At 37.8% G+C, this 64,736-nt stretch overlaps 2 protein-coding genes across 2 annotated transcripts; both read left to right on the forward strand.

The window, feature by feature from the left end:
• Nucleotides 1–4,470: 4,470 nt before the first annotated feature.
• On the forward strand, nt 4,471–27,758 carry LOC103098718 (zinc finger protein 260-like). The gene is made up of 5 exons (XM_007477614.3): nt 4,471–4,593; nt 6,730–6,807; nt 16,231–16,357; nt 16,919–17,017; nt 23,162–27,758. The coding sequence occupies exons 1-5, from the start codon at nt 4,492–4,494 to the stop codon at nt 24,556–24,558; spliced, it is 1,803 nt and encodes a 600-aa protein (XP_007477676.2). The 5' UTR covers nt 4,471–4,491; the 3' UTR covers nt 24,559–27,758.
• An 11,209-nt stretch (nt 27,759–38,967) lies between these two features.
• LOC100619321 (zinc finger protein 883-like) lies at nt 38,968–58,802 on the forward strand. The gene is made up of 5 exons (XM_016428109.2): nt 38,968–39,412; nt 50,365–50,441; nt 51,628–51,754; nt 52,233–52,328; nt 56,621–58,802. The coding sequence occupies exons 2-5, from the start codon at nt 50,409–50,411 to the stop codon at nt 58,150–58,152; spliced, it is 1,788 nt and encodes a 595-aa protein (XP_016283595.2). The 5' UTR covers nt 38,968–39,412; nt 50,365–50,408; the 3' UTR covers nt 58,153–58,802.
• The last annotated feature ends 5,934 nt before the right edge of the window (nt 58,803–64,736 follow it).

Here is a 64,736-nt window from a genome sequence, read left to right on the forward strand (position 1 = left end):
ATAAAGGGTGAAAGAAGGCTGTCCATTACCAACATTTTTACTTGATATATATACTAGAAATTCTGACTAGAAATGAGATAAGAAATTGAAGGAATAAGAATGTAAAGAAGAAATGAAGAAGAAGGAAATTACAGGTGATATGATAGTGTATTTAAAGAATGCTAGAGAAAATAATTGAAATAATAACTTTAGCAAATTTGAGGAATACAAAATCCACACAAATCATTAGCCATTTCTATATAATACCAATAAAACTGAGCAAAAAAGAGAAATTTAATTTAAAATAACTACAGAATTCCCAGAGAGCTTGCTTATTAAGGTACAGGAATTATACAAATACAGCTATAATCCACTATTTACAGAAAAAAAGACCCAAATAATTGGAGTAGCCATTTCTAATGAGTAATGTTTTTATTTTTTATATATATTATATAATTTTCTAATGAGTAAGATGAGTCAGTATGATAAGATGTCAATACCTAAATTTATTTATTCAGTGCCATGCCAATTGAACTAGCAAAGGATTGCTTTACAGAACTACAAAAAATAATGAAATTTAGATGAAGGTAAAAAAAATTAAGGCTTTCAAAAAAATAATGGGAAAAGGTGAGACTAAAGCAGGACTAGCAGTACCATACCTCAAACTATATACTATACTATATATTCTCAAAACAAGGTTTCTACTGGATAAAAAAGAGATAGCTCATTGGAAAAGATTAAAAATAAAATGTTCAGGAGCAAATGAACAATAAACTATTTATTCAATGCCATCCCAATTAAATTACCAAAAATTATTTTATTGAGCTGGAACAAAAAAAATTCATTTGGAAGAACAAAAAACAAAAGCTCAAGAATATTTAAAAAATTAATGAAAAAACATAAAGGAAGGAGGTCTAGCAGATTTTAAACTGGATTATAAAGCAGTAATTATCAAAACTATCTGATATAGGTAAGAAATAGAAAGGTAGATCAGGGAAATAGAATAATATCCAACAAATAGGGAAATAGAATAAATATCCAACAAATAGAATAAATATCCAACAAATAGTAGTAAAAGACTGTAATGACCTTTTTTTAGACAAAAAGTATAGATTGAAGTTTGGGGGATAACAACTCAGTATTTGGAAAATTTTCTGGGGCAATTAGAAAATAGTTTTGGTAGAAACTAGGTATAGATCAGTATCTTATGCCATTCATTAAGATAAGAACAAAATAGATGCATGACCTAGGTATTAAAGGAGATATCAGAAGCAAATTGGAGGAACAGGGAATATTACCTATCAGATTTATAGATAGAAGAGGAATTTTTGAGTAAATAAGAGATGGAGAGCATTGTGAGGTATAAAATATATAATTCTGATTGTATTAAATTATTTTTTACAAATAAAAGTAATGTAGCCAAGATTAGAAGGAAAACAGAAAATTGGGAAGCTTTTAATAGATAGTTTCTTAAATAGAGGTCTCAGAACTAAAATATAGATAGAGCTTTTTCAAATTTATAAAGAATAAGGGTCATTTCCCAATTGATAAATGGGTAAAAGATATGAACAGATAGTTTTTTGATGAAGAAATCAAAACCATATACAGATATATGAAAAAATTCTCTAAATCACTACTAGAGAAATGCAAATCAAATAGTTCTGAGATATGAGCACCTACCAAATTGGTTCAAATGATAAAAGGGAAAAATGACAACCACTGGAGGGGAAGTGGAAAAAATGGAGATACTAATACACTTAGTGAGACTGTGAACTGATACAATCATTTTGGGCAGCAATTTGGAATTGTTAATTTTTTATGGTTTGGGGCTTAACATTTAAATGATGGTCGCCAGAGATTTAATTTCTAAATTCCAATATGTAAATGGAATTTATGGTAGTTTATTTACAATAGAGGGAAGATATTAAGTAAGAGAGAAAAGAGGAGAGAGAAAGCTCTGGCTTCCTCTGAGCCAGGTAGAAATTCTCAGGCCCCAGGCAGGGGAAAGGAGTCTCAAGATGATGGGCCTTTCTTGGAGGTTCACACCTCCAGAAAGGGCAAGGAAACTAAGTCAGCCTTTATACTCCCCACGGTGACCATCTAAAAGGAAAGCAGTCTGAGGAAGGGGTCCAGTTCCACAGCCAAGTGTCTTCATTCCAAATCTGAGTGTCTGTCTTCCAGTCTCTCCTCTGAGTGACTCCTCTTCATTTTTGATTGATCCTTGTGTGCCTCTGTTTCCTCTATTTAAAGACCTTTTTCTCTTGTGTCACCTCCCCTAAATTTTTATATCTACCAATCACAGTCAACGCTCCTCTCCAGGACTGCCCACTCTTTCACATGTGGGTCACAGACCTCCCACTCAATGCATGAAATGGGTGCTCACACCTTTTTGTGGTTAAAATGGGTAGATCTACTTTAAATACTGAGTTAACACTTTTGGGGATTAAAATCTAAAAATAGACCAGGGATTACAATTTTATCTTCACTATCAAAGAAGAGCTAAGTACCTTCATTGTTACAATCTGGGGAGAGCTAAATCCAATCTTCACAGAATTATACTCAAAAAGTTATAAAATTATATATACCCTTACCATTGCTTGATCTGCTTCCCAAGGAGAAAAGAAACTATATGTTCCAAAATATTTCTATCAGCTCTCTTTGTGGTGGCAAAGAACTGGAAATCAAGGGATGTATGTCAGTTGGGGAATGGTTGAACAAATTGTGGTATGTGATTGTGATTAAATATTGTTCCATAAGAGATGATGAGCAAGTAACTTTAAACTTGGAAAGATTTAAATGGGTTTTGTTGTTGTTGTTGATGGTTACTAAGTATATCAGTAAATTGTAAAAGCTAAAAAAAAAAAGGAAACATAATAAAGCAGACTTTCCTGATCCCCTTTCCAAACAACAACAACAAACAAACTTGGAAAGACCAAATGAAATAAAGAAAAGTGAAATTTGTAGAACCAAGAGAACATTATATACAGCTACAGAATTAATATTTGAAGAATGCCTCCTGAATGTCCACCTCCAGAGAATGAACTGAAAAAAAGAAACACAAATGATGTACTTTATATATACATTTTTGGGGGGGGGGGTTGGGTGCTGTTCTATGATGTGGGGAGGGGAGGGAAAGGCCGAGATACCCGGTAATAAATTCTCTTAAAATAATAATAAAGAAATAAAGAAGCAAATGAGCCTAATGTTGTTTAATAAGCAGCAATTTGCAATTCAACACAAAAATTTGCTGACCAATGCATGCCCTTTGAGCCAGTGGTGCCAGTGCTAGGTCAATAGCCAAAAGACGTTAGGGAAGGATGAAGAATTCCCAGAAGTACAAAAATATTTGTGACATCTTTCTGTTGTGGCAAAGAACTGGAAACTAAAGCAATGCTCACCAATTGAGGATTGAGTTGTGGTATACGAATGTGATGAAATAGGAATGTACTGTAAGAAATAAGGACATAGATGGCTTCAGAGAGAGCGCGGAAGATTTGAGACCCCTGATGCCGCGAGAAGTAAACAGAACAAGGAGAACACTGCCTACTGTAACATCAGTATTGTGGGATACTGGTCACCCTCACAGGCACCATCCAAAGACCATTTGACCACTTCCCCTAGAATTCTATGGTACTTTTAATACGGAATGGCAATATCTAGGCACTCTACAAACTACTGGAGCCCCGCTATTGATGGGTGTTCTACAAAGTGTAGAGCATAATGCCCTCCAATCCGGTTCCATTTAGCAACCATGTCAGATCAGCTTTTAGAAAAGACTATTTACTTTAGATTTATAATAATAAATATGGAGTGATGCTCCCAATAGGAGAGGCAGAATTTCATCCGTTTGCACCATCTCGGTCTCTGCAAAGGCGAAGGAGGTTATTAGGTTTCCAGCCTAGTCCAGTCTCTATAGAGCTCGCTGTCCCAATCTAAGTCCAAAGACTCCTTGAATTCAAATACCGGCTACTTGGATTTTCGGGGCTTCCCTGCCAGACTGATTCATTACTCTATCCAGCCGGTCATCCTAGCTCCGAGGATGACATCATTCCAATTCCCGTCTCCTTAGTATTGGGGTTCAGGCTCATTTCTCAGACTCAAACAAGAGGGAGAGCCGGGGAAGGAAGTCCTTTCTTTTTCATCAGTTCGTTCATGGCACCCCAATGAGTCAACTGGGATCTTAACCCTCCGGACTCAGCAAGAAAGAGCCAGAAAGAAATCAACCGAAGAAGGGTGCACTCGCTGGAATGGCCATAAACTCAAAGAACCTCCAGATCCCCGAGTTGGGGAAAGTGATAGGAGTGCTAGAAGAGCTATTTCTGCTAATTAAAAATATAACATTTAATTTAAAGTATAAAAACAAAACAAAACCAACAACCTTATCTAAAAAGAAGCCTGTAGACTACATTTCCCACAATCCATCAGGGTGTGTCAGGTTGCAATTCCAACCCCCAGAATCCATCCCGGGCAGCGGAAGCCTTCGAAGTTCATTCCTGCCACATCCATTTGACGATGCATTTCGGGAATTGTAGTTCAGAGGTAAATGTGAACCAACCTGTGGAGATTTCGGGTCTTCCAGGGTGGTTGCCCAGCTCCACAATTGCAGGACTGCGGGTGAGTGAGTGTCTAGAGTGTGCGCGGGGGCGTGGGAGGTGGGTGGGGTTGTTGGTCTCCACCCCGCCTGCTTCAGGGGTCGGGGGTGGGGTGCGTGGTGGCCGAAGGGTGTTAAGTATGGGCCCTGCCTCAGTTTCCTCCTGTCAGTGGAAGGCGAAGCCAGGACAGTGCAGTGGACAGAGCTGAGACTCCGAGTTAGATCCTGCCTCTGTCACCCCACCTTTGGGATCTTGGGCCAGGCGGGTTCATCTTCCTCTCAAAATCAGGGGGTGTGGATGAGGAAAAAGGGCATTCCAGTTAGAAGGCACAGCCAGGGCAAAGGTGCAGAGTCTGGAGATGGGGTGTATCTTGTTTGAGGACCAACAAAGCAGCCGTGGTCTGTGGGTCTTAGAGTGGGTGAGGGGTGAGGTGGCAGTTTATGAAGGGTGAGGGGGGGAGATTAGGTGAACAGGCAGATAAAGATAAGGGGATATCCACCCCTGTATGAGTGTCCGTGAGAAGGGAGAGGAACTTATTGGGAGACAAAGGTGACCTCAAAGCAAAAGGTAACAGTAAAAGTCATCAAAAAAATCCTTCTCTGAGCCATTGTTGGAGAAGGCTTCCCTTTCCCTCCTTTAATTTTTCTTGTATTTGGTGTGAAATGCCTGTATACATCTCATTTCTGCCAGAAATGCTGTTTTTTCTCAGCAGTTTTTGTCTTTTTGAACGATCTGAACTTCATGCCACAAAATCAGCAAAATAAGAGATTGTAATGAAATCATAAATTTCTATTCTCTACAATTTACTTCTGTACAGGATATGCAACTTCAAAAACAAATTTATTATTTATTTTAAGCAAAATTGTTGTGAGCAACAAATGAAATTAAATGCAAAGTGCTGTGTAAATTTTAAAGTGTGATGTAAGTGCTAGTTATTTTTATTATGGCACAATAACATTATTTTATTGTTGTCCTATAATATTCCACTCCCATTCATTCATTTATTCATTCATTTCATAGTTCTTATCAGTCATTCTCCAATTCATGTTTTCTTCTTTGTTTTGCAGCCCTTTGGTACCACAAAGAGTGCTACCATGACTATTTTAAAAGTCACTAAACCCTTTGTTCTGTCGTGGATGTCCTGGATCATAAATATGGGCATAAATGCCCTGTAGTAGGATTTCTGGGTCATCAGACAAGGATGATTGAGTTACTCTTCTTGCATAGTTCAAAATTGAAAATCAGCCTATTTAGATCACTTCTACTTACTGCGTATCAGTAGTGTATCTTCTCACAGCTGCCCCACTATTGACTATTCCTACATTTTGCCATTTTTTGCCATTTATCATAGAGTAGAATGGAACCATAGGATTGTTTTATATACTATGCATTTTTCTTACTCTAAGTGATTTGGACTATGTTTTTACATGGTCAGATATGGTTTGTAATTCTTTTGAAAATTGTTGGTATCCTTTGATTATCTATTAGTGAATATCTATTGGCATTAAAGTATTTGTGTCCATTCCCTGTGTACTTTAGAAATCAGACTTTGGTTTGAGTTAATTGAGCCTTTTAAAGCTTATGGAAAGCTCAGCAGTCACAGCTGCAAATTCTTTCAATACCTTGGGAGGGAATTCCTTTGACTCAGACTTATCAAAGTTAGCTACATACTTTCTAGCTACATACATCTTCATACTCCTTGGTAGTTAAGACTTGACATTAGTCATTTTCCTTACTTTCTTCCCTGGTCAGGCAAAGAACTGTCTGCAAGATCTTCAATAAATGAATCCTCTACATATTTCTTCAGTAATTTAATGATTAAAATATGGAGAACTTGTTACATACTCAAAATCATACAGTGGCACATTGGGAGAAGTTCTAAGAATTCAGCCCTTGTCCCCTAATTCACTTTATTGGAGCCCTGTCCCTCAAAATTTGCCAGGAGCAGAGGAGGAAGTTGGGATTCAAGACATTATTGTCTATGGCCCTTCCTTCTGATTCTAGGAAAAGATGGGCTTATACCTGCTTGGGTTAGAGTTTTCTTTTTAGATGACCAAAGTAATTGCACCCAGTTAGTGTGTAGACAATTCTGTCCTGGGAAGTTTGGGAGCTGCAGGGCAGGACTTGTCTCCCAGGTAATTTCTTTTTCTTCTCCCAGGTTTGTCTTTTTAGGACTCTGGTCAAGAAGTATCAAGAGATGAGAATGACTACTGAGCTTCTCCCAGCCAGGTCCCAGGTGAGTTATTTTTTCCCCCTTTCTCTTCTGAAATGCCGTCTCATTCCTTGAAGTGTGGACTCTCTTTTCTTCTCCTTCTAAACCAAGTCACATCCAGGGACCCGAACATCTGTTATCATCTCCTAGATGTGCCTGGCCTCACATACATTGTATGGCTCCCAGAGCTCCTGGATTGTTAGAATTGAGAGCTATCATGTAGTCCAGCCACTCAATATAATACATGAGTTATTTGAGGTACAGGGAGATGATGTTTCTTTCTCAAGCCCACTAGCTGAAGAATTTGGACTAAAACCTGGATGCTCTAACATCTGCCCAGATTCTCTTCCTCTTATACCATGGTGCTCTTCTAAGACTGATACAACTTGTCATCAACCTTCTCTCTCTCTCCCTCCCTCCCTCCCTCTCTCTCTCTCTCCCCCCCTTCCTACTTTTATCCCCACTGCCTCCTTCCCTTTCTTTTCCTCTCCTTCCCTCCCTCCCTCTTTTTCCTCCCACCTCTCTCTCTCCTTCACAACCATTCTTTGAGTGTACTATTTGTTCCTTATTGAACAAAATGCGGTAAAGCAAATGGAATTCCTATCCTTAGATATTTTTAAATACAAACATATATATACACAGACATTATATAAATACCTATAATCATATTTTAATCTATATTTTTATTTGTTATATTTGCATGTATTATGCATAATATTGTTGTTTAGTCAGTTTGTGTACAAATCTTTGTGATCCCATTTGGGATTTTCTTGGCAAAGGTTCTGGGGTGGTTTGCCATTTCCTTTTCCAGCTCATTTTACAAATGAGGAAACTGAGGCAAACAGGGTGAAGTGACTTGCCCAGAGTCACACAGTTGGTAAATGTCTGAGGTCAGATTTGAATTCAGGAAGATAAGTCTTCTGATCCCAAGCCCACTGCCCTTCTTAATGGAGCTCAAGAGTACATTAGAGTTTTTGGCTACCATGTCATGTTTAGTTCTATTCTAACCTCTACTTTTTTTTTTAAGAACAACTATTGTCTAATAATAAGGGCATCTTATAATGGTGAAGTTGATATATGTTTTTGACATTATTTGCTCTAATTTTATTTCTTTTTTTAAAGTTGATATTTTGTACCCAAATATAACAGTTTGCATTTGTCCCTAGTGAATTCTCATATATGATTCAGCCCAGTGTTCTTGTTTAGCCTGCCAGTGGTAGATTCTCCAGGATGGCCTGAATCAGATTAAAATGTAATTGGAAAATATTTAACAAATAAATAAAAATACATTAGAACATAGCTAATGTTAATATGGGATTTTTAAAGTCAGTATGCAGCCATAGGGATCTTTAAGCAAGATTTAGTGGCTCTTTAGAGCGACTCTTCAAATGCGCATTGCACCTCGCCATCCAAAAGGCGCCCAGACAGTTCACGCATTTTACAAAGTGAGTCGTCTTAGAGATCCATCTTATTTGCAAACATTCCAGTCCTGCCTGGACAACAAGCTGTCTGCCAAGGGACCACTCACTGGAAGCTCAACCGAGAAATGGAACCAGTTCAGAGACGCAGTGAAGGAAACATCAAAGGCAGTCCTAGGCCCAAAACAACGCAACCACCAGGACTGGTTTGACAAGAACAACACTGCTATTGAAGACCTATTGAGCAAGAAGAACAAAGCCTTTATGGAGTGGCAAAATAACCCAAACTCTGCTCCTAAAAAGGACAGATTCAAGTCTCTCCAAGCCACAGCGCAGCATGAGATCAGGAAGATGCAAGACCGATGGTGGGAAAAAAAAGGCAGAAGAAATCCAGTGCTTTGCTGATACAAAAAACTACAATTTTTCAGTGCCCTCAAGACTGTCTATGGGCCATTAAAACCCACCACCACTCCCTTGCTATCCTCTGACGGTGACACTCTCATAAAGGATAAAAAAGGCATCAGCAACAGGTGGAAAGAACACTTCAGTCAGCTTCTCAACTGACCCTCTTCAGTCGACCAAAGCGCCCTTGACCAGATCCCCCAAAACCGCTCCATTGAACAACTTGACGTCCCTCCTTCAATAGAGGAAATCCAAAAAGTCATTAAACAAATGAGTGTAGGCAAGGCACCCCGTAAAGACGGGATCCCAACTGAGGTATACAAGGCCTTAAATGGAAAGGCGCTCCAGGCATTCCACATAGTGCTGACCAGCATATGGGAAGAGGAAGACATGCCCCCAGAACTCAGAGATGCCTCCATTGTAGCCCTATACAAGAACAAAGGCGCACGAGCAGCCTGTGACAACTACAGAGGCATCTCACTACTCTCCACTGCTGGAAAGATCCTCACCCGTGTTATACTCAACAGACTCCTGTCATCTGTTTCAGAGCAGAACCTGCCTGAATCACAATGTGGCTTCCGACCAGATCGCAGCACCATCGACATGGTCTTCACAGTGAGGCAAATGCAGGAAAAATGCCTTGAGCAGAACCTGAGTCTCTACATTGTCTTCATAGACCTAACAAAGGCGTTCGACACAATGAACAGGGATGCATTGTGGGTGATCCTCAGCAAGCTCGGTTGCCCAGCAAAATTCGTCAAACTGATCCAGCTCTTTCATGGCGACATGACAGGGGAAGTCCTATCTGGTGGAGAGACTTTCGATTGCTTCAACATCTCCAATGGCGTGAAACAAGGCTGTGTCCTTGCTCTGGTACTATTCAACCTATATTTCACCCAAGTATTACGACATGCTGTGATGGATCTAGACCTGGGTGTCCACATCAAATACTGACTGGATGGCTCACTATTCGACCTTCGCCGCCTGACTGCAAAAACAAAGACAACAGAGAGACTCATCCTGGAAGCTCTCTTTGCAGATGACTGTGCTCTCATGGCCCACCAAGAAAATTATCTCCAAACCATTGTGGACAGGTTCTCCACCGCAACAAAACTGTTTGGCCTGACTATCAGCCTCAGCAAAACAGAGGTGCTGTTTCAACCCGCACCAGGGAGGCCAACTAACCAGCCGTGCATTACAATCGACAGCACGCAGCTTTCTAACGTCAACACTTTCAAGTACCTGGGCAGCACCATCGGCAACGACGGGTCCCTAGACCACGAGATTAATGCCAGGATCCAAAAGGCCAGCCAGGCACTCCAGTGTCTGCTCTCCAAAGTCCTCCAACACAGAGGTGTAAGCACTGCGACGAAGCTCAAAGTGTATAACGCAGTGGTCCTCAGCTCGCTCCTGTATGGTTGTGAGACATGGACACTGTACCGGAAGCACATGAAGCAGCTGGAGCAATTCCACCAACACTCCCTCCGGTCAATCATGAGGATCCGATGGCAGGACCGAATCACTGATCAGGAAGTCCTTGACAGAGCCAACTCCACCAGCATCGAAGTCCTGGTCCTCAAAGCCCAGCTACGATGGTCTGGACACGTCATCCACATGGACCCACAGTGAATACCAAGACAGGTATTCTATGGTGAACTGTCAGCTGGATTCAGGAAACAAGGCCGATCAAAGAAAAGATTCAAGGATCAGCTAAAGTCAAATTTGAAGTGGGCTGGCATTACACCAAAGCAACTAGAATTCGCTGCCCCTGTCAGAAGCAGCTGGCGAACCCACATTAATCATGCCGCCACCACCTTTGAAGATGAGGGACGTCGACGTCTTGCCGCTGTGGGTGAATGCCGACACCAGGCCACAACCGCACCTCCTGTAACAACTGTAACTACCATGCCCCATGTGCCACAAAATTTGAGTGTCAGCCTTTGGACTCCAAAGCCACATGAGGGTACACTGTAGATGAAACTGCACAAAGACAATAGTCATTCTCAATCACCGAGAGACTACCACTTTACTATAGTGGCTCTTTTTTAATTTGAATTTTTTTTACACCTTTACCTTCTTAGAATCAATTCTATGTATTGGTTCCAAGGCAGAAGAGCAGTAAAGGCTGGGAAATGGGGGTCAAGTGACTTGCTCAGGGTTACACAGCCAGGAAGTGACTGAGGTCAAATTTGAACCCAGGACCTCCCATGTCTAGGAATGGCTTGCTATCCACTGAAACACCTAGCTGCCCCATGTAATTTGAATTTGACACCAATATTCTAGTCTATCAAGTCTTTTTGGATCCTGAATTTGTTTTCCATTGTGTTGGGCATGCCCTGCCACCCTTGGGCCATGTCATATTGGTGTATATTTGATGTGCATAGATACCTTTATCCAAGTCATTGATAAGAAGGTTAAACAGCATAAGACCAAACATACAAGGCTCCCATCACCTGGACATTAAACCATTGATATTTCTTTTCTGAATCTGGCTATCCAGCTGATTCTGAATCATCTGACTGGATTCTCATTTAATGATGTCTATATGTTTACTCCACTGTAAAGATAATTTTAGCATTGTGACTTAAATCTAAATTTAAATGGTCACCAGGGAAAATCTCAAATAATAAAATACCCAAGTCAGCTGGGAATTTTATGGTGATTTAATTGATAGTGGAGGAGATTAAAGAGAAGGAAGAAGGAAAAGGAGTAAGATTTTCTCCCTCCTGGCTAGTACTGAGTGGGAAGATTAAAAGATCTAGAAAGTGTAATAAAGAAATAAGCTGAGTGGAAACTTTTACTTGTTGAACTAGAAAGGACGAACTGAGGGGAACCAGTTTCTTCACTGATGGCTGCTGTTCTCTATCTGACTGTGTCTAGAGAGGCTTTTACTAGAGAGGCTGCTACAGAAATCTAAAACTGCTGAGGGAACCTGAACCTTCTTATTGGTAATGGAGGACAGAGAAATGCTGCTTTGGGGATGCTGCCACACACAGGGATACTGGTACACAGGGGACTGCTCTGGGGAATCTGCCCATTGATCCCTACTATGGCTGATCTATTTCCTAACCTTCTTCCCTCACTCCCTCTTCCCTGCTCCAACTGCCACCCTTCTCTTCCCAAATTTTCCCTAGCCCCTGAGTGAATTATAAAATACTCTAAAGTTCTTTCTCAGGTAAGGGGTTTATTGGGATAACAGAATGGGAAACTGAGGTAAGGGGGATGAGGAAGTCCCTAGTCTAACTGGGGTAAAATTGAGAAAATAGTCCAGTCACAAACTGTGACTCTGAGACAGAGAGATGGAGGACAATGACTTTTCAAGATCTTCTTTCTTCTTCTTCAGTTAGGTTTCTCCTTGTCAATTTCAACTGTCCAAAGTCAGAGAACTTCAAATAACCAAGTCAGCCCCACCAGAGGCCAAAAGCCAAGTCAGCTTCACAAAAGTCTCTCAGCCAACTTCAAACTCCAGAGAGCAAATGTTTGTCCCCCAGTCAGAGACCCAGAGACCAAAAAGCCTCCTGGTCAACTCCAACTCTTCAGAGCCAGAAAGCCAGAGACCAAGTTCAAAAACCCAGTTTCTCTTCTTAGTATGACCAGCCAAAAGCCTCCAGGGAAAAGTATGACTTCCAGTCCCAGACACAGAGACACAAAAAGCCCCTCCCTCAGCTCCAACTGCCCAGAGCCAGAGAGACAGAGACTAAGTTCAAAAGCCAAGTTTTTCCTCTCAGAGTGTGGCCAGCAAACCCCCAACTCAGCTCCAACTGCCACCAACCTGGGGACATTCTGATGGAATCCTGTGTTTTGCATTTTAGAGCTAGCTGCATCTTGGTATATAAGTCCTGCAAAATCTTTTCTTTCTCATATCTCTACCACAAAAGTAAGGTTTTGGAGTGTGAAGGAGGAAGGAGTCAGCCTGAATTCCAAAAGGAGCTCAGCCAAGATGCCCAAACCTGAATCAGCTCAAGGGCAAAGTCACCACCAAACCCAGACAAATAACTGCCACCACTCCAAGATGTCGGAACGCCTAGCACGCTGTCAGCCAGAGTCACCTCGCCAGGGAAAGAGAGCAAAGAGAGCCAGTGACGTGCCTTATATAGACAGTTTTAAGCCACTTTCCTGTGTCTCATCTGTACCAATCATAGCTTAGCTTGACTTAGGACAGCCCAGGGGTCTGTCAGCTTGTTCTGCACATGTCTGTTGAAGGCCATTTTTCAACTTGATCCTTGAGTTTGGTGCAGACCTTACTAATCTTGTTAAACTAAGGAGGGTGGAGAAATGTAGAGTTCCCAAGACCTGATTCTGTTAGTCCTTCAAGTATCTCTATTGTTATTGATCAGGAAATAGCTAAATCAGATCTTTTAAAGTACAGCCTGAGTAGGGTGGAGTAGTTTTAAAATTCACAATCTTCCCTTGAGGCCGGAGGAAGACTAGTCTCTCTGATGGGTCTTGTAAACATACCAGCTATGAAATTACAATAGTTAGGGAGGAATAGAAAAGAGAGAAAGCAAAGCCAACGTTTTGCTAGACACATTGATAAAAAGCCAAATTAGGGGCAGTCCCCTTTGGCATAAAAGTGTACATTTACAATAAATGTTCAATCAAACTTCAGTTCAATCAACCACACCCGAAGTTCATTCTGGATCTTTTTGATGTAGTGTAGGTTTTCTGGCATCTTTCTGCAACAGTTCATTCTCTGGATTTAGGAGTTAGCAAGCTTCTTCCTTGAAGATCTTTCTTGAAAAAAAAAAAGTCAAAATCTTGGATTTTTATTAAAATACAATCCTCCCCCCCTGAAGTGAGTGTTAAAAAAAACCATCCTGTTCAGCTCAGGATGCATTGTTGAGTTATGGGGGTGTATGAGTCAATTGTTTTTTTTTAAAATAGTATTTTATTTGATCATTTCCATGCATTATTCATTAAAGACAAAGATCATTTTCTTTTCCTCCCTCCCACCCCCTGTAGCCGACGCGTGATTCCACTGGGTATCACATGTGTTCTTGATTCGAACCCATTGCCATGTTGTTAGTATTTGCATTAGAGTGTTCGTTTAGAGTCTCTCCTCTGTCATGTCCCCTCAGCCATTGTAGTCAGGCAGTTGCTTTTCCTCGGTGTTTCTACTCCCTCAGTTTGTCCTCTGTTTATGAATAGTGTTTTTTCTCCTAGATCCCTGCAGATTGTTCAGGGACATTACACCGCCACTAATGGAGAAGTCCATTACGTTCGATTATACCACAGTGTATTACTCTCTGTGTACAATGTTCTCCTGGTTCTGCTCCTCTCACTCTGCATCACTTCCTGGAGGTTGTATGAATCAATTATTAAAAGAATTGAAAAAAAAAACAAAAACAAAACAAAAAATTATATAAAGGAAGAAAAAAATGGAAGAAAGTTTAAGTTTTGGGAGAAAGGAAAAAAAATTCAAAATCAGAATCAAAATGCCAAAATCTATGTATATAAAATGTTAAGTAAGCAAGAATAAATTCATACTAGGCTCTTGTACAGGTCCAATTTAAAGTAATTTCTATCCCACAAGTCTGTAAGACAGAATTCCATAATATTTCACTTACCCATTTATAGCCAAGACTACCAGAAGTTGCCATACTATAAGAAGGAAAGGAACTAGAATTCCATTTTGATAGGGAAGCATCATTCCCTCGTCTGACCTTTTTGTCATTCTCAGGGATATAGGGAGCCAGCATGATAGTCAGATTTTGGTACTTGTATGAGTACTTCACAAAGAGTGTAGATATAAGGAATTCTTACAACTTAACATATGTCAAGAGTCGCAACCTCGAGTCTCACACTAGTTTTCCCTGGGTGCTCTCTTTGACACTATTCAGGTTAAGTCTGTGCTCCTTGTTTTTATCCCTTTTTCTGGAATCGGACACAAACATTAATCACTGTCCCATGACAATTTATCAGTAAATGGCAGTTTCCCATAGTTTAAAACTTTTGGGTATGCATAGCAATTATATGTATGTATATATATATGTGTGTGTGTGTGTGTGTGTGTGTGTAAATATATATATATATATATATAAGCATATATATATATATAACATTACTGCAGAAAAAATTAATTATATGTACCTTTAGTACAAGAAATGAGGAAAAGGGAAAAATCAAATATTCTAATCAAAATAAAAGAAAAGCAATAATAAAAAAATAAGGGAAAAAATCAGGAATTTAATGTGTTCTCAAAAAACAGTATCTACTTGTCAATGGATTATTATCTCCAATTCATGTGATAGGAGAGAGTCAATCAGTCTAAACAGAAGATGCTCTCTTTACATGTGAGCAATGAATCCAAGAGTCCTTCTCTCCAACCTTTATAGATGTTGGAGCAGTTAACAATATTTGGAATGGCCCTTCACAGGAAGGCTGAATTGCTCCAGTATGCTGAAAATTCTTAATATATACCTTGTCTCCTGGGTTCAGGTCGTGAAGTGAAACGTTTAGTGATCCAACTTATACTGTAGCTCCGGATTCATGGTGTTCACACAGTTTGTGCTGTGGTTTTGTTCTCTTTTCCTCTTATCCTCAAATTATTGTAATTTCAAAGTTGGTATATTTACAAGCCCCCAGCAGAGAGACTAGTCTTCCTTGGGCCTCAGGAGGAATTTAAAATGGATGTTTGAACCTTAGATTTCAATCCCCAGAAGTCCTTGGTACTTCCCAGAATTCCCTATAATCTCACCTGAGTCTCTACCTGGGCAAAATCACAAGGAGTATTTAACTGGCAGCAATGCCTACTTTGCCCTCTTCCATTGTAATGATGTAGTGGGTAAGCTAAGCGTGGGGGTTTTGAGTGGACTAATCAGCCCTAGGCATGTGGTTTATTATTTTGTATCCTTAATTTCTAATAATCCTTAATAAACCTCACAAAATATAATATTTCTATTAGAACTAAATTTAATTTTTATACCATGGAATATTATGAGATACGTTATCTGAAGCTTTTGAAAAATATAGGTTGGTTCTGTCCATAGCATTCCCTTTATCTAGGATTTAGTAATTCTTTCATAAAAGGAAATGAGATAAGATTGGGTTCAGCATGGCTTGATATTTTTGAAGAAGCCTAGTAAAGTCAGCCTGGCTTGTTTTCCCCTCTAGTTTTGGTTTGTTTTCTTTTTGTTTTTTAGGGAAATTTTCCCTGAAAAAAAAAATGACTTATTCTGAAGTTAATAAATTCTAAATAATAAGTATATTTTTATCTATGTAGTAAAATAGAAAAACAGATTTTACCTAAAATTGTGCATCTCTATTATAGATATATTAATTAAAAAAATTGTTAAAATAAAATTTAAATTTAAATATAATTTGTTCAGCCTAGAGTTTTTTAAGTTTGTCTATGATTTTTTTTTACTTTCTGATTAAGATCAATAACCTATAATGCTAACTATGATTATAGTCACAGAAAGATTGCTTTATGGGGTGGACATGCAGGGACTGGTCTAGAGCAAGGAATGTAGTAAATAGATTTTCCAGATGTTTTTTTAGGGGGAGCATTGTAAGCCCTCTTTGCTATAAAAGTCTCTCCCTCTGGTCTTTACTGGCATCAAACCTATCTTCTGTGGCACAGGATGCATGGCTCCTGGGTGAGCGGGAATGTGTTCTGATTTTTCAGAAATCCCTGACATTCCAGGATGTGGCTGTGGACTTCACCCAGGAGGAATGGGGGCTGTTGGAGCCGGCTCAGAAGGACATGTACAGGGACGTGATGCTGGAGAACTATGAGAACTTCATCTCCCTGGGTAAGGATGGCTTCTTTCTCCTGAATCTCTTGGCAATTGGAGATATCTTTGCCTTCTCATTTCCTAAAAGTTGGGGGGTGACTCAAGTGCTTTGCTTAGAATGGGCATGAAGGGTCACCCACTTGAATGTGTCTGATGTGAACAGCTTCCTATTCCTTTGGTGTGATGAGACATAGTATTTTTACTCGCCCTTTCCACATGAAAGGTGTTTGCTTTGCACAGTTGGAAACCAGCTTTTCTGCATTGTTCCCAAAAGCTACAATCTCCCTATGTTTATCCAGGACATAGATTTTGCACTCAAGTCCTGTTGTAGCCCTTGAAGAAATGAAGAGTTCCTAGCCTCCTGGAAGGGATGGTGTTAAAATGAATGTATTTTGTTGGAACCTAAATCAAATTCCATCAGTCACTTCCCCTCATGCTTGATGGGAACACAACCCAGAGCATCCTTCCATGGTCCTTCCTTGGATGAATCTGTTCTTTAAAATGAAAGAAACAGATAAGATTGACTTCTGATTTGTCTCTCTGTTTTTTGTCCGTTTCCAATTAATTCTGCCTCGGCAGGGCTTATGGAACCCAAAGCATCTATGATCTCCCTGTTGGAGAGAGGAGAAGCGCCGCCAGGCTTGTCAGAGGGAAGAGCCCCAAGAAGCATTTTTGTAGGTGAGTGGGGGATAAGACGCCAGACAAGGTGGGGCGATTGGGAACAGCGGGTGGGATGATTGTGGCCCAGTGGCTTTTTTTCTGATACTTATCCTTCTCCCTGTTCTCTGGATTTCATCTTTTCCTGCCTCTTTCTGTCGTAATTTTCTCCCCTTTGATCTCTCTTTCCTCAAACAGACTTTCTCAAATATATTTAAAAGCCTAAGCCCATTGGTTGTCCCTGGAACCTGCTTTATCTACCTATCATTTCTTCTCTGTCCTTTGTCCGAATCCTGCAGACTCGAGATTCTTAGTCTTCATTTTCTCCTGCCTCTTTTCCTTTTTCTTAAAATGCTGAAGTCTGCCCTTTCTTCCCTTGGCTTCATAGAAAATAATTTTTAAGGTTACCACAGACTTCCTTTATTAAACCTGTAGCACTTTCAAACCTCAGAAATGGGAAATAAAAATTATTATTCCCATTTTATAGATGAAAGGACTGAGTGAGGATCAGTGAGCTTTCAGTTTGCTCTGTTCATTAGGCTAGTAGCAGAAGCATTGAGGTCAAAGCCAGGCTTGCTGTTTCTGAGTCTAGAGCCTGCCCTCTGTATACCACGAGGTTTCTCTTACCTCTCTAACTTAAGGAATATTTTATCTGACCGTAATCCTCTTTCACCTCTTTGCCGTATTTCACAACTTTGACTGGCCCTTACTGACATTTGTTGGTAGCGGGGACTTTTAGATGACTACAGATTGTACTATAGGATACCTAGATGGGGCAGCGATTGGAGCACTGGGCCTGGAATAAGGCAAACCCATCTTTCTGAGTTCAGATATATATTCAGACACTTACTAGCTGGGTAACTGTGGGCAAGACCTTGTTTGCCTCAATTTCCTCATATGTAAAATGAGCTGGAGAAGGATAAGGCAAACCACCCCAGAATCTTTGTCAAGAATACTCCAAACAGGGTCACAAAGAGTCAGACATCTGATAGAGACAGGTTGGAGTAGATAGACAATTCCGAGGACCTTTCCAGCTCTAAGACCATGAGAATTCTAGTGGCTGCTTTCCTCTTGTCAGGACATGTCTAGTGAATTGGTTATGATTCCCACAAATTTGGGATGAGTTCAAGAATTTGGAGCACTACTGCATGTGGAGAGAGTTGACTGAACCAACTAGGTTTGTCTCACCCGAAGGAGGGCAGACTTTGTAGGGCAAATGATATCTGCTCCAAACATTTGAAAGGTCATCAAATGGCAGGGAGATCATACTGATTCCCTTTGGCCCTGGAGAGAAAAAAGAATGGAAAAAGAAAAGAGAAATGATTGTAGAGAAACAATTTTTGTTTTGTTGTAAGGACAACTTCCATTAATTGGAGTTTCCTGCAAATGGTGCCTTGGGTGAGCCAAGAGACAGTGGTTTCTCCTTCAATGGTGGCCTTTAAACAGAATCTGGTTAGTCACCTGTTATCAGTGTTGTGGAGCATAGACTTGGTTACATACAATATTTAGGCCCAATGTAGGGTAAAGTTCCTCAATACCCAGGGATCTAAGAGTATACTAGCCTGACCCCAAAGGTCAGCCCCTTGTTTGCATTTTTGGGGGGATGGCTGGGTGACTGCTTTTCACACATGTTTTAGGGGAGACTCTTACTCAGGAATGAGCTAGACTCAAAGATCCTCTTGGATCACTTCCATATCTATAATTCTTGTGATTTCCTTTCTTGACTTTATTGTCTTGGTTCCTCTTCCATATGTAGAACTATCTTGTCTCTCTTTCTTTTTAATTTCCTTTGTCTCCCAAACCTTTTCTCATCTGTTTTTTTGTCCCTTCAAGGACTTCATTCTTTGTCCTTCAGAAAGTTTATCCAGTGTAGTGGCTTTGCTTGCCCTTTCTCTTCTCTCTCTATGGTGAATTCATCAACTCTCATTACTTATTAAATACATTTTTATTTATATATATAATAATTATTAATAAATTATTAAATAAATTACTTATTTACCTAATCATGCATTTTATATGTTTTGAGTGATAATATTGGTATAACCTAGTGGAATTGCTTATCAGCTCGAGGATGGGGGAAGGAAGAGGGGAGAGAGAGAACAAGAATCATGTAACCATGGAAAAATATTTTAAAAAGTAAAATTACATTAAAAATAAAAAAATAAAATCATACTTTCGGAAAAGTGCCTGGCATAGAAGAGGCACTTAATGTTTATTGCTGACTTATTCATGCACTTGCCTGCCAGATCTACAAATCTAGTTTTAATGTCTCTTCTCAGCTTCAGTCCCAATCTGCATGCATCTGCCTGCTAGATATTCCATCAACCTCTCTAAGTCAATATGTCCAAAATGGAACTTGATATCTTTCCATATAAACATGTCTAGTATCTGAATTTCCCTGTGTCTATCAAAGGCGTTACCATCCTTCTTGTCACCAGAGGTTCAAATTTGTAATCCCCATGCCACATCTGACCCTTTTTCCCCCTTTTAGTCCCTGTTTTCAATGAGTTACCAAGTCTTGCCAGTTTTCTGTCTCCATAACTTCTCTTGTGTCCCTCCTCTTGCCTATACTTAAAAGACTCCCACTCTAATTTGGACCTTGATCACTTGAGAATATTCTGTATAATTGGCCTCCCTCTTTCCACTCTTCTGTCTTTCAATTCATCCTTTACCCTACTGCAACAATAATCTTCATATACACCAGGCTGACCACATCAGCCCCTTGTTCAAAAGACTTTAGCTTATTCCCTGTTCTGTTAAGGGTAAAACATAGTTTCTTCAGTTGGCTTTTAAAGACCTCCATAATGTGACTTCTTTTTTCTATTCTGATTTCATACTATACCCCATCTTGAATTCTTTGTTCCAGCCATATGATCCTATTGCCCATTATTGGAACTCAGCATCTCCTGTATTTATACCCTGTTTGGCAGACATTTCCTTCTCATCTCTGTCGCTTAGTATCCTTATCTTCCTTAGTTTTTAGCTCAGGCATCATTTATATGAATCTACAAAGAGTCTTTGCTTCCAAAGTAGCAAAATTCCTTCCCTCATCTGTTAAGATACTCTCCCCACTCAAGCCACTTTTAAATTTACTTATCCATCCCTACAGAAGAATGAAAGATTTTTGCACTTTGGGCTATTTTTTTCCTGTTGTTTCTTGTTAGGCATAACACCCTATCTTACAGAGTAGACACTTAATACATGTTCAGTGAATCAAATTGAGTGATCAGGAGAGGATTTATTAAAAACAGGCACCTGGTCTTGAAGCCCTCTTTGGATTTGAGAAAATAGGTGGACTGTGGAGGGAGTACTCTTGGCAGGGAAAACAGCAAGACAAAGTGGGTCAGTGAGAAGTGTAGCTTCTCTGGAATTAAAATTATTCAAGGGGGTGCCTTTGCAAGCCTTCTCAAGTCTTTTGATATTGTTTTATGGCACGGGAGCGCAACAGAAAGGAGGAATATGTCAAGTTTTGAGCAGGGAAATATTTTGAAATTAATGTTTTGGGAATATAAGATTAGTTTCGTGAAGGGTTGATTGGGAGGGAAAGTAACTGGGCTCGTCCACTAATTCATTGTGAGATGATAAAAGCCTGTGATCAGGACCACTCCTGTGTCTCTCAGATCCCTCTTTTTATCTTGTGATATTTTCCCTAATTCCTTATCTTCTTCTGACTGTTATTTTGATGACTTTGTCTATTAGCCTCACTCAGCAATGAGCTCTGCTCATGCTCAGTGCTCTCTGTAATCTCCTTACATCTTAATTGCCTATTTGATAGCTCTCAAAATACCCCTAATTTGGCTGTTAAAGTAAGAAAATGTTGTCTTTTCCTCCCATGGCAACTGGGAAGCCTGAGAACTCATGAAGATAAATGTCTGTACAGGAGCATTCTCAAGGAAAGATGAGACCAGTCTGGTGCAAATTCAAGCCTCTTGTCTATCTTATGAAAACTAATTTAGTTATAATGAGATAATAATAACCTATAAATCCACTTGACCTGACACAGGTGAGCTGATACACTGAAAGGAAATGGTTAAGGGTACCACTGTCAACCCCTCATCATGAAAGTCCCAGTCTTCCTCCAGATACCGTATACTATCATAAAAGACATCTCAGCATTTGGTGCACAGACTGAGTGAAGGCACTCTGTTAATCTGTACAGTATATTAAATCTTAGTTCATCTAAACATTAATAGAAAATCCAGTATTTTTTCCCACTTCCTAATGGGTTGTCTTATATTGCCCCGAAAGTGTATATGCTCCACTTTGGCCACTACTGTACTAAAGAACTCCCTCCAAATTGGCCCAGACAGATACATTTATTTTGGTTTAATCATTCAAACATTTCTATATCACCTTCATTATCATCATCGCTAGTATTTCCATGGTGCTTCAAGGTTGGCAAAGTGCTTTACCTTTATCTCATTTTTATCCACTCAACAATTTTTGGAGGTAGGTGCTGTCATTATCCCCATTTTACAGATAAGGGAACTGCCTGAGAGAGGTTAAGCAACTTCCTCACAATCACATAGTTAGGAAGCATCTGAAGTTGAGTTTTAGTTCAGGTCTTCCTGATTCCAGGGCCAGTGCCCGCCCATCAAGTACACATCCGTTTTGTCCATAGTGTTAGCAGGAGAGGCTTGGTTGAATGCTTTAGAAAAATCTCGGCAAACTGTATCAATTATATTCCCTTGATATGTTTTTTTGTTTTTTTTTTTGTTTTGGGGGGGAGGGGAGAGACATGTGGCTTTTGATTTCCATTCATGTAGAAAGTTCTTTGCAAAGAAACGTACCAATGCAGCTTGGCAACTCTTTGGTGACTTAGACTCTTGGAGAGCTTCTTGGAGCAGTAAGAGGCCAAATGACTTTCCCAAGGTTGTGCCATAGCTGGTATGTATAAGAGGCAGGATTCAGATGTATCTTCCTGATTCTGAGGCTGGGATGCTAACTTATTCTTTGCTGCTTGTCACTGGTCCTATAACTATCAAAAGATATTTGTTGATCCACCATGCTGGCTGATTGCTGTCAATACTTCTTTTTCCAGATTTCCAAAAGCATCCCTTTAGTAACACATTGTAGAATTTCAGCAGGAATTGAAGGCATGTTTACTAATTTGTATTTTATAAAGTCTTCTGGTTTTTTAAACCCTCACCTTCCATCTTAGAATTAATACTGTGTATTGGTTCTAAGGCAGAAGAGTGGTCAGGGCTAGGCAATGGGGGTTAAGTGACTTGCCCAGGGCCATACAGCTAGGAAGTCTCTGAGGCCAGATTTGAACCAAGGACCTCCTGTCTCTGGGCCTGGCTCTCAATCTACCGGGCCACTCAGCTTCCCCTTCTGTTTTTTTTTTAATTGATATTTGAATCGTGAAATCAAATTTATCTCCTTGCACTGGGTTCTCTTATTCATTTCTCATAAATTTTATTGTTGAATTTTGCCTCTGTGAATTATTTGCTATATTTACTGTTTTTTTCTCCCCCTGGTGTTGTAGGTGCTATCTGTGGTATTTAGATTTTTAGATTTATAGAAATTGTTTTCCTTCTTATCTTCTGGCACATGCATTCTTACAACTTCTTTGGTAGTTTTGTCCAAAACTTCATAATCCCTATCTTTTCTAGGTTCCTTTTGGAAGTATCATTTGTTCCTATTAAGACGGTTAGAATTGGATAGTAATCATCTTATTTGACCAGTTTTGGGAGTTTATTTGGTACTTCTCAGATTAAGGGCTTAGATAAGTCAATAGTCATTTCTAGATAACGAATGCCATTAATAGATAGCCACCTTGATATCCTTCAACAGAAAATCTCTAATCAGTCCTACTTATTTCTAAACTTCCTCTGACATTTAGCAAATTATTTTTGTCCTATCAGCACATAAGAAGTTATATTATGGTTCCTTGAAGTGTAAGGAGTTTCTTCTTCATTGATTACAGTCCCTATTTTGTTGAAAGAGCCTTATTTAGGCCTATTTATTATTCCTAGTCATTCAGGGATCCTTCTTCCCCTTCTCCTTTGTGTTCATATTCTTCCACCCTGCAACTTGTGGATATGGGGTAGGTTTCCCCTCTTCTTCTTTAGTTCTGTTTTCATTGTTTTTACTTTGAAGTTCTGCTTTCCTTTTGCTTACATCACAAACAACACTGAATATTTATATCTTTTCCCCTCCTAGATTTTCTTCATGAGTGTAATATACTTGGAAGACTTCATCCTGGAGAGAAACCATTTGAATGTTATCAGTGTGGGAAATCTTATTGCAGCAAGCAATATTTAACTGAACATCAAAGAATTCATACTGGAGAGAAACCCTATAAATGTAAAGAATGTGGAACGGCCTTTAGTCAGAAGAGACACCTTAAAATACACAATATAATTCATACTGGAAAGAAACCTTTTGAATGTAACCAATGTGGGAAAGCTTATTGCAGCAAACAATACTTAACTGAACATCAAAGAACTCATACTGGAGAGAAACCCTATAAATGTAATGAATGTGGGGAAGCCTTCAATCGTAAGCACTCCCTAGGCCAACATGAGAAAATACATACTGGAGAGAAACCCTACAAATGTAATGAATGTGGAAAAGCCTTTGGTCAGACAAGACACCTTAAAATGCATAAGATCTTTCATACTGGAAAGAATCCTTTTGACTGTAATGAATGTGGGAAAGCTTATTGTAGTAAACAATATCTAATTGAACATCAAAGAATTCATACTGGAGAGAAACCTTACAAATGTAATAAATGTGGGAAAGCCTTTAACCGTAAACATTCTCTAGGCCAACATGAAAAAATGCACACTGGAGAGAAACCCTACAAATGTAATGAATGTGGGAAAGCTTATAGTCAGAAGAGACACCTTAAAATACACAAGATAATTCATACTGGGAAGAAACCCTTTAAATGTCATGAATGTGGGAAAGCTTACTGCAGGAAACAATATCTAACTGAACATCAAAGAATTCATACTGGAGAGAAACCTTATAAATGTAATGAATGTGGGAAAGCCTTCAGTTCCAAGGCAAATTTTTATGTGCATAAGAGAATTCACAGTGGAGAGAAACCCTACATATGTAATGAATGTGGGAAAGACTTTACACAGCAAGGACAGCTTAAAATGCATAAGATAATTCATACTGGAAAGAAGCCCTTTGAATGTCATGAATGTGGAAAAACGTTCTATACCAATTCTGGCCTTAAAGAACATAAGCTAATTCATTCTGGAGAGAAACCTTTTGAGTGTATTGAATGTGGGAAAGGCTTCAGGTTCAGCTCAGGTCTTCTGAAACATCAGAGAAGTCATTCTGAAGAGAAACCTTATAAATGTAATGAATGTGGGAAAGGCTTTAGACGGAGCTCTTACCTTATTCAACATGAGAGAATTCATACTGGAGAGAAGCCCTATGAATGTAATGAATGTGGGAAAAATTTCAGGTGGAAGGGAAACCTTGATTCACACAAGAGAGTTCATATTGGGGGGAAACCATATTCATGTAATGAATGTGGGAAAACCTTCAGACATAAGGACAGCCTTGAGACACATGAGAAAATTTGTACTGAGAGGAGTTAGAGGCTAAATTTTGCTGCATATAATAAAACCATTCACAGAGATGCTTCAAATGTAAGGAATCAGTGAAAACTGTCATTTATTAAGTATTGTTTATTAGTTAGGAAATATGGAATTTATACTGGTTATAAACTATGACTAATGAATGTAAGAAAGACTTCCACTGGAAGCAAAACCTTTATATATACATAAAACTCTTAATATTTATAAGAAATTTTATTTTTAGTATAATTGGTGGGGGAAATCTTCAAATGGTATGAAATCCTTAAGGAATTTGAGAGAATAATGGGGAGAAACCTGTTGGTACATAAACTGTGGAAAAGGCTTATTGAGAAAACAAAACTTATTACATATTAGAGCTTTCATGCTACAGACAGCACACTTAATATGATAAAAGGGGACTAACTAAAACAACAGTAGACATCTGGAGGACCATAAGAGACTTCATACTAGAGAAAGACACACTTTGATTATAATGAATTGGGAAAACCTTCAGGCTGAATCATACCTTTGCTACACATCATAAAATTGTTGCTATGGAGATTCTATTGAGGAAAACATTAGTTAGGGGGAACACACTGCATAACCTCATATAATTTATTAGAGTGAGAATCTCCATGAATGCAGTAAGAATAGTTGAAAACCAATCAATGACCTGATACAAATGATTTACTCTGTGCATGTGATGAAAGAATGCTTCAGAAGAGTTGATAATCTAAAAAATTCAATTAGAAGGGGCTACAAAGACCATTTAGTCAAATTTTCTCTGAAAAGGAAAATTTTTATGTGGTTCTCAAGTTTTATTTAGTTCTTATTTTAAGATTTTTAATGAGTGGGAGCCAGTTGCTTCTTTGAGGCATCAGGCTCCACTTTTGGATTTATCTAATCATTCAGTTCCTTAAATTAAGCCAAAATTTGCTTCTTTGCACTTTCTCCCTTTTCCCCTAGCTCTGCCCTCTGTGGCCAAATACAATTTTCTTAATACCTTTTCCTTGTGACAGCTCATCATATACTTGATTTTGGCCCCTCCTTTTCTTCAACAGAAACATCTTCAGTTACTTCACCTCATCTTCATATAACATGAACTGAGGCCATTTCACTATCCTAGTTGATCTCTTTTCAACAATCAAGCTTATCATTTATCTTCATAAAAATGTTGTGCCTTAATGAAAAATATAATTATAATTACTCACCAATTAATTACTGGCTTACTAAGTGCCAAGTGTGGGGCTAAGTACTGAGGATATAAATACAAAGGAAAGAATTTCTGCTTCCAGGGAGCTTATATTTTAATAGGGGAAGATATACATAGGGGAGTCATGATTTTGGCTTGGAAAGTTAAGGATAGTGAATCAATTGATGTGCCCTTCTTTCTTTTTTAAATTTATTTAGAATATTTTCCCATGGTTACATGATTTATGATTTTTCTCACCCTTCCTCCCCCCACCCCCATCCTGGAGCTGATAAGCAATTCCACTGGGTTATACGTATATCATTGTTCAAAACCTATATTCATATTATTCATATTTGCAATAGAGTGATATTGTAATGCTAACACCTCAGTCATAATATCCCTGATGTGCCCCTTTTGATAGCATTGGTAATATTAATTTGATTTTGGTTATAGAGATGGAAAACTGGAAATGATAGGAGAGGGATGAGTGGAAGAGTATATGGTGTGGTTGGTTAGATTGCAAAAGATGGCCATGGTACAATATCAAACATGGCTAGATATTGTGGGTCTTTTATTATGCTCATTAAATAGAATAGCACAGCCTTATGCTTAGAATTCCAGAGCTGAGAGGAAGAAGTCCCTTAGACATGGTATCTGACCTATGAAGTAGTATGGAAGATGGAAAGGTCCTGGAGGACCATAGGGTATAGCAGTAGGCAAGGCAGAAGACTGGGGTAGAATTTCAAGCATGGTGGAGCCAGTTACATATGGATTATGTGATATACTAACAGTCAGGGAGTGAAGAGCCTGGAGTCGAAATTCTAGAGCTGAAGACATGGTCTAAAATCTGCAATTCCAAAGGTACAGTGGTAGGCAAGGTCAAGGGAAAGATGACCAGAAAAAAGGCCAGTTAGACATACTGGGGCAATTGATGCACTTACCAATCAGGATAGCATAGGCTTTGGAGTGGGAAATCCAGAAATGAAGGTTATGTTCCAGAGCTAATGAGACTATTCTGGATAGATGTGACTAGGAGAACAATAGAACAGTACTGTCCTCATTTTGAATAATATAACATGCTTAATGCATCCCGAGGTTGAATTAGTTAGTTGGTTTTTGTTTTGTTTTGTTTTGTTTTTGCTGTACTTTGACATTCTTTGACATCTTTTGGGCCTCTCATTCATCCAGATCTCCAGACTTTTATCAGATGAACTGCTCTCTAGCAATGCCCCCTCCCAGCCCCCTCACATACTTGTGTAATTGATGTGATCAGCCCAAGTGCAAATTAATGCATTTACCCCAATTGCATTTCATCTGACTCAGTTTGGTCCAGGATTCTAGCAGATCAAACTTTTTAAAATCCTGACACATGGATCCTACCTAGTATGATAGCTTTCCCATTTTTGTTCCATCTGCAAATTTGATAATGATACCTTAATCCAACTATTAAAAATGTTAAATAGCACAGATCTCTGGAACACTGCACTGGAGAACCCTTTCCCCATTGACTAACAGTTTTATGACAGATCCCCCCCCCCCTTCAGTAATAATACTGTTGTCTTGGGAGAAAACTGGCTTGGAAATTCCCTCCAGTTATGTGGTCCCTATTAGCAGCATATTGACTTAGAAAACCACAAATTAACATCATCTTTATTGTATTATATTTTTGTTTATTCTATTAAATAATTGGCCACAGCGAGTTCACATAAAGTTCTAGAGTATTTCCTTGAATCCTGATACCGTGAAGCCCTGAAGCACTTTATTCACCTATCTTTTCCAATCATATGATTTATTGATGACATTCTTTATTCCTGTTTTTGGAGTTCCTCATTGGTAATATGTTATACCTTGTTCATACTCACATGAACCTCTCCATTGACTTCTGTGTGATACTCATGTCTAATTCTTTGGAGCCTTGAATTCTGTGTTTTATAGTAAATATTAAATATAAAAATACTAATTTTTAAATGAAATGTAAATATAAAATTAAATTTAAATATTAAAACATTAAAATTAAATATAAAAATTATTTGAATATTAAAATATGTATTTTAAAATAGCCCTAAAGTAATATTGGTAGAGTGATAGTATTTTATTTATTTTTTATATTTATGAAAGCATTTTATTATAGTTTTTTAATATTACTTAATTTTTAAAATTTTTTTTATTTTTATTTTTTTTTTAAACCCTTACCTTCTGTCTTGGAGCCAATACTTCTTATTGGCTCCAAGGCAGAAGAGTGGTAAGGGCTAGGCAATGGGGGTCAAGTGACTTGCCCAGGGTCACACAGCTGGGAAGTGTCTGAGGCCAGATTTGAACCTAGGACCTCCTGTCTCTAGGCCTGGCTCTCAATCCACTGAGCTACCCAGCTGCCCCCTTGTTTTATTTTTTGAAAAATTTATTTAATTAGTTAATTTAGAACATTTTTCCTTGGTTATGAGTCATGTTCTTTCCCTCTGCTCCCCCAAACCCTCCCATAGTCGATGTGCAATTCCATTGGGTTTTATATGTATCCTTGTTCAAAACCTATTTCCATGTTGTTGATGTTTGCACTAGGGTGATCATTTAGAGTCTGCATCTTCATTCATATCCCCCTCGACCCATGTGATCAAGCAGTTGTTTTTCTTCTGTGTTTTTACTCCCATGGTCTTCCCTCTGACTGTGGATAGTGTTCTTTCTTATAAATCCCTACAAATTGTTCAGGATCACTGCATTGCTACTAATGGAGAAGTCCATTACATTCGATTGTACCACAGTGTATCAGTCTCTGTATATAATGTTCTCCTGGTTCTGCTCTTTTCACTCTATATGAATCCTGGAGGTCTTTCCAGTTCACATGGAATTCCTCCAGTTCCTTATTCCTTTGGCCACAATAGTGTTCCATCACCAACATATACCACAATGTGTTCAGCCATTCCCCAATTGATGGGCATCCCCTCAGTTTCCCATTTTTTGCCATCACAAAGAGCGCAGCTATGAATATTCTTATACAAGTCTTTTTCCTTATTATTTCTTTGGGGTACAAACCCAGCAGTGCTATGGCTGGATCAAAGGGCAGACAGTCTTTTAGCATCCTTTGGGCATAGCTTCAAATTGCCCTCCAGAATGGTTGGATCAATTCACAACTCCTGGAATGGTGGTATTTTAAAAATGGGTCTTTGCTTTCACGGGAAGCTTGGGGTCATTCAATAAGCTTTGCAGTTTTCTGTTGGCAATTCAGCACTCTCTTCTTCTGGTCACTCTGGCTTGTCCATTCTATAGTTTTTTTTTTCCCCAGATAGTCATACTATTGAGCAAGACCTATAGGTTGGCCATCCAAATGCATGTTTTAATCTGGGCAGTAGACATTCTTCAGCCACTAGGTCTTGTTTAGATAATGAGGTTAAACTTCCTTGAAAGAGAACATCTTTTCTAGGAAGCTGCAGAATCCCAGAGCTTTATACATTTAGCACAATGTCATCCTCAAACAGTAACATCTGGAAGAAATTGCTTTTTCAACTTAAACATCATGTTGGATCTCCTCCATCATGGTGGCAGTTTTGGCAAAAATACATCCTGCTATTTTATGCCTTGCATGGTATTTATGAACATGGGATTGTTGAATGGGATTATTTCTGTTGTTTTATCTTTAGAATGATGTTAGTGTCTGGGTGGGGAGTTCTTCATTGCAAAAGAACCTATGAAGCAGCATTTTGTCCTGTTTGATCAAGTGCTTTTGCACAAATAGTGGACATAGTGGGATCTTGAATCCTGTACATCTTTCAGTTAATTGTGAAATGGTCATGAAATGGTTCAGTATTGAAGACTGCTTACTAGAGCCTGCTTAATCTTTACTAATATTATCATTAAGTATGTTCTTGACTCATGTCATACTTCTTGACTCCATTAGATTGTGAACTCAACGGCAGAGACTATCTTTTGCCTCTTTTTACATCCTCAGTACTTAAATGTTTTTTGACTCACTGACTTATTTAGATGATTGTTATAAAGATTTTGTATAGCTGGAAGAGAAGACATGTAAGTCAGTTGTTTCTGATGTTCCCTTAGTCACCTTTTTCAGTGCTAATAAGCTTATAGATTTTCCATTGCTTTAGTATCTTCCTCTCATATACCTTCGATATCCATTCTTCAGGGACCTCATAGTTGTGTCATCTCCAGCACAGGTCTCCTTTTTGTTTGTTTGGTCCAGGCTACCCATCTTCATTCTCTTTTTTGGCATTTGTATCTTTCCTATGCATGTATCCAATACTGTGATGTTAGCATATGTGTGAGATGATTCCGCTGTTCTTGATGGAGAAAACATTTATAGAACAATTTTTATAGATCTTATAACAATTTTACAGAACTTACAGTTTTCTTTCCATTTTCATTTTTAATGCATTCTGGATGACTTTATTTAAATGGATGTCATGGCAGTCTTTTATTCTCTGCTGTTTTTCTCTGTTTTATGAGACTCGATTGTCCATTATTCTTCTTTATAATGCTTTATAAATAAGATTCTACTCTAATCTGGTGGAGCTTTGGTAGTTTTCACTCCTAGTTTGTCAAGTCAGATGTCTGTTTAACTGATGGGCTTTCTTTTTTCTTTTAGTTTCCTTCTTATAGCAAATTAATTTATATTGAATTAACTTCTATATATCATTTTTACAATTCATGTTGATATTTCTGTTGTTTTTCTCCTCATTTTTGATAGTCATTTGTTCAAACAGTCCAGAATTAAATTGTTTCACTCATATACTTTAGATTTTTCTCATTTTTTTGTTTGTTTTTACAAATTCTAATCTGTCACAATAGATGGTCTGACATCACACTGACCTAGTTTAGGGATAACTCATATAAATAGCCAGTCTTTTCATGTCTGTTAAAATATAATCTACTTTGAATATGAGTGGACATATTGCCAAAGGAAGAGAATCATATCCATCTTGACATTCTTGTCATAAACAAAACCAGAAGAAAGATGGAAGTTGTAGCTAAATGGTAGGATGTTGCTTGAAGATAAACATAAATAGAAGGTACAAATTGGAGAGGCAAAGAAATGTGGTAGATTGCCATGTATGATCAACACATAATGCAGCCCAACCATGAAGAAACAATATTTTCTATTGAGTCTTACCTTATTTTTATAAAGAATGTTTTTAGTTTGTATTAATGGGAGTCCTGAGTGTGATAGATTAAATATTAATTGATATTTTAAATGGAATTTCTTTTTATAAGTCCTGTTGAATTTTGTTGATAACATACAGAAAGGCTGAAGATACTTATGGGTTTATTTTATATTTTGATATTTGACAGAAGTTACTTCAATTCATTTTTAGTTCAATCTATCATAGTGTATACAAATAGTGATAATTTCCCCCTTTTTGTCTATACTACTTATTCTCTCAATTTCCTTTTGTCTTTTTGTACATAATTAGTATTTCTAGATCTATATAAAATTGTGGTGAAGGATGATAGACATTTTTGCTTTTCCTTTAGTCTTATTGGAAAAGTCACTGGTGTTTCTCTATTTGAAATAATGCTAACTTTTGGTTTTAGATAAAGTTCACTATATTAATGAAAAGTCCATTTCCCCCAATTTTTGTAACATGGGTTTTCTGTATTTTGTCAAAAGGTTTTCCTGCATCTTTTGATATAATCATGTGATTTTTATTGATTTGTTATTAATATGGTCATCACAGTGACTGTTAATGACTTTTGAAGGCTAATGATAAGGTGTGCCTTTTGTTTCTTGGCAGAAAGATGTTAGACCAAAAATGTAGAATGAAATACATTTTCAGACATGGCTAATGGCTTAATTTGCTTGACTACACTCATTTGTCAGAAGAGAGGGAAGAGTGATTTAGTGAGAATGAACATCACTAAATAATATATAGAAGGAGAAAAACATCAGAAGGAAGTAATCACAAGAATTTTACTAATTTGTTAAACTTAAAATGTATTTTTATGCTTTTTGTATATTAGAATATGTGTTTGAGGTTTCTTAAATTGGCAGGAAAAAGATAAACATTTAATAAAAAGAAAGAAATTCTTTGAATGTGGAGGAATCTACCTTCCTCAGGGTGCCTTAGCAGCTTTTGTACACTGCAGTTGTTTTTTCATTTAAGATTAGTAAATCAAATCTTTCGATAAATTCCACTGTGACATACACAAGTTATGTATTGGGTTTTGCTTTTCCCTTTTATTGGTGCAGTTCTTACTACAAAATGCTGCTAGATGCTGGGAACCTAATTATTCCTTCAACCTACAAGCTAGGTCCCAGGCCCCAAAATGCCTTGTGATATACCATCAAATTGCTAGTAACATACTAGATTGGATAAAGCCATTTTTTTCTTAGCTTTCTTTACAATGGGATCTGAAAGTACCCACTGGGTAGTTACTACCCTCAGAACCACTGGTTGCCCATTTCATGGATCAGGATAGTTTTTTTCCAAGTACAATTGTCTAGAAACATTTTAACTTTTAGAAAAAAAAATTAGTTATGGTCAATTCAGTTTAACAAATTAAGTCCTCTTCAGGTTAAATATTAGGATTACAAAAATAAAAATAAAACATTTCCTGTCTTCAAGAAGTTTGTATTATACGTGGGAATATAACATATGCGTTAAGAAGATAATACAGAGTGATTTTGTGAGGAAGGAAACAGAACAACTCTGAGAATCAGGCAGATTTTATTTAGAATTTTTAAGAGGGATTGCCATCCAAAGGGAATTCAAAAGCAGATGTTTATATGAACATACATTTATAATTTACGTATTTTTTAAAATTGTAAACAATGTGGAGTTTGTGGTTTTGCACATAATTTCATTTCATGTATTTATTTAAATGTTTTTTGTTAGTGGTAGTGGTTACTAAGTATATAATAAAAAATTTAGAAAGAAAAAAAAATAAAAAAGAGGCAATGGGAAGGCTTGCCCTTCAGAGATGGAAAATAACCTGAACAAAGCATGGGGATATCAGGAAATAGCTGGCATGTAAAGTGTCTGAAGGGGAATGGTGTGACATAAGCCAGGTTGGGAGCCAGATTGTATTCAATACTACACCAAGGAGTGAGTGTCCCACCATGATTTAGACTCCCCTTGAGATGCAAATGAACTTAGAGGAGTTACTAAGGGAACAACACATTAACATTCTAGAGAATCTCTCTGCAGGTTCCTGAACAATTTCTCCAGGATCCTAGAGTCACAGTTCCAGCCTGTAATTGGCCTCCCTTTGGGAGTCCGATTTGAACTCCCATTGGAAGACAATCACATTTTGGGGCTACTGGAGACAGATAACTAATTTTTAGACCTACACTGTGTGAATTTTTGTTTTACTCCACCCTGCTTAGTCTTTAGAAATTCTAGCAACCAGGAATGTATACACCCCTACTTAAGGATTAAGTTTTGAGGAGGATGGCCTATGACCAACATGTGCTAGCAAGCGACAAATAAGAAACAATTGACAGACCCCCTGGGTTGTCCTAAGTCAAGTTTAAGCTACCATTGGTATATGTGAGACACAGGAAGTGACGTAAAGAATGGTCTATATATTTTGTGTCACTTACTCCCTCCCTCTCTCTTGGGGAGACATTGAGCTCTTTCAGCGTTGGGAGCTCCTGGCAGCATTCTTAGCATGCTTGGTGTGTGGTTTAGGCTGATTCCTTTTTTCCTTTACCTCCTAAAACACTATCCTCCTAGGAGGCCCCTCATCTTGGAGGAAGCCTTGTTCATGGCTAGAAGCCAACCTAAATTGAGAAGGCCCCTTGGCCTAGGCCTCCGAACTCCTATTTGGCTTACCAGAGAAGTCCAATTCCTTTTCCTCTCTCTCTTCTTCTTAATTTCTTCCTTCTATTGTAATTAAACCACCATAAAAATCCCAAACTGACTTGAGTATTTTGTTGGGATTGAATTTTAATCCCTGGAGATCACTAGTATGATATTTTCAGTCAATAACCCCTAATTTTTACCCTTAACAGCTGTTAAAAAACTCAGCAGTTAGGTGGCACAGTGGATGGAGTGCCCAGAATCTGGATGACTTAAATCCAGCCTCACATATTTACTAGCTGTGTGATAATGGGCAAATTACTTAACTCCATTTCTCATCAGTAAAATGAGCTATGTAACAAGATAAAGATGAAATGACTGAGGAAACAAAGATTTGATCTTCTGAGCATACCAATTTATTAAGCAATGCATGCCAATTGTCCAAAAAATCTGGACTGAGCCCTTTCTCGGGTTAGGATTGGACCTTGAATACAGGAGAAGACAGATTTTAATATTTTAAAAATAATCATATAAGACCAATTAATTAAAAGAAAATAATACAAAATTAAGTAATCTGATTTCTAATTAGATGAAAGATTAGGGACTGTCCAAATTAGGGATGGGGTGGGGTAGTGACTGAACAGGTACAATTCTCTGAATTCAGGATTGAAAACTGAAAAACAAATTTAATAACTCCCCCAATGGCAATGCTCCAAAACTCCCTTCTCTTAAGAGCTGAGGTTCCAGGAACATAATATGTAGGAAACAAAATTGATTTTCCATCAAATAGTGGGTTTGGATTGCGGAAGAACACATCTATGTGCTTCTTCCATAAGCAAACATTACTAAAAGATATGGTGGAGAGGCCCAGAAACCTCCTTCTAATCCCCCTTCTCTGTTTCACTTAGAATCTGTCTTACAGTGGAAGGAAGGTGCAAAGGAAAATGGGAAAGCCATAGAAGATTGATTAGGTTTATTGATTCCCTTTCATGGACTTCTACAAAACTATAGGAATGTAGGTAAGGGATAGAGTAAATTTCATGGATTAGCTTTAAGAGGAAAAGAGGAGAATTTGGATAAAATAACACCAAAGTCATCCACTGTTTTCCCACTTATCATCAGTTGTCCTGAAATTTTTCTTGTCACTGGACTTTGGTGACTTGGAAGAGAGTGAGGCTGATAATTTCATGCAACTTTGCCTCTTTCAAATCCAATTCAATATGAGTCAAAACATCACCCATATGGTGTCATTGCTTCTCTTTGAAAACAAACAACAACTATTTTCCAGGGATTATGCTAAACTCTTTTCAAATATTTCAAATAATTCTCAAAACAACCCTGAAATAGGTACTATTTATCCCTATTTTTCAGTTGAGAAAATTGAGTCAAACAGAGGTTAAACTATGCCCAAGGGGCTATAAAATTGTATATACCCATACCACTACAGGATCTTATTCCAAAGAGATAATAAAAAAGGGAAAAGGACCTACTTGTGCAGAAATATTTTTAGCTGTTCTTTTTGTAGTGGCCAAGAATTGGAAATTGAGGGGATGTCCATCAATTGGGAATGGCTGAACAAATTGTGGTACATGCTGGTGATGGAATATTATTTGCTATAAGAAATTAAGCAAGATGATTTCAGAAAAAGTTGGAAAGATCTGCATGAACTGATGCAGAGTGAAATAAGCAGAACCAGGACAACTCTGTACACAGTAACAGCAATATTGTATGATGATCAGCTGTGAAAACTTGCTACTCTCAGCAATGCAATGATCTTGGACAATCCTGAAAGACATCATAGGAAATGCTATCCACCTTCAGAGAAAGAATTGTTGGGATCAGATGGATGTAGATCAAAGCATACTATCTTTCACATCAGTGTATTTATGGTGAAATTTTGGAGTTTTGGTTTTGTATGAGTGTACTCTTACCACAATGACCAGTATGGAAGTGTGTTTTACATAATAACATGTATGGCCCAGCTCAAACTGCTTACCATCTTGGAGTGGGGGGAAGGAAGAGAGGGAAGAAGATGGTTTGTGTCTTGTCCTTTTGGAAAATGTATGTTGAAAATTATTATTGCATGTAACTAGGAAAATAAAATCTTTGAATTAAAAAAATTTTTTTAAAGTATAAAATGTTATGATTATATGTTTTAAACATTATTATATTTATTGCCTTCCTTATGTTGAACCAAACTTGCATCCTTGTGGTATAATCCCAACTTGGTTATAAGGTATATTATTTCTGATTTGTTGAAGCCAACTGGCTAATGTTTTGTATTAAAAGTTTATATCAATGTTATTATGTTGGTCCATAGTCTTCTTTCTTTGTTTAATCTCTCCCTGGTTTCAGTATCAAGACCATATTTGTATATAGAAAGACATTAGAAGGGTCCCTTATTTTCATTTTATTGCAAACCTTTAAAGTAGGATTAAAATTAATTGTTCTCTGAAAATTTAATAGAATTCACTTGTAAATACATCTGACACACTGTAAATATAACCCCCCTTAATTTGAGAGATAATTTATGGCTTATTGAATTCCTTTAAAATATTTTTCAGAGTTACCCAAATAGTCTATGTCTTCTTTTGTTAATTTGGTTATTTTATATTTTTAGAAGTAATCATCCATTTTTTTCTACGTTATAATTTTGTTTGGGCAAAAATTTCTAATAATCTCTTTTATTTCCTTATCCATTGTTGTATATTCTCCTTTTTCATTTTTTGATACAATTTGGTTTTCCTTTCTCTTAAATCATATTAGTTGTTTATTTTTCATTAGTTTATTTTCTTCATAAGACAACTCCAATGGCATTTTTGCTTTCAATTTTATTAATATCACCTTTAATTTTCAGAATTTCTTTGTTTCTTATGGAGTTCTAATTTGTCTTTGTTCAATTTTTTAGTTGCATACTCAATTCATTGGTTTGTTCATCTCTTTTGTTGATAAAAGTGTATATGAATACACACACACAGATTTCTCTCCCCCCAATAATCTCTTTAGTTGAATCCCCTAAATTTTGGCATTTTGTCCTTCCTTTTGTGAAATTACTATTGTTTCTATAATTTGTTTTTCAATTGATCAATTCCTTAAAATTGTCATTTAGCCTTTTAAAAATTCTTTCTCTGAGACTTTCCTGAATATAAGTTTTGTTGCATTTTAATCAGTAAATACGTTTGGGATTTCTGCTTTTCTTCTTTTATTTTTGTTGAGGTTTTTATGTCCTAATACATGATCATTTTTTGTGGTGTCATGTACAATTGAGAATTATGTAAATTCCTTTCTATTCCAATTCAGTAATTGCTGGAGATCAATTACTTAAAAACTGTTCAACTTTTAAATTTCTTTCTTATCAGGATATATCATTATTGGGTTGAGTTTTCTATTGTATGTTCTAAGGTGTTAATTCCCTTTGCCATTTTTTTCTTCCTATCTATTCCATTTTATAGCTCTTTTTAAAGTTCTCAATCATATATTTAGTGTTTTCCTCTGTTTTTAAAAATTCCTTTGATTCTGCTTTATTGTTTCTTGATTTCTGATAAAATAATTAGTTTCTAGATGGTTAGTTCTGATCTTTAAAGCCTGCCTGATTTTCCTCTGTCAGTTTTTAGTTATCCTTTTTCAATTGTCCCATTTCTTGCATCACTTTCATTTTTCTTCCCCACTTTTCCTCTGCTTCTCTTAATTGATTTTTGAAGCCTTTTTTTGAGTTCTTTGAGAATTTGTGTCAAATCCATATTTTTCTTTTGGATTTTGCATGTGTTTCCTTTGCTTTCACTGTCCTCTTCTGTGACTGTACCTTGCTCTTTGTCTCCATAAAAATTCTTTAAAGTTAGGTGCTTTTTTGTTGTTTGCTCATTTTTTCCCCATCTGATTATAGATAGGCTCTGTTTTCTGGGAAGTTGGGGTATGCTCTTAAACTTCAGTCCTTGCTTGATGTTACTCTCAGCTTATTTTCTGGGTCTGAGGGCTAAGAGCTCTAAGAGTCCCCTCCTCCCAAGTTTGAGGAACTTCTGCATGGGCTAACCTCTGCATAGTCAGGGATTGTCTGGTACAGAGGATGCTGGTCAAGATTAAGCCCCTCTTTCATGTAACTATGAGATCGCTTTGTTGTTAAGATCTTCCTTGGAGTTCTTTGATAGACCTCCAGGACCTCCTTCCACATTAGGCACTTGTCTGGGATCCTTTTTCCTGCTAGTGATTTCAGCAGTTCCTTCTGTCTCCTGGCTTTCAGGCTTATGGACCTTCCTGGAGCTCCATATGGCTGCTTCCCTATTCCAAGCTTGCCTAAGGTCTTTTTTCTTCCATTGGGCTCAGGGAGGTAGCACTGCATAGACTCTGCCTGGATTTCCCCAGAGCCTATCCTATCTTTGTTTTTTCTATTTCAGGGTCTCTTCAGGAATCTGAAGGGGTATTCTGTGGATGTCTGGGCTGGGTGGAGAGTGCAGGTGATTCTTACTTCTTTTCACTTCAGGGAGTCCTCTCTAGCGGGACACTCATTGCTCTCTCTCCCTTCTCTGAAGCAGTCAACTTTTGGCAGGCACTTGCTCAGCACTCAGCCACTTGTAGATAAATTGCTACAATTGTAGATAAATTGTACTTAGCTAAATTGTAGATTAAAAAGCTACAATTAGGGAAGCCAGGGGATCATGGGATCATTCTCTCTTTCTCTCTCTAACCTTTACTAATAAATAATTATAAATCAATATATTGTCTTCAGAGAATTTTAATCATGACGACTGGGAGATGAGTATGTTATGCTGTGCAGTGGAGTAAGGGGTAATAATGCTGGAAAGTAGAAAGGGACCAAGTTAGAAAGGACCTTAAATGTGAAACAGAAGGGGCAGCAAAGTGGCTCAATGGATAGAATGCCAGGCTGGAGCCGAGGAGGTCCTGGATTAAAATCTCGCCTCAGACTTCCTAGCTGTCTGACCCCCATTGCCTAGCCCTTAGCTCTCTGCTGCCTCAGAGCCAATACACAGTATTGATTCTAAGACGGATAGGTAAAGGTTAAAAAGAAAAAAAAAGATTGAATTATGGAGGGCAACACTGAGATTTTAGAAGCTGGGTAACTGGGGGAAAGGGTTGCCCTGGATGGAAATAGGGAAACAGGAAGACTGTGGGGAGTGTTTTCGACGAAAGGATAACACTTTAGTTTTGGATATGTCGATGGACATTATTGGATGGTGTTTGAGGCTAGGAGCTCTTGCAGATCATGAAGCAAAATAGGACAGATTAAGGGACAAGGAAGTTTTTAAGTATGGAACTCGCATCTTGTTTTTTTTTGTTGTTGTTTGGTTTTGTTTTTAATTAATAACTTTTTCGATGTAACGGATTTCCATAATTGTATGCATTTAAACACGTCACTGCGAGTTTCACCAGCCTTATAAGGGGCTACAGCATAAAAAAAAAAAAGGTGAGAAAGCTCTGGGAGAAGAGGAAGAAGGCTCAGGGACACGGGTGTGACGTAGCTGGAAATGCTGCGAGATCTGGGGAGAAGAGGCTGGACCGCTGGGAGAGCAGCAAGGAGGACAAAGGAAGGTTGGCATGTTTTCCTGAAGCCGCCTTTCCAGCCCACGAAGCGCCCCTCCTCCTTCTCTTGTAGTGTTTCCGACTCCCACTTTGCAGACGGTTGGGGGAAGGAAATGATCTTGAAAAGTAGGAAGGGATAGGGTTGGTGGGGGTGGGGCGGGAAATAGGAGACAGTCTTCCACCTGGGATCAGCGGGGGTGTACTAGGGGAATCTAATTGCAGTTGCGCAGAAACATCCACCACACTACATCTCCCAGAACCCACTGCGTTGTCTTTCCTTGGGATGAGCCTCCGCTACTCAAATCTTTTCGTCGGCAGTGGTTGGAGTTGTGCGCAGGCGCACCTCCGGCCCGGTTCCTGTTTCTACCGCTCCTATGCTGGCTCAGCGTCATGCTGGCGGCAGGTGAGTGTCAGCGTGAGCTGGGGCGTGAGCGGGGCTGGGTCTTTGCCCCGCCCCTCCTCGCCCCGCCCTCGGGCTTGACCTCCAGTCCACCTTCCTCGAGGTCCCCAGACCCGCCGGTTCCTCAGTTTCCTCCCCTGTCCTAGAAACCCGGGGGATAGGGACGAAGTAGTGTGGGGGACGCTATGGTCCCTGCCCCTCCTCCCAACCTCAAAGGAGGGCGGGTCTGCAATGGAGAAGTCCAGAGGGCAGTACATCAGGGCGGGAGTGCTGGAGGTCGGAGGATGAAATGGGGGTGGCCCTGTAGAGGGCACCGGGTGGATGAAGTGGGGACGGATTTGGAGAGCTCCGGGGGGGGCGCTGGGGGGGGTAGTCGCGGTGGGGAAGCTGGGGAAAAGAGGAGAGGGCTGCACGCTTTCGCCCGGTCTGGGCCCTGGACCCCGCCCTCCTGGCCATCCCTCTCAGTCTCCTTTGCTGAGAAGAGCCAGACCGCGGGGTCACCTGGGCGCCGACACAAGCAGCGGTGAGACCTTGGTCAGGTGTAGTTTGTTGGGAGGCTCCGATGAGATAACGGACGGGAAGCACTGTGCAAACTGAAGGCGCCTCCGTCACCGTCATCCGTCTACAGTCCCGAGGCCAACCCTAACCTGCGCTATCAGTTGTTCGCTGTTCCTCCTTTTCTTCTTTTTGGCTTTGGAAGTTGGGCTTTTTGCCATCACGGCTGTGGGGGTGGGTGTTTACACTTTGCGCTTTGATGCTTGAGCATCTTTCCCGAGTTCTCTGGTGTGCAGCCGGATCGCAGCCTTCTGTGCCATGCTGTATCCAAGTAAAATTCATCCCCAGCCTGTTGGCGAGGCTCTGCCGCTCTGCAAGGCTGGCCTCTGGGACCCTGCGTGCAGCTGGGGAGGATTTAGCGGAAGCACTCTAGCCTCAGATGGGTGTGCAGACTGGCGTCCGCACACACTGTGCTTCTCCGATCTAAAAGGGTTTCTCAGTTTGTAATATCGTCCATAAAAGGCTGTTCTAATTGCTCGTTATAGTACTTGTCCAGGAATTCCCGAAGGCTGTACCTCCGGGGCGCAGAGTCCTGGCCCAGCTAGAAGGGCTTTTAGAATGGATTTTGTGACCCGCTGGAAAGGACAAAGGAAGGAAAGACCCAGAAGGTCTGGGCACACAGTCTGCCTCCGAGTGACTTTGGGCAGTCTCCCTGGCTTCTTTTTATCTCTAAAATGAGAAGCTGCCTTGGTTCTGTAATATTATTAGGTCATGTGACTTGTTCACAGTCATTAAGCTTTTATTAAGCACTTATTGTGTGCCATTCACTGCATGGAAGATACAAAAGAAAGGTAAAAATCAATCCCTGGCAGTTCATGTTCACAGGGTCTGGGAATGAGTGTTCTCTTGATGCTCAGATCTGCTTGCTTTCTTCTACTAACTCATTTTCATGGAATGTAAAAGCCTTGAGGACAGTTGCCAGTTTTGCCTTTGAATCCTTAACACACAGATCAGTGCCATGCACCTTCAGAAGGCATTCAGCGAATGTTAAATTAAATTTAATTGAATGTGCCCTATTATAGGTTCCTTGCAAATGTTATTTATTCATACTGTTTTTTTTTTTAAACCCTTACCTTCCTTCTTGGAATCAATACTATGTATTGGTTCTAAGGCAGAGGAATGGTAAGGGCTAGGCAATGGGGGTCAAGTGACTTGCCCAGGGTCACACAGCTAGGAAGCAGCTGATGCTAGATTTCAACCTAGGACCTCCCGTCTCTAGGCCTGGCTCTCAATCCACTGAGCCACCCAGCTGCCCCCTTATTCATGCTTTTTAATCTTTCTTCTTATAGGATTTTCTTGTGACTGTTCTCTTCCACTTTCTCCATTGATTTCCCCACTAAGTTCAGAAATATGAGGATCATACTTTTGACTTCATATCTCCATAACTATCTATTACACCTAGTCTTTCTATACTTAGTTAAATATAAGATAAATTCATTTTATACTAAATGATATAAAAAGAAATTAAATGAAATGATTGCAAGTTAAGCTCTTCAATTCCCCCCTTTCAATATTTTCTGAACAAGACGTAAGGGGGGAAAAGGGTTAATTTTTAAGAGATGTACTTGATTATTTAAGAGTTTGGTCGCCAAGAATTTAATTAATTACAAAGAGATTTTATTTACAATTTATTTACAAAATGTAGAAAGAGTGAAGAAAGAAATCAGAGAGAGGATAAGGTAAGATATCTGTCCTGAACACTAAGTAATTTACTCCCTCTGGGCAGGGAGAATTAGTTTCAGCCAGCCTGGGCAAAGCGGAGGACCTGAGAAGTCTCTTCAGAAAATTCAGCAGTTAAGAGTCAGCTTTTACTCACCAAGTGTCAGGCCAGTCAGCCGATCCTTCTGCCCCTCCTCACCAGCCTCAATTTGAAAGCATGAGGAATTTGCCTCTAGCAGAAGTGGAAGTCCACGTTGAACTACACTCCAAGGACCCCCAAATTCTGTGTTGCTCTCTCTCTTTTAAAGGCATTTTCTCTTGCATCATTTCCCCTAATTCCACATCTACCAATCACAGCTGCTCTGCTCTAGGACTGCCCAGAAGGTAGTGAGTCAATTCTGATTCATTACCCACTATCGCATATGTGGGTCACAGACCTCCCACTTCATGATTAAGTGGGATATTTGCACTTTTGGTGATTAGAACTCAATGGGCAGATCTTCATACTTAACTTTTAAGTACTGTGTTTGCACTTTTTGTTATTGAATCTAAAAATAGGCAGGTCTCCATACTTGACTTTTAAATAGGGTATTTACGCTTATGGGGATTAAAATATAAAAATAGACATGAGTTACAATTTAAATCTTCATAATCAGGGAAGAGCTAAGTACCTTCATTGTTACAATCAGGGGAGAGCCAAATCCAATCTTCACATTGTTCAGAAGTATGCTGATTACAAATTTGATTACAGCTTTTTTACACAGAGGGTAGTCCTCTATGACATTCATGTAATCCATAAGGAGTATTCCCTTACTGAGACAAAGAATACAAGCAAAATAGAATATATAACAATGCTAGGTTACAATATTGAGAGGCCCAAACATTAATTATATTAATGGCTTGATATAATGATGTGCCTGCCTTTTCTGATGCCCAAGATATTGTAGAGAACTTTCATTTTCTGCCAGCTTGAACAGAATGGATCCAAGAAAAAGAATTCAACTTTACCCTAAACTGGAGCCCAAGAGTCTTAATTTTACATAGTTTAAGAGGACAGATTTTGGATAGAACACATATTTTTATTCACTAGAAACTGAATACTCTGTTCTAAAATCATTATGTGAATTAGAATCAAATGGATCACTGTTAAGGCATTAACATTCATGCCAAACAACTTTATCCCTTTCATCTCTATTTACATGAATCAGTATAATAGAAGCCTTTGGTTTTTGACTGACTTTAGGTACATGTACAAAATAAACTAGTTAATTTGGATAGAAACATGCCACAAAAGTTACATCTCAAAACACAAGATTCACAGAATAAATGATTTATCCTGGCTAACAGTTTAGGAGATTTCAGTTTACATTGCAGGACACAACAGACAAATGTACATGATTATCAGTATTACAAAAAATTAATTCAACACTGGTAAGCTTTCTTCTAAATATAGACATGGATGATGTTAGACTTCTTATACAAAGGCAGCAACTACTGCGAGACTGGTAGCAGCTGGGTTAAGTTTGGAAAAGCAGAGCTACTGTTGCTGTAGGTGATCTGAAGTAGGCTTCAGAGGGTCAGGACTCAATACTTTTCTGCCTATATCCTTAAATAGAATGACTTGCATCAATCTGGGAGGGCAAGTGTAGAAAGCAAAAATTTCTTCTAAAAATGTTTAAAGTTATTAGAGCAATATCCTTAACCCTGAGCAGGGTTATAAAAAAGAAAATATGAGTTAAATATACTTTTCATTGTTTCACAAATTGGGGGTCCTTTAACTAATGTAATTTTAGTCCAACCAAGCAGAAAAAGGAATATTACTTTGCAGACGATATTAAGAATTGCTTAGTGATTGCTCTTTTTGTTAGGAGTCACACTAATTTCCCCTTTGTCAACAAAATCTTTCTCAGATGTCCCATGTAATTGTTTGAACTACAAAACCATTTTTTCTCTGATAGAGATTAATCTCTCCTTTTGTAGATTTGCTTCTTTGTTTTCATGTAGCTTCAAGAGATTCTTTAGATTTTCCTACTAAAATCTATTACAAAGTAGATTTTAACATCAATTAATACATATTTTCAAATATATCACACTATCAGAAACTCATAGTATACTTAAATTCAGATACTTTAGGTCTTAACATGTACCATTAGAATTACATTTGACATACAGGATTATTCACCCAATTGCTTTCTCAAAACTTTTCAGTTTCTTTAGGAGGATTAAATACTATTAGAGATCTAACCCTGTAGATGAAAATATAAGCAATAATGTCTTTTGCAAATCAGTTTCTCCAACCCCTAGTTCAATGGTTACACAAATGATTAACTCATAACTAATTTGTACTCCAATTAAAACAAAGCTTGGGTGGGGTGCAGATACACTTAAGTAATTCTCAATTGTATACAGAGAAGAGTTTATACCAAACAGGTTGCCTGTAGTAAAACATATTTGGTTGTTAACTATATTCAGATTTCAAGAACTTCAATTACCAATTCACTTGATTGTTTGGGATATAGAATAAGCTACACATTAGACTCACAACAGTCACATCTTATAATTTGCATTATGCTCTTCTCATCCACTGACCACTTGCTTTGATTATAGAAATTTGCTATAAAAGGAAAAAGCAGGGAAAGAATATTTCAGGTAAGAGAGTTATCAATCAATCATGTAGTAATAATTAAACATCAGAGCCAGAATTGAGAATAATCAAGTGGGAAACATTACTATTCAAAAGGAAATGACAAAATGAGGACACTGAATCAAAAGGATCCTTACCCTCAAATGTAATGAGAATTGTCCCCTTAGTCTCTGTCATATAAAGATCTTCACTTGTGGCAGTTCAAGATCACATTATGCATAAATGGCTTTTCTCTTATGGTGGATTACCACAATGATCCAACTATACCTGAATTCAAAACTCAAAATAATATTAGTTGCACTCCCAAAAGCTTTTACCTCAAATGGCAAATCTCACCAGTCACAGCTTAGAGCTGAAAAATTTAAGTTCTCAATAATCCATTTTCCTTGTCTTGAAATTCCATAACCCAAACAAGCTTTTTGTTTTGCAGGCTGAGAGTACTTTGCCCACTCAAATGATCCTGGTCATTCTTTAGATAAGACCCTGCATCTTATTATGAATAAAAATCAATCTTGGAGACTTTATACTAAATTTATAAGTAGTTATTGTTGAAGAGAAAGAAAGAGAGAAATAAAGTTTCTAGCCTTTCTAACTTAAAGTCCTGGTAGAGGTTGCAAGTTATGTTTCCTGGATTTGGTGGGCCTGTTCCACTACTTGCCGGAGATGGCTTATTTAGATAAACACCAGGAAAGCTTCAAGAAAGCTCCTTTCACAAGCTCCCAAAATGGCATCAGAGAGAGAGAGAGCACCAGCCCACTTCACTGACTGGACTTAAGTTCAGTCTAAACCCTTCAGTCCCTACACATCCCTTGATTATCACCCAACAGGAATCTCTCTTGCAATGCTGGCAAATTAAGACACATGACCCTGAAATACCCTATTAGGTGAGATTTCTGGGATTGGACTGGGTTTAAGGTCCCCTAGATATTTTAATTCACACAATCTCTTAACTCCAGACATTTCCCCTGTGCCTCCTTTCATCTCCTGCTTTTGACTTCCTTGGATTCATTCAAGTCCCAGCTAAAATCCTACCTTCTACAAGAATTCTTTCTAGACCTCCCTTGATTCTGGTGTCTTCTCACAATTGATTACTTCCACTTTATTCTGTCTACATTGTTTGTTCATAACTGTGTTAGGATTCTCTTGGACCTAGAATCCTGATCCTGTCTCCTCATTCTGGGTAGTCTGTGTTTCCTCATTTCTAAGACTGAACTAGCTTTATGGCTGCTTTATCACACTGTTAATATTTATTGAGCTTGTGACCTTCTAAGTTCCTGCTCTTCATCATGATCTTTAGAAACACATCATCTTTCAAGATCACATCAGTTCCTCAGCACTTTCTGGCCCTGGGGCCATCTCAGCATTTCCCACCTAGTTGCAGTCTGGATTTCATCATGCCACCATGTCTTCCCCTAACCTTTTAAGCTTCTTTTTATGTGTTGTATCCTTCATTAGATTATGAGCTCCTTGAGAGCAGGGACTGACTTTTGCTTTTCTTGTATTCCCAGCACTTAGCAAAGGGCCTGATACATTGTAGGCACTTAATAAATATCTACTGACTGACCAGTCCTTTTTGATCTTACTTGCAATCTATTTAGTCATATTTCATTTACCTTGCCCTTGTGAATTGATCCTTCGAACCCACCTGAAACTTTACATTTATTCCTCTTAAATGGTATCTCACATGTAGTCTTATGTTCAAGTCTGTTGAAGTCTTTTTTACAACCTGACTCCTTAATATATGTGCTAGCAATCCCTTCTAGCTTTGTCTTTGATGAATATGCTAAATGGCACATGGATGCTGATGGAGTCATGAGGGTACTCAAATAGAAACCTTCCAGATTGACTTCAATTTCTTGCTTTAGATTCAACCAGTTCGAAAACTACCCAACTTTCATATTAGCTCACCCACATTTCTTCATTTTGTATATAAGGATACATGGAGAAAACTACATCATTCCTTTAACCTAACAGTCTATTAATCTTATACAGAAAATAATTTATTTTGTTGTAATCTGTTTATTAGAGCTCTATTGATGCCTTTTGTTTTTTATACCAGTTATTTCTATTCCCTATTTTTCCATCCTCACCAAAAATCCTCTCGTTCACAGTTTAGCAAAATTGAATGAACAATTATTGTGCCATATAACATAGGCATCATTCTGATTCACTTTCTCTCCCTTCTCTTCTTAGACAGAAAGGTATTTCTTTTTCATTCTAACAAGGTCCAACAATGGTCATCCTATTGAGGCCTGGATTAACTGCCTTTTAGAGTTGTTTTTGTTTATATTAATTATGTCATTGTGCACATTCTCATTCTCCTTTCTTCATTGTGTTTCAGTTCATGAGTCTTCTGTTGTTAAAACCAAATAGAAACACAACTTTATTAATTTATCATCATTTGCTAGGAGGATTTTTGACTGGTATGGATTCCCCCTGTCAGTTAAGAATTCCAACTTAACAAGAAATCTGAAGGTTTATATTTTTCTAAAGAGCTTATAAGAATTCACTAATTGTCTAAAATAGTTGCAACTTGAGTGGAGTGGTTATTTAGTAGAAAGGGAAAATAAAGCAAAGATATTTAAATCGTATTATATCAGTAATATAAGGTCTCTTCAAGGTCTCTCAGATGAGCTCAAAACATCGAAGATCACAGGAAGCAAACAATTGCAAAATTATTAAAATAAGAAGCCAATATAGCAAACTCAATTTAATAAACATTTATTAAGTACCACCTCTGTGCTGGGCACTGTGCTGAGCTTTGAGTGTACAAATAAGAAAATGATAGTGCCTCAAGGAGCTTACAATATAATGGGGAATCCAAGATAACTGCAAAGGACTCATGATGAAAATTCTGTTCTCAGCCAAAGAAGGAACTGTTGGAATCTGAGGCAGATTAAAGAATGCCATCTTCCACTTTATTTCCTTCATGGGATTTTTATTGTATATATTATATGTATTTTTGTCATGCCATTAGCAATATGGAAATATTTTCCATGAATATTGCATGCAATATATTGCATGAAAGTACAGGTATAACCTATACCAGACTATTTACCTCCTCAGGGAAGGTGGGGAAGGTAGGGAGAGAGAAAATCTGAATCAGAAAACAATTGTCAAAAATGGTTTCTACATGTAACTGAAAAAACCAGTAACAATCTAATGGGGGAAGACAACGCACGAAAGAAAGCTGGAGAGGTGTTAGGGGTGGGAATATGATGCTTGTCAAAGTCAAAACCAAGCAGAGCTGCTGATTGGAAAAGAATTACCTGGAAAGTACTGATCCAAGCCCTTTATAAAAGAAGGCTTTGGGGGATTTTATTGTTCTACCCTCTAGCTTTCCAATTAGTAATGCTAATGTATCAGAACTGAATATATATTCTAGTTCATTGGCATGTAGGCAGTCACTCTTAATCTGGTAGCTAGTAGTTTAATGGTCCTTAATACTATTAGAGATGGCCTCTCTAGGATAGACTTTCCTATGGTTCAAATGATACTTTTTATATTACTTGTGCTTGAAACTTTATTACATTTCTCTGAGTTTTGTATGCTCATTATTTCTTATGGTTCAGTAATAGTCCCTTATATTCAAATGCCATAGTTTTTTCAGCTATTCCCCAACAGATGAACATCAACTTTGTTTCCAGTGTTTTGCTGCCACAAAATGTCCTGCTCTGAATATTTTGGCATACATCTTGAATTCTTTCCTGTCTTTAACTGCCTTGGAGTATCTATCTAATATGAGAATTCCTGAGCTAAAGGATTTGAACAGTTTAATAACATACCTCACATACTTCCAAGTTATTTTCTAGAAGAGTTGGACTAATTCACAGATTCCCTAGTAGTATTATGATGTCCCTACCTTCTTACTACAGTCTTTCTAACATTTGTTTATTAGTTCCTTCAGTTCATGTGATAAGCAATAGTAAGTGCTTACTATATAAGAGGTGGTTAGGGTGTAAAGGTAACACTATGTTACAACAATAATTAGCTCATTTTAAGCATGAGGAGAAGCAATATAATGGCTCCTAAGGTCCACATGATGTGCCCTGTCCCCCCTTTCAGCTTTAGGAAGTTTATTTTGGACACAGCATTATAAGTTCAGCATCAGTAACTCCAAGCCCCCCAGTTAGGAAAATTCCTATGTTTAAGCAGAGGTTCTGCTCTCTAAATAACTTTGCATTTATATCTGTCTCTGATTAATCTTTGGCATCTTTGTGGTTTGGAAAAATTCAGTTTATTGGAAACATTTGAGTAATGAAACAACCAAATTATATAAGAACTGACATTTTCTTGGGATTTTCCTACTCCTGTGTTGGTGAAGGCATGGCACACATGGCACAAAAGGGGTTGCCCCATTCCGCCTTTCCATAGTGTCTGAGGACATTTTTCATATGTCCCATCCCTCTGAATGGGAACATTTCCTTCCTCCACTGTCTGGGGGAATGTGGGGTGAGGGGAAGTTCACAGGCAGTTTGAAGTTGCAGTTTGGCCACACGAGCTCAAAAAGGTTTGCCAATGCTGTCTTAGCCCGAGGTACTGTGTTCTGAGATAGTTCCTTCATTTTATATTTATATGAATTCTTTGTGGTAGTGACCAAATGTTTCATACAGCAGCTTTGATTGAATAAAGGAGGTGTACCTGTCCCATTTTGGAAAGCAATTTGGAATTATACAAATAAAATGATTAAAATATCTATACTGTTTAAATTAGAGACTCTGTTATTGACCCCCAAGGAAGCCACATAAAGAAGAAATTCCTACTCTATTCCAAAATATTTATAACAGCACTTCTTATTATAGCTAAGAATTGAAAGCAAGGTAGATAGATACCCATCAATTGGAGAATGACTAAATAAATTGTAGCACATGAATTCAGTAGAATATTAATTACTGTGCTCTAAGATTATGATGTATACGATGAATACAGAGAAGCATGGAGAGATCTCTGTGAACTGATGCAAAAGGAAGTAGAGCCAAGAAAACAATATCCACAGTAATTTCAACAATGTAAATGTAAAGAAGAAATACATACTTAAAAATAAAAAGCAAATGTAGCAAAATTATAGAGATCATGCATGACTCAAATGAAGAGATATGAGAAGATACCACCCAACCCACCCCTTCATTGAGGTAGGATATCAAGAGCTGTTACACAGTGCACATGTATTTGAACTTCTTTAGTATATTGATTAGTTGAACTGATTTTTTTTACTCTCTGAAAAATACCATTTGCCATATGGGTTGACTTTTCGGGCATAAGGGGAGGGTAAGGGATATTTGAGATAAGTATGGTGATAAAAGAAACAGAAAATACCACCAACAGAGCATTGATTGCTCACCTTTCTACAACTCCTTCAAGTTTGATGATTTCTATTTCTTGGTATCTTAGCTAATTCATTGGAGTGAGGTATTGAAGCAGAATTCTTTTAATGTGAATTTCATTTTCTATTAGTGATTTGGATTGTGTTGTCATGTGGGCATTTGTAGTTTAGGATTCTTTCAAAAACTGACATACCTTTTGGTTAGTTTTCCATTGTCAATGACTATTGGTGTTATGTAGTTATGTCAATTCTCTGAATATTTTGGAAATCATACTTTCCTCAGAGATATTTTGGACTTTTAAAGATTATGTGTAGAAGCTCAGTAATCACTACTGCTTTTTCTTTCAGGATCATTATTTTTTCAAATATTTCAGCAAATTGATTCCTCATATTGGATGTCAAGGACAAAAATGGAAACTTTTTTTTTTTCAAATCAGTGAAGGAAAATTTGAGATATAAAGACCTTGGGTCAGCAAGTAGCACAGAGTGGGAAATTGCGTTGACAACCTATAGTTCCTAATTTCTCTCTTTGGAACCTTTAGAACTTATTAGGGACAGAAAGAGAGTTTTGGCCTCCAATACTAATATTCATCACCCTTCTGATTCTACAAAAAGGGGGGTTTGTTCATGGGTTGATTGGACTTCTTCCTCTGTAAAGAACCAAAGTGCTTATGTACAGATTGTGTGCAGATATCCCATCTTACTGAGTTAAGGCACTGCATGGCAGTGTTAGTCTCCCATTTAACTTCTTTCTCTTCCTCATGTTCTATCAAGGCTCTGGCTTTCCCTAAGAAGAGAGAGTTGAGGTTAAGGAGAAAATGACTTCTGGGTTCCTCAGAGCTGGGTTTTTGGTGAGTTATTATTTTCTCTTTCTCCTATGATTCTATTTCATTTCTAAACGTGTGTATGTATTTCTTCCATCATACTCCCATCTTCTTGGCTCCAGTAAATGTAATTCAGGAATTTGAGTACTAGTTGTTCCCTCTTGGAAGCCCCTCTTTGTTTTGTGGGTGTTGTAGTTTCTAGAGTTCACAGATGTTTGAAGGTCAAAGATGTCTCAGGTCTCAGATGATTAAGTCCTCTAATGTGATGCAAGATATATCTGAGGTACACTTTAGTATATCATCTACACTAGTGTAGCATTCTTTTTTTTTTAAGTTAAATTTTATTTTTTCAATTATCAAGCATTTCTGTTTCTTCTTCTCACCCCTACCCCTCCCTCCAAAGAGAAAAAAAAAAACAAAACCCGTGTAACAATTAGATCTCCAGAGTTATAATTGATCATGCAATAGCCTTCTAATTGTTCTCCCTGTCTCAAGTGCCTCTCCATTCCAGACCATTTTCTTAAAGTATAAATCTAGCCATGTTTCTCTCCTCCTTACTCTATACCCTCCCCAGCCATCTCAGTAAACTACTGTGACTCTTACTTCCAGGATCAAGGGTAAAGTCCTTTTTGGTGAATTTAAAGTACTTCACAACCTAGATTTCCCTACCATCTCTTCTCTTCCCTACCATCCCACTCACTGGCCCCACTTTGCACGTGAGTGTCATGCCTTAATGCATGACAGCAAGGAATAAGAATAAGGCATTGGGTTTAGTCATTCATTGTGGATGCTTGAGATCAGATACTGCTAGACCCCAGTACTTCTCACTTTTTTTCCCCCATTTTCCCCCCATGAGATTCTTGACCCTTTTCTTCTTTCAGATGATTTTTTCCGGTTATATAAAGTAACTGTTTGGTAGCATGGAAAGTAGCATAATTTTGAAGGGTAAAGTACACGTTTTGCTTAGGATTCAGTGTGAGAAATTATTTGTAGCTTTGCTTTGAACAGTTAAATAAAATTATTCATGATGTTCAAAGTACAGTGTGAGGTGAGGGAGGTGGCAAGCAGATCTTCAAGAACTATTCATATGGAATACTCCAAACTCTTTATGTTGTGAGAACTATTCCCTCTCTGTTTTACCAAGTCGTGCTTTCCTCATGTTAAATGTTACCAGTGGGACCTGGGTGAACAGGAATGTGTTCTGATCCTTCAGAAATCCCTGACGTTCCAGGATGTGGCTGTGGACTTCACCCAGGAGGAATGGAGGTTGTTGGATCCAGCTCAGAAGGACATGTACAGGGATGTGATGCTGGAGAACTATGAGAACTTTGTTTCCCTGGGTGAGGATGGCTTCTTTCTCCTGAATCATCTGGCCACTGGGAGGTTTTTGCATCCTCATTTTCTAAAGGAAGGCCTGAAATGTTTTGATGAATTTTGACTTGGTATACAGGTTTGTTCTCATGAATGTATGCGTCATGGAAAGATTCCCAAATCCCAAGCCACAACTTTACTGTGGTGTTTCTGAGGCTACAATTTGGTTAGTGTTTGTTCATTCAGGTCAAGTGAGTGTCATGCCTTAATCCACTGAAGTCTTATTGTAGCTATATGAGGAAAGATATGAAAAGCTTCCATCCTCTTAGCAGGGAAAATTTTAAGAATACTGTTTTTCCTTTGAGTTTAAATGAAACCATTCCATTCCCTGATCCTTCATAAATCCTTCCAAGAGTGGCCACTATTCTCCAAAGAAAAGAAGTTGAGGTTGAATTCTGAGACATTTTTCTTCCGTCGGCACTTTTCCAACTATTTCCTCATATTTAGGACTTCCAGATTCCAAAGCAGATGTGATCTCCCAGTTGGAAAGAAGAGAAAGACCAGGGTTACCAGAGGGAGAAGTCCCAAGAAGCCCTTCCTTAGGTGAGTGGGGAAACTCTACCCCCCCCAATCAAAAAACTCAAATGGGTGGGGTATGATGATGGCAAACAATGCCTCAGCTAATGACTAAGAATGTATTTTTAACTTTTTCAGTTGGCAAAAGCCTGTCCTTTTGCTTCCCTCCCAGTTGAAATTGAATAAATATGTATCATCTCTCTATAGTAGAATGAAAACACTTTATCCTTGTTTATTCCTTATCATTGCTTGTTCATTATGTTTCTCTTCAGTCTTGTGTTTGAACTTTAAAGTTTCTATGTAGCTCTGATCTTTTCATCAGAAACATTTAGAAATCCTCTATTTCATTAAAGCTCCATTTCCTTTTTCCCCATAGGATGATGTTTAGTTTTGCTAGTTAAGTTATTGTTGGTTACAAGTCTCTACACGTTGCCTTCTGGAACATTGTGTTCATTAACCTAGTCAGTAAACATTTATTAAATGCTGACTGTGTGCCAGGCATTGTGCTAAGACCTGGGGATACAAAGAGAAGCAAAAGACTTTTTTCTCCTTTCAGCCTTGTCAGTTCCTTATTCAGTCATTCAAATCTGATTCAGGTTGATTCAAACTATCCATCTTCTTTTCTTTACTCCCTAGTTTAGACCCTTGTCACCACTTACCTGGAACGGAAGCCAAAGCCTTCTTAGTTTGTTTTTCTTCTTCCTTTCCTCCAAAAGATGCAACAACAATCTTCTTCAGGTACAAGTCCCCAGGTACAGGTTAGTTGTTTCTAACATTGTTACTTCCACACTCAGATGCCTCCAGGCATTTCCTGTTCCTTCCAGGATAAAACACAAAATTCTAGCCTGGCATTTAGAGTCTTCCTGCAACCTGGCTTTGACCTATTTTCTAGTCTTAGTATTTTCTGTCCCTTCACACATGCTTCATTCCAGCTAAATGGCATAGACATACCTCATTGGATCTTACAGGCACATTTATAGACCTGATTCTCTAAACTTCCGCCTCCTCGTCTCTGCCTCCAGGACTCATTTCCCTCCAAGATTTAGAAGTGTGTTACATTTGTGACTCTTTCCTGGAGACTTCCTGGTTATTAATGTTCTTACTATTCTCAAATTATCTTGTGCTTATTAATTTTTTTTAATGTTCTATCTCTGGCACATAGTTGGAGCTTAATAAATTGATTAGTTGATTGATTGATCCCCAGGGGTTCAGGACTTAGAATTTCTTTCCTGAATTTGTAATGCCAGAAATTTGTGCAATCTGCAATTAGACAACTGAGGCAGAGATCTGAACCCATAATTATTTATTAGAAGGACTTGGCTGCCTCCAACAAATAGGATCCTAGACCTTCCTCATAGTCTGTGGCCCCTACTTCTTTCAGAGGATAGCTTTTGTACCCTTTATGGCCCACCCCAGGTTTCATGTGCCTTGACAGTCATTGGTAGATTCTAAACTCTTGATAATTTCCCTAAGTCACATTGTTTCAAAACATCAGGATGGGCACATGGCCACCAGCCCATCTACATCCCATCCTCACGGCAACTAGTCTGTCTACACCCCATCCTCATGGCATCACTCCAGCAGCAGACCCTGGGCAGATATAGCCGAGTGAGCTTGCTAGGGCTTTGTCCAGATTCTTGTTCAGGCCCCCCCCCCCCCACATGGGAAGTGACCCAGGGAGGGGGGCTCTTCAGTGAAGCTTGCGACATCTCTATCATTCAGTGCCTAAATGTTCAGGCTTAGTGCTAACAAGTTATGAAGTTTAACATAAGTTTAACATGAGAGGAAAGAACCTATCCAACTATAACTTACATCTAAATACTACTAATTATATTATGCATTAAGATTAGTTGATTATCCTTAAAAGAAATCTCTATTGCACACATTGGTTGCACAAATATCTAATTGATTATTCTTAAAGGAAATATAACATTAAATTGGATAATACTGATAAAATCATTGATCTAGGATGGGCAAGGATTTATTAAAATAGGGTAGGATTCAAATTACTTCTCACAATTCCTCAGCCATTTCTGGTATTGGTGCTATCTGTGGTACCCAACTTTATATATATATATATATATATATATATATATATATATATATATATATATATATATATATATAAGTAGTTTTCTTCTTTACCTTCCCCTTTGAGTTTAAAGCCCTTTTAATCAGATTTCCAAGTTTTCAGGAGAATATATGCTTAACATGCCTTCTTGAGTGTACACAGTTCCTGGCCAAGATCCAATCATTATTTTGTTCGGACCAGAGACACAAACCATTTCTCAGAAATCATCTTCTTAACCAAATATTCAGTTCCCTAAATCTTGTTTGCCTTGGGACCCATGCCTTCTATTGACATCACTGATGAAAAGAAAGCCTGTTGCTTTGTACTTCATGACCTATAATAATACTTTCTAATTTCTTTTGGAAATATCATTTGTCCCCAGATGGCTTAGTCAGAATTGGGTAGTGATTGGTTCTTTCTTAGCTGTTAGCCAGATATGTGTCCTCCCTATTGTTATATCAGTAGAGAGCCCCCTTTATACCCTTTAGAAAAGACTTCCCCTCAGTACCACCTGTCTCTTTTCCCCAAGTCTGTGAATTCCCATCAGAGGCTGTGAACCCTCAGGTTATTTGAAGTGTAGGGATCTGTTTCATTATTATATAGATGACAACTTCTAGTGATCCAGTGAATAGAGTGCTGGGTCTGGAATGAGCACATCTTGAGTTCCTCAGACTCTTTTCTAGCTGGGTGACCCTGGGCAAGCCCCTTAACCTCTTTTTGCTTCAGTTTCTTCAACTGTGAAATGGAGAATTATGCCTTGTGTAATTACATTATTTTTAGTAGCCACAATGTACTACTGATTCTTCTTAAAAATTAAATAATAAAAATAAAATAAATACAAAACAAATAAAAATGAGTTAAAAATTTTAGTGTTATCTTTTGTTTTTTAACATTCCTCCAAAAATTTCCTCAGTATCTCTACCCTTCTCAGAGATCCATCTCAAAGAACAAATATTTTCAGACAAAAAAGAAAAAAAGAGAAAAAATTCCTAAAAACAAATTAATATTCCCAAAGTCTTAAAAATGTGCGGTGTGCCACATGAACAGACTTCCCATTACTGCAAAAGTGTAGAGTAGGATGTCTTTTCAGATTTCTTCTTTGAAGCAATGTTAGTTCTTTGTAATTTTACAACACTCACTTTTGATTTTTTTTAGTTCTGTTTACACTGTTGTAGTCTTTGTACATATTGCCACTTAGTTCATTCTGCATCAGTTCATGCTGATCTTTGAATTCCTCTCTGAATTTATCACATTCAATCATTTCTTGGGGCAATGATTCCATCACGTTTATGTACCACAATTTGTTTATCTGTTTCCCAGTTGACGAACATTTATGTTGTTTCCTCTTCTTTGTTAGTGTAAAAAGTGCTGTTGGGGATCTCAAATATTTTTGGGTAATCATCAGAATTGATGAATACTTTTATGCTATTAACCAAGTTATTGATAAAATTGTTGAACAGGTCAAATATAGGTTTTTAAGGCTAGAATGTAATTTGGATAAATAAAATCTTTTATTCAATACTTTGTTAGGGATGTTGTTCAACTAGTTCCAAAGAAAAGTAAACTATCATACCAAACAAACCACATTTCTTAGTCTTATGGGGAAAGATTTCTTTAAATAGTTCTACAAATGGATTGCTGAAAACTAGATACTATATATCTATATCCCTCATTTACCTATCCATATGGCTTATTAATAAAGGAAATAAACTGTGGTTTGCCTGACTTATTCCTATTGAATCAATACTAGTGTTATAAATCAAAATTAATCTTGGAGACTTTATCCTAAATTTATATTTATTAGTAAAGAGAGAGAAAGAAAGAAATAAGGTTTCTAGCCTTTCTAACTTAAGTGGGATCAGATCCTGGATTCCAACCCAGTGTGGTCCCCTCCATTCCCTACCACTTGTCAGAGATGGCAAGATGAGAGCAAGTCTGATTTCTGTGATGCCTTCTCACCATCATGTCAAGCTTATGCCTGTGTCAAGTTGTCAGACACCTGATTCTGATTCCTATAGTGAGTCTTTCCAGGATGGAGGTCCCCTAGATATTCAATTTATACCTAGGTTTTAAGGATTGATACTTTTCTAAATATTTACAAGCTTTATGTTTAAAAAATTGTAGTTTGATTTTTGCCAGGGATTGATGAAATAGACTGATTCTAGTGCCTTATTTAATGAGATTGCCTTTCAGGACAGAGGGAATTAAGTTAACATTTAATACTGATACTTTCCCTCCCCCCTGACAGATTTTCTTCATGAACATAATACATTTGGAAGGAAGTGCAGCTCGAGTTCAATCCTTATTCCACAGCAGAGAGTTTCTGTTGGAAAAGATCTCCATAATTATGATACACTTGGAAAAAGTTTCAAGAAATTTTCAGATCTAATTAAACATAATAAAAAAATTTCCTTACGGGAGAAACTTTGGAAGTGTAATAAATCCAAGAAGACTCATTTTGACAGAATATACACTCAGGAAAAATACCCTAAACATGAAAAATTTAGCAAACCCTTCAGGAGCAATTCATGCTTTACTGTACCTCAAAGAATTAATGAGAAAGAGAAACCATATGAGTGTAATGAATGTGGAAAAGCCTTCAGCAATAATCAAAATCTATCTCGACATCAAAGAATTCATACAGGAGAAAAACCATTTGAATGTAGTGAATGTAGAAAAACTTTCAGTAGTAACCAATGCCTAATTGAACATCAAACTATTCATACTGGAGAGAAACCCTATAAATGTAATGAATGCGAGAAAGCTTTTAGCTGTAAGGGGAACCTTTATGTACATAAAAGAATTCACAGTGGGGAGAAACCATACATCTGTAGTGAATGTGGGAAAGCATTCAATCAGCAGGGTCACCTTAAAATACATAAGGTAATTCATACTGGAAAAAAGCCCTTTGAATGTAATGTATGTAGAAAGGCTTTCAGCAATAAACAATACCTAGGCCAACATCGAAAAATTCATACTGGAGAGACCCCCTATAAATGTAACGAATGTGGGAAAACCTTCTGCCACAATTCACATCTTACTAGACATAAGATAATTCATACTCGAGAAAAGCCATTTGAATGTAATGAATGTGGAAAAGGCTTCAGACAGAGCTCATCCCTTATGCAGCATCAACGAATTCATACTGGAGAGAAACCTTACATATGTAATGAATGTGGGAAAGCCTTCAGGCAGAAGGGACATCTTGAGACGCATAATGTGATTCATACAGGTGAGAAACCCTTTGAATGTCATGAATGTGGAAAAGCCTTCAGCAGTAATAATTATCTGTTTCAACATCAAAGAATTCATACTGGAGAGAAGCCCTATAAATGTAATGAATGTGGGAAAGCCTTCTGTACTAATTCACGTCTTAAAGCACATAAGGTAATTCATCCTGGAGAGAGACCCTTTGAATGTGATGAATGTGGGAAAGGCTTTAGATTCAGCTCAGCTCTCATACAACATAAGAGAAGTCATACCGGAGAGAAACCTTTTAAATGTAATGAATGTGGGAAAGGCTTCAAGCAGAGTGCATACCTTATGCAACATGAAAGAATTCATACTGGAGAGAAGCCCTATGAATGTAATGAATGTGGGAAAGCATTTAGCAGGAAGGGAAATCTTAATACACATAAGAGAATTCATACTGGAGTGAAACCATATTCATGTAATGAATGTGGGAAAGCCTTCAGGCATAAGGGGAACCTTAATACACATAAAAAAATGTATACTGAAGAGAAAAACTTTGAATGTAATGAAGGTAGAAAAGACAGTTAGAGGTCAAACTTGACTGCATGTAAAAAAGTTCAAAGTATGTAGAAATCCTTTACATATAAAGAAGTTGAAAAAAACCATCTTGTGAAACTCAACCTTTAAGAAAAATGAAATCCATACTGAGCAGAATCTTCAAGATTAATAAATGTGGGAAAGCCTTCAGCTGGAAGGGAAACTTAAAGCACATTAGAAAACATTCTTGAGAAAAAACTTTATTCTAAGGATATGGAAAAGTTTTCATGTGGTGTGGAAATCTTAGGTAACACAATGCCATCCAGGAAAAAAAATACTTTTAATAAAAGAAATATGTAAGAAGCTTCATGAGAAGGCAAAACTCACTACATAGCATAGCTTTCATACTGATTGCATTTTGACAATTATGGGCAAACTTTCAAACAGTAGAAACCTTAAGGACTATAAAGTTTTCATATTGAAGAGAAACCCTTTGAATATAATGAATATGGAAAAGACTTTAGGATGAGGCAAACCTTTACTAACAATAAAAATATCCTCAAATGTAAAGAATTAAAAAATGTGTCTAGAAATGTCTTCAGCAAGAAGAGAAAGGAATCACAGAATATCATATGATAATTTATACTGGCCAGAATTTCCATAAATGTAATGAAATAGTAAATAAATGTATTTCAAACTCATCAGAGACTTTGTCTTGGAAGTTGACTGAACAAGATAGACTAATAGCAGGAAAGTTTTATAGAATATCCCAGAATTTCAGTTTTAGAGTTCGGAGCCTCCAAAGCCATCCAATTCAACATCATTTGAAAAAGAATCCCCTTTATTACATACAGCCCTTTGAGATCAAATAGATTAAGTTAAATCCCTCCTTACCATAATAGTCCTTTGAGTCCAATATGCCCAGTTCCTTAAACTCATTCTCATATGAAATAAATTGTAGACTCTTGTTGCCATCCTTGTTTCTCTCCCCTAGGCACTATCTGACTCATCAATATCCTTTCTAAAATATGCCCAGAAATGGACATAGTATTTAAGATGTGTTCTGACCTGGGCACAATATAACAAGTGTATGACTTCCTTTATAGAGCCTTAGTTTGAATTTGCTTCACCCTCCTCCATTTTATTTTTCAGTTACTCTTTCACATTATTCACTCCTTTTGAATTGTCAATCTTCCAAAATTTCCAGATCTTTTTTAGATAAACTATTGTCTAACCATATTTCCCCTATAGTATACATGTCAACCTTGAAAAACACAGAACCACTAAAGTAGTCAGAAAGAACAATTCTTTAATCAGGACAAGAGACAGTGCTCAAGATTCAGGTGCCACACAGAGTCAAGCGCTTAATTTCACAAAGAACCAAAGCTCTGGGACTCTGGGAACAGTGTCTCTGGGAGAACACACCACCAAAGATGATTTTCCCAAAGAGCAATAGAACTTGGGGTCTTGTATACCTTTTGGAGAATTAAAGACAGAAAACATGTACTGACTGGTTACAAGCAGACCTGGGAAAGAGGCTGTAACCAGGGGCTGGGATATCAGGGAGTGGTCTAAGATACAATGGAAGAAACTTATAAGACAAAAAGGGAGATTTAGGGTTTTGAGCATTTCTATCACTCCTCAGGATACTTAATGGATGTTTGGGGGTTCATTGTTCAGTCTAAGACAAAGTCATCCTGGAACTTTCCTTAAGGCAAGATCCCAAAGGACAGGTGCAAACTTGGGGCTCCAAAAGCACAGTTGACAGATAATATTTTGAATGGAAGTGTAAGACAAAATTTATCACTATTTTAATTTTAATTGATCACTGGGATCTTATCAAGAGTTTTTTGCTCTGTGATTCATTCTTTTTGGCTGTCTCTCCCAGGTTTGTTTCATCTGTAGATCTAGTAACTATATAAATAAACCATAAATATTATGCTTTTATTGAAGTCTTTTATAAAAATATTAATCAGGACAAGATGTAGCTGAGATACTTAACTGAAGTGTCTCTTTAAAGCTGAACCTATTAATATAAAATCAGAATTGAATACTAGAAAGTCAAGTTGTCAAATTGTCAATTGCTTTAATAATGTTTGTTGCCTTGAGAGAAAAAAATGATTGTACCTGATGCTTGTACTTAGAAACCTCATATAACATTTTACCTTTCTAGTCTTCTTACATGTGTCTTCCCTCCATTCTGTGATCTACTTGCTGTCCCTCACAAACCACTCCATTTTCCTTCTCTGCACTTTGCCCTAGAATGCTTTTCCTCCTTACCTCTTTCTCCTGAAATCCCTAGTTTCTTTTAGGATTAAGATCAAGTGCCAAGAGAGAGCTAAGTGGCTCAGTGGATAGAGAGCTATGCCTAGAGACAGTAAGTCTTGAAATGTATCAATGTGTCAATAAAAGCATTTTACATGTTAAAATGTGACTGGACATCTGACTTAGTCAGATACTTACATTCCAAATCATAACTGTAACAAAATTACAGCTTTGAAGTAGCCACCAAAATAATTTTTTGGTTTGGGGTCACTGCAACATGAGGAACTGTATTGCGGCGTCACAGCATTAGAAAGGTTGAGAACCACTGCTCTATGCACAGTGTGGTACAACCAAATTTTCCATGAGGCCAATGCCTATGGGATTTTGATCTCTGTCTTCCCATAATCTAGCACATTACCCAACACATAGGGTGTGAGTAATGAATGGTCACTTGAATTAGTAGTCCATCTATAAATCTTGTTCAAAAGCCACAATGTTGTAGTTTATTTACTTTTCCTACTGTTTTATTTCTCCATGCTTCAGAATTTTGCTGCTGGTTTTCATTCATTTCAGTGTGGCATAATAGAGAGAGTGTTAGATAGGAAGACTAAACACATCAAATCCTGACTATGACACACATATCACCTAGAACAGGACAGTTAAGCTCTTAGTGCCCCAGACAACTTTCTAAGATACTAAATTGAGGAGAAGTTTCCAGTTTACACCACTGGAGAGTGTTTCTTCTCCTGGAGTTCCCTGAAAACCAATGAAATCACAGATTCACTCTCTATCTCAATTTGATTCATTTTGGCCTCTTTGTACTTCTCTCTCTTTCTTTTAGCACTATTTAAGCTGTCCCATTTAGGGACTTTCATTGTATATTTATATATATAAATATATATACATTTCATTGTTTTATATATATATATAATGAATGAATGAACAACAAAATGTATATATACATATATATATATATATATATATATATATATATATATATAGAGAGAGAGAGAGAGAGAGAGAGAGAGGGAGAGAGAGAGAGAGAGAGAGAGAGAGAGAGGGTAGACCCGGTTTCTTTATGCCCTATCTTCTCCTTTAGCAGTAAGATTGGATTGCATTTATAGTGCACATAATTTATGACTCATTTCTTCAGGAAGACAAACATGGCACTTGTGAGAGTGGAAAGGACAATTACCTAATTGGCAATACTTTTCCTTGGGCTAAAGATGGAATAGAGACATTATATAAAGAATCATCAGGAGAAGTGCACATTTCCACCCATTATCCTTAAACTCTATAAGGGCAAGGACATAAGTAGTCCTTATGTATGTGGAGATTTAAGTAGCCTTGCCTTGTGAGGAATAGCATTCCCAGAATTCACAGCAATAAATTGTTCAGAACAGAGACTCTGGAGAGACCATGTGTAAAGGATCTATACCCAGCGTGTTGCTTTCCCAAGGCTTTCATCCAGAGAGAAATCATGAAAACAACTAAATGTACTTGGGCTTGTGAGGGATTTGTGTCCATGTGGTGCTGAACCAGTCTGATTCAGTGAGAATGCTCTTTCCTTCCACTTCCAGATATGAATTTTCTTTCCCTGATGGGCCCACCCTTCTGAGCTATGGAGAGAGCCAGGTGCTAACTGCCCCTCTCTAGCTCTTCTATGCTCTTATAAAAAGAACTTACCAGTGGATCCTGTATTTCCAATGAGTTGAGCTGCCCATAACTTTGTTTCTTTTCTTCTGTTCTGTCATTGATATTAGATTCTTCACTGATATTAAAAATGAAAATAAACAGTATATACAAATAAATATAAACATAAAAACAAACATAAAAAATCTATAATTCTGGAATGTGTTTTTCTGTTTTTATTTATTTTTGTGTTTTTTGTGTGTGATTTTTTAAAAAGTTTTTTATTGTGTGATTATTCAGGAGTGGTTGTGAATTTGGAATAAAAATCCGTAGATTCATTTAGCACTAGCTTTGGAGACTAGCATGAAGGCATGTGTGTGAAATTCCTAAATGATGCTCCCCACCCCCAGTTTCCTACCTGGTTATATTTCTGAATGTAGTAGCCTTTGGTTAGTTTAAAGTCCTAAACAAGTAGAAATAAAGTCAAGGAGATTTTAATCTGATTTTATGTGTATATACACATATATGTGTTAATGTAATTTAAAATGTGTCATCTTATTCCTTCAGACTCCTTCATTAGGTAGGATGCTACTGTGTCATGTGACTGAATTACTGACCAGTGAGAGTGGAGAGTATTTTTTTAATGAAATTGAGAATTTAGCAGAAAGTTACTTGTGGTTAAAAAGAAAAAATACATACCAAAATACAAACAAAAACATCAATAAAACATCTTAAATATGAGAATATATCAGAAAATGACTCGTGGTTAAAAATTTTTGAATACAAACTAGTAACAGCTGTTTTAGGATCTGAGACACATTTAGATGTCTCTTCATGCTGGTAGCAATAGAATAGAAGAATAGAATAGAAATCCAATGCAGCATTTTCTTCTCATCACAGATAGAAATTTCAGAAAATCTCTTCTTTCCTAGAAAATTGTCTAAAAAAAGGTACTGAATTCCTGACCTGTGAGAGATACATGGGTTATGTGTCTGAAATTTAGGATAGGGACAAGGACTGAAGTAAAACTTGTCCAATTAGAGACTCCAAAGAAGAAGGAAAAGATTGGCTTTATAAGCAAGCAGAGAGAAGCTTGAGTGTCTCGTTTTTCTTCCAGGACTGGAGCTAATGCTCTCTCCTTGGCCTAAATACAGGGGCCTTATCTTATCTGGCAAGATGATCTTGGCCTGCCCTGGCTTGGACTTGGTCTGTGGTGGGGAGCTGAAGCTTAAGAAGCTTGGAATTAGAGAAGGAATCTTTCTCTCTCTCCAAATTCTAGTAATAAATAATTATACATTAATATGGAGTGTCCAAGAGATTTTAATCATAACATATATATGTAGAAATGTAAGCATGTATGTAAATATGTACATTTTTTGGAAGCCCCAAGGCTAAAAATGAAAGATATATGTGAAAATAAAAGAGACGGAGGAGAAAGAATTTATCATTGGGCTTCCTTAATTTCTTCTACCCTGGGATTCTGAGTCTATGCATTAAATGAGGACATTACCCATCACACTGATAAGGAATTGAAAATGCTACATTTATACTAATAGGGTACCAGAAAGAGTTATGGAGTGTACCAGGGTGTTTATGTGTAGAAGTGAGAGAATTTCCATCAGAGGTACAGTTTCTCTAAATGAACAGTCACTGTGTACAACTTGTTCAAGTCGGAGGGACTACATTTTAATAAATATTTCCCGACTTAAAATATAAGGGATCATAACATATCTTTCCAAGACTATAGGATTATAGAAGTTCAACATTTCCCCCCCATTTAAATGCATCTGTTTTCTTTTCCTACCATGGATAAGAAAAAGAAAAATGAAACCATTGCTACAAATATACATTGTGAAACAAAACAAATTCTGTCATTGGCCATGTCTAGAAATGGGTCTCATTCTGCAAACTGGTTCCATTACTTTGTTGTCAAGTGGGTAGCATGTTTCATCATCATTTGGAGGCAGCAAAATTAGCTATTTCTACTCATTTTACCATTATAGGAAAGTACAAATACACTCCCCAGAGTTTGAAAGTTGTAGCTTTCTCTTTTTGGCTTCATTTGTGGAAGAACTGCCCTGGAGAATAATGAACTCTACAACTTGAACAGAGAATTCACTCAAGAGTAAAGCTGCTTAGCATGTTCTCTGACCCAGATGGTTCCTGTTGTTCAAAACCCTTATCATTGGGGTGTGTTCTCTGGGTAGGATCAACCTGGACAGCACAACATGGAAATGGTGGCATCCTCTCAGCTCTTTTGCTTCCTGTTGCTCTGGCTCTCAGGTGAAGAAGGGGAACAGAGTTTTCCAGACTCATGGCTGCATGCATTTCACCCTCATTTTGATGTTCTTTTGCCATCCATCCTTCTTGGGTGGGTGGGTGGTGAGGGTAAAGGAGTAATGGGAGGAGAAAGGGATGGAAGAATAGCTATAAGAACTATAGGAAAAACAACTATAAGAAAAGAAGTGAAGTCAATATGCATGTGGGAAGGACAGAAATAATAGATTTGATTCTTCCATAACCAGGCATCTTGGTCCATTGTATTGGAGACATCTCCAAGGTTAGATGGAAATGAGAAAAAGGAAGGTTTTGGTGAAATGGAATTATAGAACCATGCTGTTCTCAGGTCAGTAACAAAAGGGAGTGAGTGAGAGGAGAACCTTATAATCAAACATGATGAAACATAATTAATTTCAGCCTCCAGTGGTACTTTTGTGCTGCCTTAGGCTTCAACCTCC

The sequence above is a fragment of the Monodelphis domestica genome, chromosome 1 (assembly GCF_027887165.1).
Source record: "Monodelphis domestica isolate mMonDom1 chromosome 1, mMonDom1.pri, whole genome shotgun sequence".
Lineage (NCBI taxonomy): Eukaryota > Metazoa > Chordata > Mammalia > Didelphimorphia > Didelphidae > Monodelphis > Monodelphis domestica.

Excerpts from the sequence above, each read along its gene's own strand:
- LOC100619321 (XM_016428109.2), top strand. The coding sequence starts at position 50,409 with ATGACTTCTGGGTTCCTCAGAGCTGGGTTTTTG. Across the intron at positions 50,442-51,627 it reads TCCTCAGAGCTGGGTTTTTG|AAATCCCTGACGTTCCAGGA; the intron begins GTGAGTTATTAT and ends CTGATCCTTCAG. Across the intron at positions 51,755-52,232 it reads TGAGAACTTTGTTTCCCTGG|GACTTCCAGATTCCAAAGCA; the intron begins GTGAGGATGGCT and ends CCTCATATTTAG.
- LOC103098718 (XM_007477614.3), top strand. The coding sequence starts at position 4,492 with ATGCATTTCGGGAATTGTAGTTCAGAGGTAAATGTGAACCAACCTGTG. Across the intron at positions 4,594-6,729 it reads CCACAATTGCAGGACTGCGG|GTTTGTCTTTTTAGGACTCT; the intron begins GTGAGTGAGTGT and ends TTCTTCTCCCAG. Across the intron at positions 16,358-16,918 it reads TGAGAACTTCATCTCCCTGG|GGCTTATGGAACCCAAAGCA; the intron begins GTAAGGATGGCT and ends CTGCCTCGGCAG.